This window comes from Lactuca saligna, chromosome 3 (assembly GCF_052625555.1).
Source record: "Lactuca saligna cultivar CGN05327 chromosome 3, ASM5262555v1, whole genome shotgun sequence".
NCBI classification, from domain to species: domain Eukaryota; kingdom Viridiplantae; phylum Streptophyta; class Magnoliopsida; order Asterales; family Asteraceae; genus Lactuca; species Lactuca saligna.
The window spans coordinates 4,754,476-4,826,564 of record NC_136419.1 but is presented as its reverse complement, the minus strand read 5'-3'; the positions used below and the strand labels follow the sequence as shown (position 1 = coordinate 4,826,564).

General features: G+C 35.3%; 6 protein-coding genes and 1 pseudogene across 7 annotated transcripts; 3 read left to right on the top strand and 4 right to left on the bottom strand.

Annotated features, from left to right (window-relative positions):
* Positions 1-3,020: 3,020 nt before the first annotated feature.
* LOC145035135 (PKS-NRPS hybrid synthetase cheA-like) lies at positions 3,021-6,588 on the bottom strand. The gene is made up of 5 exons (XM_078983727.1): positions 6,536-6,588; positions 5,938-5,977; positions 4,805-5,849; positions 4,277-4,717; positions 3,021-4,198 (listed from the first exon to the last, which is right to left on the bottom strand). The coding sequence occupies exons 1-5, from the start codon at positions 6,586-6,588 to the stop codon at positions 3,021-3,023; spliced, it is 2,757 nt and encodes a 918-aa protein (XP_078839853.1).
* An 18,299-nt stretch (positions 6,589-24,887) lies between these two features.
* Positions 24,888-26,766, bottom strand: LOC145033372 (expansin-A7-like). Its single transcript, XM_078982008.1, has 3 exons — positions 26,578-26,766; positions 25,560-25,869; positions 24,888-25,347 (listed from the first exon to the last, which is right to left on the bottom strand). Exons 1-3 carry the CDS (start codon positions 26,753-26,755, stop codon positions 25,035-25,037), a joined length of 801 nt encoding a protein of 266 aa, XP_078838134.1. The 5' UTR covers positions 26,756-26,766; the 3' UTR covers positions 24,888-25,034.
* A 587-nt stretch (positions 26,767-27,353) lies between these two features.
* On the bottom strand, positions 27,354-28,745 carry LOC145034294 (glyoxylate/hydroxypyruvate reductase HPR3-like). Its single transcript, XM_078982674.1, has 2 exons — positions 28,215-28,745; positions 27,354-28,004 (listed from the first exon to the last, which is right to left on the bottom strand). Exons 1-2 carry the CDS (start codon positions 28,668-28,670, stop codon positions 27,477-27,479), a joined length of 984 nt encoding a protein of 327 aa, XP_078838800.1. The 5' UTR covers positions 28,671-28,745; the 3' UTR covers positions 27,354-27,476.
* Positions 28,746-28,837: 92 nt separating this feature from the next.
* HPR3 (D-isomer specific 2-hydroxyacid dehydrogenase family protein) lies at positions 28,838-30,653 on the bottom strand. The gene is made up of 2 exons (XM_078982673.1): positions 29,967-30,653; positions 28,838-29,431 (listed from the first exon to the last, which is right to left on the bottom strand). The coding sequence occupies exons 1-2, from the start codon at positions 30,447-30,449 to the stop codon at positions 28,904-28,906; spliced, it is 1,011 nt and encodes a 336-aa protein (XP_078838799.1). The 5' UTR covers positions 30,450-30,653; the 3' UTR covers positions 28,838-28,903.
* A 16,683-nt stretch (positions 30,654-47,336) lies between these two features.
* Positions 47,337-50,575, top strand: LOC145034291 (YTH family protein). 2 transcript variants are annotated; one of them, XM_078982669.1, is made up of 9 exons: positions 47,337-47,486; positions 48,182-48,271; positions 48,695-48,915; positions 49,008-49,259; positions 49,357-49,433; positions 49,522-49,885; positions 49,972-50,031; positions 50,118-50,179; positions 50,265-50,575. In XM_078982669.1, exons 2-9 carry the CDS (start codon positions 48,196-48,198, stop codon positions 50,326-50,328), a joined length of 1,176 nt encoding a protein of 391 aa, XP_078838795.1. In that variant the 5' UTR covers positions 47,337-47,486; positions 48,182-48,195; the 3' UTR covers positions 50,329-50,575. The 2 variants fall into 2 exon arrangements, with proteins under 2 accessions (XP_078838795.1, XP_078838797.1); XM_078982671.1 differs by lacking the exon at positions 47,337-47,486 and having other exon boundaries at positions 48,682-48,915.
* A 347-nt stretch (positions 50,576-50,922) lies between these two features.
* On the top strand, positions 50,923-52,601 carry LOC145034292 (uncharacterized). The gene is made up of 3 exons (XM_078982672.1): positions 50,923-51,177; positions 51,896-52,011; positions 52,114-52,601. The coding sequence occupies exons 1-3, from the start codon at positions 51,043-51,045 to the stop codon at positions 52,457-52,459; spliced, it is 597 nt and encodes a 198-aa protein (XP_078838798.1). The 5' UTR covers positions 50,923-51,042; the 3' UTR covers positions 52,460-52,601.
* A 17,294-nt stretch (positions 52,602-69,895) lies between these two features.
* The window catches only part of LOC145035134 (L-type lectin-domain containing receptor kinase V.9 pseudogene), a 4,515-nt pseudogene continuing 2,321 nt past the window's right edge, over positions 69,896-72,089 (top strand).

Genomic DNA, 72,089 nt, shown 5'->3' with positions numbered 1-72,089 from the left:
CTGACATGAACTGGTGTGTAGATTGTCTAAAAAGTATTAGACATACAAAAAGTTTGTTACAACGTTCATGAGTGCTTATGAGTTTGATTTGAGCATTGGAATAAACCCATGCTTGCTAGAATCACTTCATGGAATTTATCTCGAGTGATCGCGAGACGATAATATCACATGGTCTTAAAACCTAGATATATGGTTTATTGTTTGGTAATTGGTTATGCATTAATAATGCGAAAACGCATCAGTAACTTGATGTTGTAAAACACATTGTTGTGTATGATTTGGTTAGTGAATAATAAATGCATATAAGTCGAAGTTTATTTGTTGCTTTAATCCTAAGAGGGTAAAAGCGATATCAAGGCCCCTCGATGATTTGGTTTGACTTATGCGCCGGGCCCGGTCAGGACTGAATTGATGTGTTCAATTAAGTTCTATGTCAAACAAATCAGAGATCGAGAAACAAACTGTTGGAAAATAAGTATGACTATGTTCCATGTAATTATTTGCACGATATCTAGAATGGAGGACTATATGATCTTTTATCTAAAGGAAAAGTTACTGATATGATCAGAGTTTGACAGCATCGTTGAGATCTATGATTGCTAATCGGATTGTGTTGACATTTCTAGTTACTAGGCTTATCCAAGTGGGAGACTGTTGGATTAGTGTCCAAGCCCGTAACTATATTTGGTAAGTACTTGACCCGGTTGTGCATGGTCCTTTTATGTTGCATTCACCATAGCAACTTGACAGGGTGATTTATGGAGAAAAAGAAGATATTATGGTTTATTAATATATTATAAGAATAATATATTAAAAGAGAAATCATATTATTTAATTAATATTAGTCATAAATTAATTATGAATTAATTTGGTGACTAAAAGAGATTAATTGAATAAAGGAGACTTAAACTGTCAAATGTGTGATAGTGGAATTTTGGGCTGGGAAACCTAATGGATTAAGGGGTGAACGAAATTATGATGGGAGCCCATCATATTTTCGTCCATGGCCTTATTCCATAAGGTTCCATGGGCTGCTCACAGTATAAATAAGATCCCTAGGCTACAGAAATCAGCCACTTGCTTTCTAAGAACCCTAGAGCCGATTTTTTGTGTGCCTCCTTCCTCTCTCATATACTACCCTCTTACTATTTGGTGTTTGTAAGCCATTATAGGAGTTACACTTCTGACTCTAAGCTCAAGGAAGAAGAAAGATCAAGCGTTCTTGAAGAGGTAATCATTTAGATCTCATTAGTTACATTAGTTTTATAATATGTATGCTAGATTTAGGGTTTCAAATCTTGGATGAATTGCATGTACAATAGATAAACCTAGATCCAAGTAATTAGGGTTTGCATGTGCATATAGGAATGTTCTTTTGTGTCAAACCCATCACTTTCAATCTCCTACTTGCACAAGACTCATATTAGACTGATATAGACAGTGGTAAACGTCTAGCAACATTTCACTGCCCCTAAGACCATACGACTGTCTGTGCCATTTTATCAATGCCCAATTTCCAAAAAGCTAAAAGCTACAATTGGTATATAAGGTAAGTTTATCAGTTATCCCTTTGCTACAGACATCATGTTGAACATGAGGTACGGATCGCAATCAATCTCATTGGTTGTTCAACTTTTGGTAAGGCGCCTTAGTTGTCTAAATCCCAACACATAAGAGGAAAAAAAATCCCATCTTGACTATATAAGCCTCAAACCTTAGTTGTTTAGAGCAAGAATCTGTGCACGAGTCCGGGTACGAGCAGAAACTTTATTAAGCAAACGCATCCCTTCCATAAAACATGTACGAGCTATATCAAGGATCTCTTTGTCTAATGTAGTTGTAATTTTAGGACTCACTAGTATAGAAGTCTTAGTAAAAGGATGATAGAAATAAGGAAGAAACGCATCAAAGGATACAAGAGTAGGCGTTCCAAGGTCCTTTTAGGAAGACGGCAACACAGAATCAAATACAACAAGTATTATCGTAAATAAGTACAAAACAAGATAAGTACAAAACAAGATACATATGAAATCAAAAAGATTAAAGGAAACATACCGATGTGCTCTGAAGTATTTGGTGAAGTTGTAGCAGCGACTTCCAGCAAAGCATCATTCCCAAAATCAGGGATCGGTTCAGACGTTTCCCCAGAAATCAAGTACGAACTTGAAGGAAGACCCAAACCAACCAAGGGAGGATTCAAAGTGATGACTGTTGAATCCACACTAGACATTTCAAATAGACTGGAGCTAGTACGAAAAGCCACTGTTGAAAGATATATGTAGCAGTCGGAGCATGCAAGGTTTGATCCTTAGATGACAAAATAACAAATTCAACAAGGGTGTTGATGTGGACACTCCACTCTAATCTAGTCTAATACACTCTAATCTATATAGGTTGTTATGTTACCTAATATTTTACTAACTTTTACTATTTATTATCTTATTATTATATAATCATTTTATTAACTTTATTTATTTTTCAATTATTTGGCACAAACTTTTAAAATTCATGGTAACGTTGATCAAGTTATTGAATTATATATATATATATATATATATATATATATATATATATATATATTGAAATTGGAATCGAAGCAATATGTGTTCGTACTTTGACGTAAATGAGATTGGTTCCAATCACAGACCAATTAATTTTATTAAGTTTATTTTTCAATTATTAATTATTTCTTACAATTAACGATTTCTATTAATCTTATTATTATTTAAATAATAGTTTATAAATAAATAGTAACAAATATGACTTTTCTTTTTCTATGTACGTCGTATTTTTTACAGTAACATGTTTTAGTTTTTAACTTATTATTGTGATTTACATATGTTAATACAACTATTTAAAAAAAAAATTGGACCATTTATTCGTACGTTTATAAGATAAATAAGATAATAACGATATAAATTTCAAAAAAAAAAATACTCTAAACAAATCCTCACCAATCTTTTTTTTCTTTTAAATTTTAAATATTACATAGCAAAAATTTGATACAAAACAAGCAACAACTAATCACTTATAGTCATAAAAGATCTTTCAGTAGGTTTCAGATGCTTATAAAATTCTAGCCGTGACTTATATATAGTTTGCCATTCGGTTGCTGACGGGGCTTTGTTGCGGATCCACAATGCCGCAATGGGAGGCATTGGGTACTCTCCTTCCAATTGTACCATCACATAATGATTGGTGTACACAAGTGCAAACGTAAGGACCCGATGATTTTGAAACTCTCTAGGACCTCTCCAAAGAGGGAAAAAAGTTACGGGGCCTTCAGTGGTCAAAAAATGAACGATCACACCAAACCTGTTGGCTATCAAGATGCCTGTCTCAGGCATAAGCATCCAATGTTCTGTTGGTGCTGACTCATTTTTCGTAAAGAAAGACAATGAAGTAACTACTTCATCACATCCAACGAAAACTCTTGTATAGTCGTCATATGAACAAAATAACTCGTCTAACAATTGTTGACGAATGTAAAGCCACTGATCTTCACCATATCCAAGACAAACGGCTACTGATCGAAAACCACAATTTCCATCACCCAATACATTTTGTATATGTGTGATGTATGGATGAAATATAGATGGAATTTCATCCAACAATGAATTATGTCCCAATGGTGGTTCCTCGTTTAAGTCAATCTTGTATGAACATTGGCCTATCGGATCCTCGTTCATGTCTGTCTGGTATGAACACTGCCCTAGTGGTTCCTCGTTTAAGTCTATGTTGTATGAACATTGACCTATTGGTTCCTCGTTTAAGTTTATGTTGTATGAACATTGGCCTATTGGTTCCTCGTACGAACCCATGACGAATGAACTATGTCTGGCCGGATCATCGTTCAAGTCCATAAAGGATGAACTATACCATGGTGGCTCCTGGTTTAAGTCTGAACAACTGTATCTGTGAGTAGCTTGACTTTGATGTTGGACACGCTTTATTTTTGGGCGTCCACGGTTATTTTTCTTAACCAAAGGTTCATTGATCAAATTCGTTGATGGATCAGTTATCTCATCCATTCTCCTTAAATAATTATATTTGATATGATCTGGTTGAGTGTTGTATATCTCTTTAAACCTTTGCATACGATGATCAACATTAAGATCACCATATTCCACAGATATAGAAGGCGTCAAATCAAGCTTTCTCCAAAAAGCATCAACCGAATCTAATGGAATAGGTGAACCTATAGTTAAACAAATAAAATATCATAAAGTGGTTATAAGTATAAAAATGTCAATTTAATCCAATAGATTAAACATACCTGTACCGACATACATCACAAGTTCGTGAGCACATGGTAATCCAAAACATGTCCGCAATTGACATCCACAATTCTCAGGAGTTGGTACAAATCTTTTTGACCGATGAAGCTCTTCCAATATTTTATCCATAGCATGCACTGAAACACGTTTTCGCAGTACTTCGAATATCTGATCCTTAAACCTTGGCATATAAGTGATTATGCAGCGTGTGAAAGTTTCTTTGATAGCGGTTTCTTGTGATTGTACAACTTTTTCAATAACATGTATGAATTTGTCCAAATCACATTTCGCAGATTCCAGGTGTTTTTTCAGCTTGGCGTGTTGGCTCTCGACTCTGTTTGTTGTTGAATTTCCAAAACTGACATGTTTGTCAGTCCACAACGATACAAATCTTTCAGCATACTTCCCCAACCAAACAGTATAAAGATAATCAAAAACATCTAAAACGTGAAAAAAACAAATTAGTTTGAATGAATTAATAATAATTGTTAAACAAATTAAGACTTCAACAAATATAAGAATAATACCTGCATGTTCGAACAATAATGTTTGAAGGTCTGCATAATTTTGCATATATGCATTTAGTGTTGGAGATTCGACTAACTTCGTCCACTTTAGATGAAAAGAATTCCAAGTCTTTTGTGGTTTGATTCGTTGTCTGCAATGCTTTGTTATATCGTTGAATATATGCCACCTACAAAGTAAATGATTACTTTGTGGAAAGACATCTCCACATGCTTTCATCAATGCCAAATCTCTATCAGTGACGATAACACAAGGAAAAAAAGAATCGTTAATCGTCAATTTCAAACAAGTCAATGCCCATATATAGTTGCTCGTTTTTTCATTATGCATGAATGCAAAGGCTATGGAAAATGTCTTGTTTGTAGAAGTGACACCAACAATTTCTAGAAAAGGAAGATTATACTTGTTTGTTTTATATGTAACATCCATCAACACCACATATGGAAATGCTTGCCACATCTTTAATGATGTTGGATGAATAAAAAATAGATCTTCTAACTCGTTAGTAATCGTGTTTGCACGATACTGTAAGTTGTACCCTTTAGTTTGCAAAATGTGCATAACATTCTGCATCGGGGTTCTACCTTCTCGCCGAGATCTCCCCAACTTCTGGACAAAATTATATATAGTTCTCAATGAAGACACATTATTTTGATTTTGCGCTTTTAGTGTTGGCAAAATATTTCGCGGTTTCACATCCAACTCTGTCAAATCTTGCACCAAACGAGCTTCTTTATCTGAGAAACGCATTGCAAAAGGATGACCCTCCATGTACATTGATGGTTCGTGATTGTGTTCGTCACGTACGACCCTTAACTTCCAACCATCGTGTGCTTTCAAATAATTTCCTATCAATTTGAATGGACAATTAATTTTTTTTGTTTGCGCATCTTTATTCCTGGCTACGCCACCACGATCACAACCAAGTACTATTTTAGAAATGAAGTCCTTAGTTATTGCCTTTGATCGTTTAGTGACGATAACGTAACCTTGTGAACGTGTCACATTTTGCACCCACATCATTAAATCCCCACGAGAACTAAAGACCTAACAATTGAAAAAAAAACCATGTTAAAAAACCAATAAAATACATCAATTAATTACGAATAAGTAAATAATAAGATTAGAGATATACTTGGTCCGTTGAAAATTCCGAAATATTTTCCATTTTTTTCCTGCAAAAATAAAAAAACAAAATAAAAATATTAATTAATAACCTAAATTTTATTTAAAAATATATATTATTTTATAAGTTTGTGTTAAGTAAATGTAAAGTGATCATGAGAACTTCAAATAGCATAACCAAAACAATTATTTTATAACCACAACAATTATTTTATAGCACCACCTGATTAATAACCAAAATAATTATTTTCGTTAATTAAGTTTAGAAAATGGACACCTTGGTCCATGTTGCCATTGGACCCATCCTTAGGCTTAAAGAATTGTCTAATATATTTATAAAAAAACCCTAGTTTTCCCTAAATCAGTTTCCACACCATCTAACATTTCGTATCCCTCTTCCATATCTATCTCGCCGGATTGTAGACCTCATTGGCCACCATGTTGCCGCCACAATATATGGCACGTTCCTGTCACTATCTCGACGGAGCATTGCAGCAACCAACTCGCCGTCTCGTCGGATTTTCGATCTTGTTGGCCACCATGTCGCCGCCGCAAAATGTGGCCCGCTCTCTCTCTCTCTCTATGGAGCACTGCCACCACCAACTTACCTTCGTTTTTTTTTCCGTCGGAGAACTGCCACCACCAACTCGAATGGCAACATCTGGCGAATGACCCCGACGAACAACATATAAATGAAGATACGAAGTTGGAAAGAAAGAACTTACCGTTTTCCGGCGAACAACGACTCCGTCGACTATTTTCCGGCAAACATGTTTTCTTTTCCGGCAGCTTGTATAAACTTTATTGATTTTGTATTAAGTTTACTGTATTAAACTTCTATTAAGTTTACTGATTAAGTAAACAAACTTATAGCCATTGTAAATTTAATTAGTTACTGTTTTTTGTGTTTTAACTTTGGAAAATAAAAAATTAAGCATGGGAAAGTGGAGATTCTTTTGTAATAACATTTAATAGAAAAATTATATAAAAAAAGTAGAAAATTATGATATATAAAACAGGAAAGGGGAGATTCCTTCGTAATAACATTTAATAGAAAAACTATATAAAAAAAGTAGAAAATTATGATATATAAAACAGGAAAGGGGAGATTCCTTCGTAATAACATTTAATAGAAAAACTATATAAAAAAAAGTAGAAAATTCATAAATGGATTTCATGACCCGATAAAGTTTGTTTCTTAATATTCATGGTTTAAGGCGTGGAAAATAAAAATTAAGCATGGGAAAGTGAGTAATTTTCTTGGAAATAGTTCTGGAATATAATCAAAAAGCCAACAAAAATTTGTCAAACATTCTACTAAAAAGGAAGTCAAAATAGCGTAGACTGGAGTGTTTAGAGAGTGGAGTGTAAAAATAATATGCCAGCACCAACTGCCACCACCAACATTCTACTAAAAAGGAACTCCATATGGAGTGTAAAAATTTGTCAAACATTCTACTAAAAAGGAACTCAAAAACTACACCTCAGAAGAAGGAATATTCTCCTCGGGATGCTTCATATGGAGATCAGTAACCAGCGGAAACTCATGAAGAGCAGTTTTTGTAGTCGTTGCAGATGAAGGCTCCTCGGAAAAGGAATGACCACTATATGACAGAAGCCCATGAGATTTTGATTCACTCCCTCAAGTGATCCTATTGCGCTTCGATGATGATAAGTCGATTACCTAACCAGGACGGTTTATAACTCCCTCGAGAGAAACAACTTTCTCCCCATATACTTTCCTCTTCGATCTTAATGAGGCTCTGATAAATGATGAAGGAAGTTTCCTACTGTCTAATTCCATTTTCACAACATTTTTAGAAGGGGAAGGAATAATGGGAAAATTCGTATCCTAACCAGCAATATTCATTGTGGAATCCATACTAGACTCTAATTGAGAAGAAGAATTACGAATGGTGACTTCCTCGGTAACCATAGCAGAGCTCGCGAAGCGTTTGCGATGCAACAGTTTTAATAAAGTGACTTCATGACCTGCGAAGGTTTCCTTCCCAATTTATTCTAGTAGGAACTCATGCCCTCCATCCCAAGCGTTACTTCATCGGCATCAGTCCATTTCATATAATCTGACAGAAGATTCACAGTACTCCGTTCTTCGGAAGTAAGATCAGGAGAAGGATCTGCAACTCTATCAGCAGTAACGCCATATGCCATAGGCCCAACAAAAGCAATAGAAGAAAAAAAATGAATTCCACCTTCCAGTACTTTATAGAAGTAGGAAGGGCATCGGAGATTTCTACTAAACCATGACGAAGAGAAAAGGATATCTAATCTCCATTTGATATAGGAATGTAAAAATAACGGAAAAGTGTGATGGAAGGCACAATCTCAAGTGCAGAACATAACATTTCAAAGCAAATGATTTTTTGAAAATCATTTAGGGTAATTTGAGTGATGTGAAGATTATAGTAATCAAGGATTACCTCCAAGAAATCAAATGTTGGAAAATGCACCCCGAACTTAAAGAATACTTGATATACCCAAAAAAACCCTTCCAGAGTGTCAATGATGTCATTAATTGGTTCAGGAAGACAAGGGTGAAACTCAGGATTGATGTGATACTTCTTTACAATATCAACAAGAGTTTTTTGCAAAAGCCTAGACTTTACGGTATGAATGTTCATCACCTATTTGTTATCCATGTCGAATCAAGATGAAGAAGAGAGAATAAAACGGGAAAAAGAAAGTTGTAGAAGGTGATAAAAATAACCAGGCAGAGGGAGTTATTTATAAGTAAATCAAACAGAAACCTCTCACACTAACGGATGAAATGGCCGTTAAACGTAGGTAATGATGAAACCTACAGGTTGTCGAACCATTACGTCAACGTTTAATCCAGGTGTTTGATCTTATCTAGACCCAACGGTTACCTTAAAAAAGTTTGAATTGTTACTCTAAACGAAAAATAACAATCCAAACGCCGGGTGGGGGGGGGGGGGGGGGGGGGTGTTTAATAGCTCGATCTATGAATAATTGAATATCATCCTTACATACAGAACCTGGTATATATAGAACCAGGTATATATCGTACCAATAATGTATCAAACAAAGTATACACCGGACTAGGTATATACCTGACCATGCATATACCGAACTAGTTATATGCCGAACCATATGAAATAACGAATAAAGTATGAGAATACGTCACAACACTATAACAGTACATACGAACTCACCAAAAACAACATGTATAAATATGTTTGACTAATGGGTCCTTAAACCAACGAACCACAATTGTAAAAACGGCTAACAAGCACACACGAGTGTACCTTTGGGATACGGCCATTAATGCATCATGATGACACACATGCTCAGTGTAGGAAGAGGGCTTGGACCCTCCATATCGGCTATAAATAAAGAACGAAGAACACTCTAGAAGTTACATACATTTGATCTGATCATTTCTCAATCGATTATATTCCAAATACTTTTGTTCCTTCGTTATTTAATAAATCGTCATTATCGTAAAAAAAACATTTTTTGACTTTAACATCGAAGCGTTGGCCCGGGATCACATCTCGGTCAATTAGCTTACAAGTTTTTGTTTGTTGTCTCTAGGTTATCCATATCAACAAGGGAACAACGATCCTTATAATATATGGAAGGCGAACCCAAAGGCGCATCAGTACTTGTTTGTTACATAATTAACTGAAATGGTATGTTGGTATGTATGTGACACATGTTTGTAACATCATTAATTGAAATTGTACTTTGGTATGAATTTGAAATAATTGTATAATGTAATGAGATTGTATACTACAATGGTACATATGATTGGTTTTGGTACTTTATTACATAATTAACTTAAATTGTATGTTGGTATATATTTGACATATATAATCTAATGGGGTGGTTATGTTGCAATGGTATATGTGATTGGTTTTGGTACTTGCTTGTCACAAAATTGACTAAAATTGATTGTTGATATTATTGAAATTATATTTTTAATGAAAATAATACTTTGATTAAACGAAAACAAAACATATGATAACTTAACTAATGCTTTTATTTGAAAATTTTGCACTAAAACAATATTTTGACCTTCATAATATATTAGGTCAATTAATACATAAAACAAAAACAATAAAACCTATATAGGTATACAAAAAAACAAATCTCCAACCTTCAAACTTCATGTTTCATTTGTTTAATATGATTGAATAATGATCATTTTTTATCTAAGAAAACCTTAAACAATCAAAATTTAACGATTACATGTTGGAGGACCATCCCAAGAAAAAAAAACTAACATACAAATTCATGTTTAATATTTAATAAAATGAATCAATTCAAGATAAAGGGATGTGTTTTCCAAGTAATGGAAAGAAAAAAGTTAAGACTTGGTTTTTGTTGCGATATGTACTCTTGTTGTTGGATTTTTACATCTCGGACTGGATCGGAGATCTGGAGGTGGTGTCATTAGTGAGTTCCGGGCGAGATACCTAGCTGTCATCACAACAAATTCGTTAGAGTTACCCTATGGATTTCGCCTTAGGAGCAAGCTCCGACGATCAAGTTAGATTGGTTGGTAGATATGAAATGCTTCTTCCTAACCTGAGAGAACCATATTGGTGTGTTGGGTATGAGTTTGGCTATGGGGATTGATCTCCCAAGGTGGGAGATGTCTGAGTGTAGTGGAGGTTGATGCCTTTAGGGTTTAAGGTGATGGGTTTTAGCCATAAGAACTTTCCTATGTGCGCATGCAAAACCCTAATGCTTGGATCTAGGCTTTCTAATTAAACATGCTTTGAATCCAAGACTTCTAATGGCTAACTAGGTTAAATAACAACATTGAAACAGATCTAGAATCATACCTTTGAGTTCCTTGTTGATCTTGTTGTCTTGGAGCTTCTAGAGTCACAAATGTCACTCCTCTAATGGCTTACAAACACCAATAGCAAGCAAGATGATTTAGGAGAGAGGAGAGGGGAGGAATTCGGCCAGAGTATCTCTACTTTTGATGGTGTGTTGAATTCCCTCACCCCTAGGGTCTATTTATACTTGTAGACTCCTTAAGGGTTACAACCTAAACCCCAATTGGATAATCTTCTCTTAAGGCTATCCAAATCCATTCCATAGATAAGCCTTTGGACGATTTTAGCTATCCTATATCTCATAGAATTCGTCCAAAGCATATCCCAATGGATTTATAGTCTAAAGTTTAACTATCAAACAATTGACAGTTTATACCCCTTTATTTAATTAATCTCTTTAAGTCACCAAATTAATTCCAATTAATCTATGACTTATATTAATCAAATAACCATATATTATTCCTTATAATATTTACTCTCTTTTAACAAATCATCCATCAAGTTGCTATGGTGAAGGCAACCCAAAAGGACTATGCACAACCGGATCAAATACTTGCCTAATATAGTTGCAGCCTTAGACACTATTCCAACAGTCTCCCACTTGGATAAGTCTAGTAACTATACAAGTACAATTCGGTTTGCAATCGTAGCTCTCAAAGACGCTGTCAACTCTGATCTAATCAATCTTGTCCTTTAGATAAGGGATCGTACAGTCCTCTATTAGATATCATGCCGACAATCCTATGGAATGGTTAGTCAAGCATTTAGGTTTCTCGATCTCTGATTTATTTGACATAGAACTTAATCAAACACATCAATTCAGTTCTGACCGGGCCCGGCACATAAGTCAAATCAAATCATCGATCGGCCGAGATATCGCTTTTACCTTCTTAGATAAAAGTTACAGATAAACTTCGACTTATGTGCATTTACTTATTCATTAACCAACTATACACAACAATGCATTTTATAACACCGAGTTACTGATGTGTTTTCGCATTATCAATGTACAATCAATTAACAAATAATAAACCATATATCTAGGTTTTAAGACTATATGATATTATCGTCTTGCGATCACCTTTTATATCGTATTCCATAAGGTGATTCCAGTAAGCGCGGGTTTATTCCAATGCTCAAAACCAATTCATAAGCACTCACGAACGTTGCAACAACCTTTGCTATGTCTAACACCATTTAGACATTCTACACACCAATTCATGACAATCTTCATTCATATCTACTCCCAACATATGAACGATTGTGGACCATTTGAATAATTCGATTATTCCTAATAAACTCAATTATTCTGGAAGTCAAAACATGCAAAGTGAAACAATAGTTAAACAATTAACATGTGACAGTAACTTTACTCATAAATAAAACTCCTTTATTTAATCATCAAATGTTAATTACATTTATCTATTATACGTTTCTAACACTATTGATATGGGCATATTTAGTTATAAAAATCATGCATGATCTTAATACTCTATGTTAACTTTATCTCAAATAATGAAGCAAAGGTGCTTAATTAGCTTAAATATTTCATTTTTAGTAACAAAGACATGCTCGGGTGGAAAAGGAAGCGGAACTAGCTATTGGAAGCTTGGATCTTAGATTTTGAAGAAAGAAGGATGTTGTTGGACAGCTTGACCCCTCGTCAGTGTTTTGGCCATATCTCATGAACCGTAACTCCGATTGACGAGATTCAAAATGTTCTGGAAACTAGACACAATTTCGGATGACTTTCATGTTTTGAGAAAATGCTGATTCCAAACGTACTCGGAGAGTAGGGTCGATTACTCGCCGAGTTGGTCTGAAGTTTCGCGATTCTGGACGCGCTGACTTACCGTACACGGGTTTTAAGTGACATACTCGCCGAGTAGGTCACTGGACTCGCCGAGTAGCCTCTGTTTTGTGAAAATCTATATAAATGGACTTTCAGATCGATATCATGGCATGGAGAGAAACCCTAGGAGGCTGAGAAACGATTGGAAGTGCTGCTAGGTCGTGAGGAACTGAAGAATCAACCCTACATTCAATTGTGAAGAGAATCAAGACAATTTTGGTTTATTCTTAGTAACTTTTTGATTTGAATCATGTTTACATACTTTGATTTCGTTTTTGAGTTTATGTTTACTGCAATCATGAGCTAAAAACTTATTCTTCTGTTAGGGTAGACAATTTTGTAAACATGGATTGATTATTTGAGTAGCATTAATTTTGATTGGTAATTATGTTTTGTTAAGCTTGTTAAAGAACCTTATGTGTTGACAATAACTATTCTTCTATTAATAAATCAGTAATTAAGTTGTATGAATATCTCTTAGTTATTAATTTCATATGATTTATTGTGACCACATAGTTGTATGTCTAGCAATAACGAATGTGAAACTAGAATTAACTAGAAGATAGGTAAGTTAATGTGTGAGATTGTTTGATGAACATCAGCAAGAGGTTAATTGAAGGGCCAATTTAATTAACCATTACAAGTCTTACTTAACCCGAATCAATAATCTAGGAAATTCGTTAATTTAGACAACTGGCCACTGCTTGAGTTAATTTGTTTCCTAAGGATTAGTAATAGCAAACGTGAAACTAATCATCTTAGTCGGTAGCCAATGAAGAATTAATCTGATACATTGAAATCATCCATGGGAACAAATGAGTCGAACCTAAACAGAAGTCCTCTTTATTATTGAATTTAGTTGATTTTTATTTGCTTAGCTCTTAGTTTCTTAGTTTAAGTTTTAGTTAATTGTTTAAGTTTCTAGTCTTGCAAAACTAGAGAAAACCCCCTTTCTATTATTTTTTTTATTTAGATAATATTAGCATTTATTTTAATTGTTTACCGTTCCCTGTGTTCGATACCCTACTTGCTTAAACTATATTCCTAATCGATAGGTACACTGCCTTTCGTGTGTTTATTTTGTGTCTAAGTTAGTAGGATTAAAACTAGTTGGTTTTACACACATCAACTATCTAATCTATACTAATATCATCCTTCAGCCCAATACTCCTAGCATGCTGCAAGTGCTTAACCCTACTCAGTCCCTTCGTAAGCGGATCTGCTGGGTTATCTTCTGATGATATCCTCTTCACTACGAGTTGTCCTTCTTCTACACGATGTCTAATGAAGTGATATTTTTCTGTCGATATGTCGAGATCTACCATGATCCCTCGGTTCCTTGGTCAAGGCAACCGCACCTTCGTTATCACAGAAAATCTCCATGGGCTCCTTTATGGCCGGCACAACTCCAAGATCACCAATGAAGTTCTTTAGCCATATTGCCTCCTTCGACGCTTCGCTCGCTGCAATGTACTCTGATTCGCACGTTGAATCAGCTACGGTTTCCTGCTTGGAACTTTTCCATGTCACTGCTCCTCCATTTAGGGTAAAGACCCAGCCCGACTGCGAACGGTAGTTGTCCCTGTCGGTCTGAAAGCTGGCGTCACTATACCCTCGCACCTTCAAGTCCTCACTCCCTCCAAGGACTAAGAACCATTCTTTCATCCTCCGAAGGTACTTAAGGATGTTCGTCACCACAATCCAATGTGCTTTGCCAGGGTTCCCTTGGTATCTGCTAACCATGCTCAAAGCGAAGGCTACATCAGGGCGAGTACAAGTCATAGCATACATGATTGAGCCAACTGCGGAAGCGTATGGTACTCGGCTCATTTCTGCTATCTCAGCTTCGGTACTCGGACTTTGAGTCTTACTCAACTTGGCATTTCCTTGTATCGGTAATTCTCCCTTCTTTGAGTTTTCCATACTAAAACGTTTTAGTACCTTTTCTAAGTAAGTATTCTGACTAAGTCCAATTAGTCTCTTACTTTTTTCTCTTACTATCCTTATTCCCAAAATGTAAGAAGCCTCTCCGAGGTCCTTCATAGCGAAACACTTCCCGAGCCAGGACTTGACTTCCTGCAAAGTCGGGATGTTGTTTCCTATGAGTAATATGTCATCGACATATAGAACGAGAAAGCTTACTATACTCCCACTGGCTTTGACATATACACAAGATTCGTCTTCGCTTCGTACAAATCCAAACTCTTTGACTTTCTCATCGAAGCAAAGATTCCATCTGCGAGACGCTTGCTTAAGTCCATAAATGGACTTCTCAAGCTTACACACTCTATTCGGATGCTTCGGATCCACAAACCCCTCTGGCTGAGCCATGTAAACATCCTCAGCCAACTTTCCGTTAAGGAAAGCGGTCTTGACATCCATTTGCCAAATCTCATAATCATGAAATGCGGCAATTGCTAGCATCACTCTAATAGATTTAATCTTCGCAACTGGTGAGAAGGTCTCATCATAGTCAACTCCGGGAGTTTGAGTAAAGCCCTTCACGACCAATCGCGCCTTATATGTGTGTACGTTCCCATCCACGTCGGTCTTCTTTTTGAATATCTATTTGCACCCAACGGTCTTACGTTCGGGCACATAATCAACCAAATTCCAAACTTGGTTATCGTACATGGATTGGATCTCGCTATCCATTGCCTCTTTCCATTTCGTAGACTCCAGGCCTGCCATGGCTTCCTTATAGCTATTAGGTTCATCAAGATTTACTAGTGTACCATCACTAATATACGTGTCCCCTTCGGTAGTAATATGAAAACCATAAAACTGGGGATGAACTCTAACTCTATCGGAACGTCTAAGAGGTAAGGATTCGTCAATAGGTTCAACCGGAGTTTCCTCCTCTGGTTGAATGCCAGCGGTAGAGGTTCCTTCATCTATCGATTCTTGAATCTCTTCAAGTTCGATTTGCCTCCCACTATCTCCTTGGCTTATGAGTTCTCGCTCTCGGAAAACTCCTCTCCTCGCAACAAAGACAACATTGTCTTTCGGTCTATAGAAGAGATATCCAAAGGATGTTTGCGGGTAGCCGATGAAAATACATCGCTCACTTCGAGGTTCAAGCTTGTCGTGAGTATCTCGTCTTACGAAAACCTCACAACCCCAAACCTTGATATGTGCCAACGAGGGAGCTTTCCCTGTCCACATCTCGTGAGGTGTTTTGGCAACCTTCTTAGTAGGGAATCGGTTAAGAATATGGGCGGCATTCTCTAAGGCATACCCCCAAAAGAAGATAGGTAGTGAAGCACGACTCATCATAGAGCGAACCATATCCAATAAGGTTCGATTACGCCTTTCTGCCACACCATTCAACTGCGGTGTCCTAGGAGGCGTCAATTGCGAAACTATTCCACACTCCTTGAGATAATCGTGGAATTCAAGACTTAGGTACTCTCCTCCTCGATCGGATCGAAGCATCTTGATTTTCCTGCCCAATTGATTCTCCACTTCATTCTTGAACTCTTTGAACTTTTCAAAGGTGTCTGACTTTTGCTTGATTAAGTAGATATACCCATATCTACTATAGTCATCGGTAAAAGTCACATAGAAGCGGTTCCCATCCTTTGTGGTTGATCTAAAGGGTCCACATACATCGGTATGTATTAGGTCCAATAGCCCCTCACCCCTTTCACAAGTACTCGTGAAGGGTGACTTAGTCATTTTTCCAAGTAAACAAGACTCGCATGTGTCATCTTCCCTAAGGTCGAATGACTCCAACACTCCATCCTTTTGGAGTTGTGCTATGCGTTTCTTGTTGACATGTCCAAGACGACAATGCCACAAGGATGCTTTATCCATACTAGTGGAAGAATCAATATTCAAAACATCATTTCCTAAGTTATCAACAATCATAACAGTTTCATATATTCCATTACATGGTATAGCTTCAAAGTAAAAGACACCATTTAGATAAGCCAAAATAGAACCATTCTCAGTATTAAAAGAAAATCTAAATCCTTGTCTATATAAACCATGAAATGAAATGATGTTTCTAGCCATTTCTGGCGAATAGCAACAATTGTTCAAATCTAAAACCAAACTATTCCTAAGCACTAAAGAATACACTCCAATCTTGGTCACAGGCGACGATCTTCTGTTCCCCATGATTAGATTGATCCTTCCTTGCTCTACATCCCTACTTCTTCTTAGTCCCTGCACATTAGAACAAATGTAATAACCACAACCGGTATCAAGAACCCAAGAAATAGCATGATTAGAATCGTTAGATTTGATTGTGTATATACCTGCGAAAGATGGCTTGATCTTTCCTTCTTTGATCGCTTGCAAGTAATCCGGGCAGCTTCTCTTCCAATGTCCTATCTTGTGGCAGTGGTGGCACTCTGCCTCCTTTGGGTTGGAGCAGGGCTTAGAGGGATCAACTTTGGTCCCACTAGAAGAGGCACCATCTCGGGCTTTCACCTTGCGATAGTTATTCGATGAAGCTTTCCTCTTCTTTCCCTTCCCTTGACCAATAGCCAAGACAGGAGCAGCGGACGGATTAGGAGTTGGTGCAACAGACTTGTCCTTGAAGTTGCTCTCAGCGACCCTCAAGAGACCTTGGAGTTTGCTTAGGGTGACCTCTTCTTTGTTCATGTGGTAGGTCATCCTAAATTGGTTGTACATCGGAGGCAAAGAGTGAAGCACCATATCGATCGCCAAGTCTTCACCGAAGTCAACATTTAACTTGCGAAGGCGGTCGACGTACCTTTGCATCTTTTACAGGTGCACGGTAAGAGATTCTCCATGACCCATCTTAGCGGAGATCATGTTAGTGAAAATCTCGTAACGCTCTTGTCTCGCGTTTTGGTGGTACCTCTCCAATAAGTCTTGATGCATTTCGTATGGATACATGTCCTCCTAGGACTTTTGGAATTCAGAGTTCATGGTGGCGATCATGATGCAATGTACCTTCGTTGCATCTCACTCATGAGTTTCAAAGGCGGTGATTTCTTCGGGAGTAGCAACTTCGGGGTTGATTTTCTCGAGCTTCTCATCGAGGACATACACTTTATCCTCATATCGAGCAATGGTGCGAATGTATCTTATCCATTCGCTAAAGTTCGTTCCATCGAAGGTGACCTTTTGGCAAAGGCTCATCAACGTGAAAGAACTAGCAGCAGCGTTGTTTGCGTTCGACATCTTCAATTAGAAAAGGACAAAGATAGATTAGAATAATAATCCCTAATTATCACCCAATAAGAAAATTAGGGCTAGGATCCAACAATAACATTTACATACTAGAAAATGGATGCCGTAATCTAACATGCAAATAAATTGAAGGTAAGTGAATGACGATTCACTAATTCTCCATTACAAAACTTAAACTATTAGTCCTAAGTGTTTTTTAGAATTCCTAGGTTCGGATGAGATTCATTGAAACTATTCAATGGAATGTTTAAATCTCGATATGCCCCTCTCGTTTGTGACTGGGATGCCGAGGATCACAAAGCGGGTGTGAATTACCATGCAAATTCACATGGTGCCTTCATTGTAACGATCACCTATTCGATGTGCCGGTAAACCACACACGCTCCATCGAACTATGATAAACAATGAATCACCCTTTGCCACCTTCGCTTAGAACCAATTAGTGTGCCGGTAAACCACACACGCTCCACTAACTTCTTAGCAAGGTGCAAAGTGTAATTTCATGGGATTGCATCAATTCACTTTTCCTAAAGTAACTAAGATTGGGAAATTTTTAAAACGTGTAGTTACTTTGTATTTCTTATTATACTTTTAATGAGAGGATGAGGTTGCCCTATCCTACCCGTTCGGCTAACGACCCTCCACCAATCAAGCAAGCGGTGGGTGTGAGTGTACACCCATTAAGCGCCATTTTATAGGCCGCAACCTTATACCCACCTTATAGATCGGCTTCGTGAATGAGACCTACTAACGGTAAGACTAGCATTTGGTTATACATATATATATATATATATATATATATATATATATATATATATATATATATATATTATTCTAGTAATATCATATTAGTATAGGGTTGTATTTTAAAACTTTTTAAAATCTAGGGTTTGAAATTTAAGTTGTCTAAATTAAAACTTTTAATCACAAATATAAATTTCAAAACTTTAGGGTAGGTTTTAAACATTTAAAACATGGAGGATCAAATAACAAATAATTCCAATTAACAATTAATATCCTAATTATCTTTATTTGATTTATCCAAGATTTCTTTTAAGATAATTATCAAAATAATTAATCATTTATCACATAAGGAAATTAAATATTTTATTAGATGATAAATATCTTTAATTAGATCAAGATAATAGTCATATATATCAAAAAATCGGATTAGGGTTGATCTAATATGATTAAGGTAAGTTTCCATAAGATAAACATGAAAAAATCCCGGTTTTGCCTAATCCAGACGCCCGGACTCGCTGAGTATAGGCCTACTCGCCGAGTCCACTTTGGAACTCGCCAAGTACATGACTCATAAACCCAAAATCGAATTTTGCAGGTTTGTTTCAGTTAATCAAGCAACAATTTAAAGAAAACCAAGCTAGGCTCTGATACCACTGATGGGTTTTAGCCATAAGAACTTTCCTATGTGCGCATGCAAAACCCTAATGCTTGGATCTAGGCTTTCTAATTAAACATGCTTTGAATCCAAGACTTCTAATGGCTAATTAGGTTAAATAACAACATTGAAACAGATCTAGAATCATACCTTTGAGTTCCTTGTTGATCTTGTTGTCTTGGAGCTTCTAGAGTCACAAATGTCACTCCTCTAATGGCTTACAAACACCAATAGCAAGCAAGATGATTTAGGAGAGAGGAGAGGGGAGGAATTCGGCCAGAGTATCTCTACTTTTGATGGTGTGTTGAATTCCCTCACCCCTAGGGTCTATTTATACTTGTAGACTCCTTAAGGGTTACAACCTAAACCCTAATTGGATAATCTTCTCTTAAGGCTATCCAAATCCATTCCATAGATAAGCCTTTGGACGATTTTAGCTATCCTATATCTCATAGAATTCGTCCAAAGCATATCCCAATGGATTTATAGTCTAAAGTTTAACTATCAAACAATTGACAATTTATACCCCTTTATTTAATTAATCTCTTTAAGTCACCAAATTAATTCCAATTAATCTATGACTTATATTAATCAAATAACCATATATTATTCCTTATAATATTTACTCTCTTTTAACAAATCATCCATCAAGTTGCTATGGTGAAGACAACCCAAAAGGACCATGCACAACCGGATCAAATACTTGCCTAATATAGTTGCAGCCTTAGACACTATTCCAACATAAGGTCCTAGGCCTCCTTCATGAAAGAGGTCATGTTCTATTTACAGGAGACAATTTAGGTAAAGGGAGAGTTAGGTCATGCCTTAGGCCAGCTCAACTTAGGCCCAGCTATCAAGAAGTTGGGAAAGACTGTATGGTGGCGTCAGGCGAGCGCCAGGAGAGGTTGGCATGCCGAAGGTCGTGCTAATGGACCTGACGCCAACAGGTTTACTTTACCCAAAATGTGTGAATCAAGAATCTATGTCCATATTTGGTGAGTTTCATTGATGGTGCTTCAACTTGGATTTACTTTTTCCATGTTGTGAAAATTAAGAAACTATTTCTATTATTGTTTAGTTCAATTAATGTCGCTTCAACTAATGTGAAGGGAAGGAATGAATTTGAAAGTAAACAAAAAAACATAAATACTACTTGATTTAATATGACCATTGCAACCTACATGTGTACAAGAGAGATGGAAATTGATAAAAATTATAACATTCTTAAAAAAATTTAGTAATGTGTTGTATATGTGAATTTTGAGGACAATGGTAAAATGGTCCAAAATGACAAAAAGTTTGAAATGTTATTTGTTTGGTTGGTTAATGCTTTCTCGTATGTTGAAATGATAATTAAGAAGTATTGATATGATCATTGGAACTAAATTTGACAACTTGTTAGTGTGTATAAGAAGTGTTTGTGTCAAATGATATTTTGGTCCAAGTAATCAAAGATTGGAATTTTTGGACAATTAGTTTGATTACTACCTTGTTATTTGTACATAATACTGGAAAATGTTTGGTTAAATTATGGTATTGAATCTAGATCAGTTTGGTATGCTTGATAGTATTACAAAGGGGTAATTAGAATTGAGTTAATGGTGAAAACTATTGGTTAGGGGATACGATGTGTCATGTCGGTTGACGTGACATGTAGAAGAGAAACACGATGTGTAATAGATGACGGAGAGACACATATATTTTACGTAAAACAGTGTTGTAAGTTACTTTTTTGGGAAAGGCATCCTAATATGTTACAATGTGGCGCGTAAGGTAAAGTGTACACGATGCGTTCAAAGTACATTGATATGAAAAAAGAAGGATATGAGGCATTCTCTGGTCAGACGTAATGCAAATTATGCCCGACACATTGGATCCAAGACAAGAACACAACACGTAACTTGCAATAGCCGATGTGTTTATGAGACTTTAGGTCAATCATTTGAATCCTTTTTCACAACATATCAATTCCAGAGCGATCTTGCAATTCTATAGTTTTCAGGTTGATTTGGTGAAGCAAAATCAAGGAGATACAAGATTCAACTTATAAAAGTGAACCAATATATCATCTCCTTCATCTAATCAAGATTTATGTTCATCCATGGTGGAATTATGGGATTTTCTAGAATCTGATTTTTATGTTATGAATCTATGTTACTATATAGTAGTAAGTGTTTTGAGTAGGATTCTATGTTTTATTTGGTGATTCCATGGACGAATCTTTGATTTGAGCAATTAGGGTTGTAAACCCTAATTGATGAAAGTGATGAAAACTTGAAATTGTGTTGACGACTTAATAAATTAAGTCATATAGAAGTGATATACGTGGAGTATAATTAGTTTTATTGATAAAAGTTGTAAATGAAAATTTATATGATCAAGTAAGTGATCATTGTGGAAATAGATGGTAGCTAAGTTCTTAATGAGTTAAGACAAGTTCTTAAGAGGCTGAAATGTTATTTTGATAGGTTCTTGGCAAGAGATTTGATTAAGAGCACTAAGTGGGGGCAAGAGACTAAAGTGGTAGTTAGTTTTCCCTAACTAATAAGGTGAGTTTTATGGAGCTTTTTAAGTAGGAATACATGGCATAATATATATATACATATATATATATATATATATATATATATATATATATATATATATATATATATATATATATACTATTTACAAGAATAAGTATTGATTAGAATTACATGATTTTCAAAAAGATGAAAAATATGGTATATTATATGTTAAGTGTCTTGGATAGTATGATATAAATGATTGATGATATGAACTCTTTTTGAAAAGAAAAGTTGTAATCAAATGATAAAAGTGTTTCATATGATACGTTAAATTAATTAAACAGTATAATATGGATAGTCGATATTATCAACTCATTTTAAAATGAAATTGATAGAGGAAAAAGTATGATATATGTTTTATAAACTATGTTTGAAATGAAAATAAGTTATACTATGAAAATTCCCATCAGTTAAATGCAAAGAATGGCATGATGTGTAATCGTGAGTTATTGAATGAATTGCATTAGTAAATGCTTATTTGCCAAAGTGTTCGCATGGAGACTAGGGGTGTAAGTGAGCCGAGCTACCCGTGAACTACTCGGGATCGACTCGTTAAAAGCTTGACTCGAGATCAAATTAAACAAGCATGAGCCGAGCTCGAGCCTAAATATGAGGCTCGTTTATTAAACGAGCTCGAGTCGATATATATATATATATATATATATATATATATATATATATATATATATACACGTACATACACACATACACATGCACACACATACACACACACACACACACACACACATATATATATATATATATATATATATACATAGAGGCTCATTTAGGCTTGATAAGGCTTGCGAGCCCACTAAATTGTTCACGAGTCGAGGTCGAGCTTCATTTTAAGGCTCGAATCGAGCTCGAGCTCGAGCGTCCTCAAAATTAAATGAGCCGAGCTTGAGCTTGGACAGGTTCGGGCTCAGCTCGGCTCGTTTACACCCCTAGGGGTCGATGGAATCGTCCTCGTCCTTCCCGCTACCCGCCAAACCCTTTGTGGAGGGAGCCGAACCCGCCTAAACCCCATCCCTCCTAACCCATCTTCCCTAAATTCCTTCTCTTCCAGCGGTTTGAGGAACCCTCAGTACCTTTTCTTTCTCCCTTGCTCTCCTCCCACTTATCCCTCTTCTCCTGCTTGGTCAAACCCACTCACTCCAACCCTCTACGATTCCCTCCTCCCTAATGGAGACTAAAGTTTACATGGTAATGGAGACTAATGGTAATGTCGACTTACCTAGGGGTCTCAAATGATGCGGCCATGACAAGATTATTTGCTCTCCTTTAAGTGGTCCACGTTATGTTGTCACAGAATGTGACCGAGCCCATACATGATGAGACGTATTTGCGGTCATGTAATGTATGAAGTCCATGCAGGGTGTTAAATGTTATTGAACTTAAAGGGAATATGTGATGTATAACTATGAACTTGTTTTAAAGTTTTTAAAAGTAAAAGATATGAAAAAGGGAAATTATCCTAATATATACTAAAAATGAATAGTGAAACGAAGCAAAATCCATAGGTCTGAATTGCATAAAGACAAGGTCAGTCCATACATATAGTTGGCCCTGAACAAAAAGATAAAAAATAGGCTCTCAAAGGTCACAAATATGATAAAAATTAAATCGAAAATAGACACACCGTTATACAATTCATTATTAATATTAAAAAAAAACATAAATATTGTCACAACATTACAAAAACAACTAATTTAAAAAAAAAAATCTCTTAGCATTTTTAGTTAGGTTAATTTCTTCTTTATATATGACATATACTCTATGAATTTTTGGAACTTTAAAGACATGGGCCATAGACGACCGCTCATGTTGCACACCGTATGGACCGGGCCATAAAGAAATATAATGAGTAGTTATACAATTGTTTGAAAGTTTATGAAAAATGAACATTTTAAGAACTTTTTGAAAAGATTTTGATAAATGTGGTTCAATACTAGTAGGGCGGAGCCAAAAATTATATACGGGGCTTTATATATATATATATATATATATATATATATATATATATATATATATATATATATATATATATATATATATATATATATATATATATATATAGGGTTAGGTTATAATGTGGATGGATAATTATTGTGTGGACGTGTGGACAGTGTTATTCTATGAGAATTATTAAGAGAATAAGTTGTTTATTAATGCGAATACGTTCAACCTCATACAATTATTGTCATTTTCATGTATTCTCACTAATTCTTATTCATTTTTGTTCTCACACATCGTTTTTCACTCAACTTCATTCTGACAGAATACGACTCAATAAACATTATAACAACATTCTGATAGAATGAGAATAATAATAAAAAGTCTATAATAACTTTATAGATGATTTAATTAGTCAGAATGTGTATTAATGACAATAATTATGTAAGATTGAACGTATTTATATTATCAAATAACAATTTTTTTTTTTGTCATTCTCACAGAATAGCACTGTTCACACGTCCGCACAATAGATATTAATCCAAATTTGAAAATATATATATATATATATATATATATATATATATATATATATATATATATATATATATATATATATATATATATATATATATTAAAAAAAGTTACCCCGGTTCACTTTTTTCTATTTATGGATGAAGAATCAAAGAATCTAAATTTTTCTTTTATAATTTTGAAATATCAATTTTTTTAGATTCAATATTAATGACTTTTTCATATTACTTTTTTTTTTTAAGGTTATAGACATATATTATATTATGAACATTTATACTAATATTATCACTAAAAAGATGCGGTTGTAGGTCATGAACATCTTTTTTCGTTTGAAAAAATGATTGTTCATTGATTTACCCTAAGTTTAGAAGAGGTTTTTGGTTTAGCACAACTAGACGGGGCAAGAAGGATTATGATGATACTGTCACAATCTATAACTTTTGGTAAATTACGATTCATAAAACTCAACTTGTATGAACTTAGGAGATTACCCTTTGAGACCATTATGACCATTTCTTTTTCTTTTTACTTTTTCTCGAAAAAAGCATCATAATATTGTTCGTTTATCATCACAAAATGGTTGATGTAATTCATATTTGTAAGAAAAGATTTGTTTTATTCAATTAAGTATAAAACTACACCACAAAAAAGTAATAACACAATGATGTTCCTGTAACAAAAACTTACGTACCACAATCAATATCACAAATTATACGACAACTTAAACGTCAAAAAAATGTGTCGCATGAAAATCACTAAAGAAAATCTTAAAAAAAATCAACAACACATCATGCTGATAAATCAATGGAAGTTGACTTTAGCTTGGTAAGTCAACCCAAGGTTCCAGTTAGCCGGGGCAACATTGTAAGCTGTTATTGTCTGTTTGGTTGTGTAAGAAGTTAGCCTAAAGGATAATGCTTGACCACGAAGTGTCGCAAAAGCTTGATACGATGCTCCCCAGTTATGGCTCATGCTTAACCAACCCGTCTTGGTTCCTTTCACCCACATACTTTTAATGTCACCAGCACCACCAACGTTCATCACATAAACCAACAGCCAATAGCCATTTCCCTGGAACGAAAACCTAAGACCACCTTTCCTGACACACGGGACCCTACAAGAAAAACGCAATTTATTTAGGTAAATGACACATCATAAATGGGAACTTGTCCACTATGTATAAAATTGAACAAATAAACGTTTTGAAATTTTTTGGGGGCTTTTTGACAAAAAAGAGGGAGTTTTTAGCAAAAAAGGGTGCTAAGAGGGGTTGTTTTAGCAAAGAAGTACACATGTGCCCCTTGTTGGTGAAAGAAGTACACATACCTTCGATACATGACAGGGACAATTCCGGCTTTCCACTGGGCGATTTGCATGAAAGCGGGCTTAGCCATGTCGAAATGGGTTCGAGGTGGGTTGCACCATCCGCCGCTATTTGAATTTTTAGACCAGTTGGGTGGACAAAGGTTGGTGGCTGTTACAGTCGCGATGCCTTTTGAGCACCATGGAGATTGGGCACACTTTATTTGGTAGCATTGACCACACGCGTATCCATTGCTGAATACTGTTGAGCTCACTGCTGCTGTATTTGTACCATACCCGTTTGTGACCAAGTTCCCATATCCACAAGCACCCCCTGATATCCATTGAAAAATCGTTAAGAGATTTCAACACAAAAGGAACCTTAAATGCATATTTATGCAACAAATTAAATGGTTCTTTAATTTATAAGAAATATGCAAGCAAGTTTCGTTTGGTACCAAAATATGTGACATTACAATCGAAAATCAATTATTTTATGACACGCACACTAGATCACTTTTTATTTGGGGGAGGGGGTGTTTGAGACTGTTTAGTTAAAACAACTTATGTTTTTGCTGTAAAAATATTGATCGTCTTGTGTAGTACCCACTGCCAACATGTAATTTTATCTTATACAATACCAAAAAGAAATAAATTGATAAAATGTTATCTAAAATAACATGTTGTGCAATCCAAGCACTCAAAATACTTGTTAAATATGTTATACTGTAATAAGCAAATAAGTTAAATTAAAACAAATTATTCAAAACTGTTTACTACTAAAACTAAGTCGTAGTAGTGAGCGTAAGTTATTTTGTGTAATTCAAACAATCAAATTAATGTAATGGTATCAAACCTCAGTAACCAAATAAGCACTTTAATAAGCAACACCAAACCTAACAGTGGTTATGCAACCATGTTTCGGCGGGTTAATTAGTTTACAGGTTAAACATTGCATCTTGTTGAAACTAAAATGTAATTTTGTATATTTTCTATAAAAAGCCACTTATTTGAAGAAATAGTGTACAAAGAGAAGTAGTACCCATGGTTGAAGATGCGGATTCGTCCCCATAAAATGTGGCATGTGCGAGTCTCCATGCACTTGGGCGATACACAGTTGGTGCACGAGGGACAGTGTAACCCGCTCCATAAACCAAAACTGAATCAAACGTGACCAATGTGGCAAATATAAGGAAGATGCAAAATACCCATGAAGCCATTTGTTTTTGCTCTAATGTTGACCTCAAAAATGCTATAGACACATTTATAGGGCCTGATATACTGCCAAAAGAAGAGTGGGTTTGTGACCCTCACGAAGAGCTTGTGTTTTTGTAAGTCAAATGTGCATATTAAAGTATTTTTGTTTGAATGGTGTTGGGTTTCTCTCTGCAATTAACACTTGTACTCGAAGGCATTAGGCAGTAAAGGTTTGTACTAATTGAAATTTGGATACAACGTGCGAGCAGGTTTTATATATGGCGGGTGACAAAAATACATATAAAGATTATGCAAAAGGGCTTACGTTGCACATTGAAGTTGTATAATAATATCATATTTGACTTCATAAATTTTTGTCACTTACTGATCAACAAAAAGATATAGAATCGTACAAAGTACAATTTAAATTGTTTTTCTCTTTTATTAAGTTATATTAGACAAAGTCTTATTTCCTTTCTAATGACCATAAAGACAACACAATAAATGTCAACGAAAAAGAGCACATAATATATACCCAATTAATGATTTTTCTTTTAGCTCTACTCAAGTTTTGATACAAATGTGTGTAATGTTCAATTTTTGTTAATTTACTCAGCCATGTTTCATACCAATAGAGATCTTTGATTGCATTCAAACACAAAATACATCCATTGGCTCCGATATCAAGTCTAGTTCATTCTTACTAATCGTCAAAATAGAAACAAGATTATGAGAAAATCAACATTAACCACTAAGATTAAGCTCACACAACAACGGCTTATTCGAAAAGAATGCTTTCAAGTTTTCTCTAATCAATTCTCTTAATGCTTCAAACGACTCTGGTGTTAGAATTGCTTTATGTGGAGACAAAACAACGTTGTCCATCGTCATCAACTCTTTTGGCACTTGAGGTTCATTCTCAAAAACATCTAGACCGGCTCCTCCAAGTTCGCTTCCAACCAAAAACTTGACGAGTTCCTTTTCGTCCACGAGAGCCCCACGTCCAATATTGACGATAATGCCCCTCTTTCCAAGGGCTTTCATGACATCGTGGTTGATGACATGGCGTGTTTTTTCCGTCAACGCGCAACAAACAATTAGGGCATCCGAGTTGTTGGCAAGATCAAGAGCTGTGGTGTAGAATTGATAGGGAACTTGTGGCTTCTTGTTTCTTGAGGTGTAGCCAATGGTGCACCCAAATGGCTCGAGCCGTTTAGCCACCAAGCTGCCGATGTTTCCAAGCCCAACAATCCCGACTCGTTTTCCCCCTAACTGAGCAATGAAAATAAGCTGTCAATCAAGTTCGTTTAAAATTTAAAGCATTTCATCCATTTTGTTTGAAGTTAAAAAAAGGGAGTTCTTTCATTTCTGTAGTTTGTACTAAACTTAGTAAATATAAGGGACCCTAAATATAATTTCTGATAATTTAGAACAAAAATTGGAATGAAACGAGTAGATCAAAAATTGGATCATGGGAGATACCTTGTTTCCAAGAGGATAATTGCCTTTGACAGGCCATAACCCGGCACGAACATACCTATCGGAAGCAGAAATACGTCGGAGGACGTCGATCAAAAGCCCTATAGCATAATCGGCTCCGTCTTCAGAGAAGGCACCACCCGCGCTAGTGACGCGAATATTACGGCGGCAGCACTCAGCTAAATCAATATGGTCCACGCCGGCGGATGTTCCAATAATGTATTCTACAGAAGGGTATTGGTCCAAGTGCTCCGATTTGATCGGGCTAGGACCGATGTCGATCGCGACCCGAGCAGATGGCCCGTGGATCGGGTATAATGGATCTGAAGGTTCGATTAGGCTGACGATATCTTCAGCCCATGAGAGAGAGAATTTGAAATTGGGGAGACGATGAATTATTGCAAAAGGGAGGTTGTTACCGGCGTCGGTGTTGGATTGGAGTTGTTGGGAGTCGGCCATTGATGGATAACTATTGTATGAATGTAGCGTGTGGAAAGTAACTGACGTTTGGAAATAAACCTTATCTTTGTGCTTTTTGATTTTATTTTATTTTTTATAATTTTGTTTTTAAGTTTTACCCATCAAGTACAACCATAAATATTAAACCGACTATGACTTAATCGACATTAATCATAAAGTGTTGTTCTCTCTTGGTGTTCAAAATACACAACAAAACAAAGACTTAATCTATATTAATCATGAAGATTAAGTTCAGACAACAATGGCTTATTTGAAAAAAAGGCTTTCATGTTTCCAATAACTAATTGTATCAATCCTTCAATCGCCTCGGTTGTTGCAATAGCTTTATGTGGAGACAAAACAACGTTGTCCATTGTAAACAATTCCCTTGGTACCTGTGGCTCATCCTCAAACACATCTAGACCGGCTCCTCCAAGTTCACCTCCAACCAACAACTTTACTAATTCCTTTTCATCCACAAGGGCCCCACGCCCGACATTGACGAGAATACCCCTCTTCCCGAGGGCTTTCATGACATCATGGTTGATGACATGGCGTGTTTTTTCAGTCAATGCACAACAGACGATTAAGGCATCCGAGTTGGTTGCAAGATCAAGAGCTGTGGAGTAGAACTGATAGTGAAGTTGTGGCTTTTTGTTTCTTGAGGTGTAGCCGATGGTGCAACCGAATGGCTCGAGCCGTTTAGCCACCAAGCTGCCAATACTTCCAAGCCCCACAATGCCGACTCGTTTTCCCCCTACCTATATCATTACAGGTTACACCGTTACAGTAAACAAGTTTTATATTTATAAAAAAATTTAAGACATCACAAAATAGTAGCCAAGTTTGAAGTTTCACTACAAACAAACTCTATAGTAGCAATGACATTACCACGAGACAAATATCGTTTTTATGTTTTGAAGTATGCACATAAGATATTTGTTATACGAGTAACCATAAATTTTGGTTACAATGTAGTCATGTTGACGTTCTTGCATGTTTATTAGGATATCGAAGAACTTAACCAATTTGGAAGTTTTGATTATAGGAAATGATGCAAGGTTTGATATCTAGCCCCAATAATTTATGATTTGTAGTATTTGCTAAAAGGATGTTAGTTGTTAGCAATGGCTATATGATTAAATACATGTATATGTCAGAATGGAGAATACAATCTATCACCATATACAACCTCCCAGATCATCGGAACAGAGCGAGTAGATGAATGACTCAATTTTTTTTTTGATTAGCTCAATAGATTTGATAAGGGTGAATTGGATGGATCATAGGATATACCTTGTTTCCAAGAGGATAAATGCCTTCGACGGGCCACAACCCGGCCCGGACAAACCTATCGGAAGCAGAAACAAGTCGGAGGACGTCGATCAAAAGCCCTATAGCATAATCGGCTCCATCTTCAGAGAAGGCATCACCGGCGCTAGTGACTCGAATATTACGGCGACGACATTCGGCTAAATCGATATGGTCAACGCCGGCGGATGTTCCAAAAATACATTCTACGGATGGGTATTGGTCCAAGTGCTCGGATTTGAGCGGGCTAGGACCCAGGACGATCACGGCCCGGGCAGATAGCCGGTGGATCGGGTATAACGGATCGGATGATTCGATTGGGTTGACTATGCCTTTAGCCCAGGAGAAGGAGAAATTGAAAGTGGGGAGGCGATGGATGATTGCAACAGGAAGGTTGTTACCGGTTTCTACGGTGGTTTGGGGCTGCTGGGAGTCGGTGGTGGATTGGAGCTGCTGAGATTCGGCCATTGACGGAAGATACAGTATAAGTGTAGTATGGAAATTAACGGACGTTTGAGGACCTTAAAAGCGACTTATCAAAGTACATGAGCAAGAATCAAAATGTCAACAAAAGTCCAAAACTACACCGGCGTCTCCAATGGAGGGAATGGATCGCCAAATTAGTGTTATACTGTTATTGTCCAAAAATTTACTCCGGCAGGTAAAAACTAAAAAGGCCGGGATTTTTGTGTGAGGCAATTTTGTCCGGTATATATACAGGGTCATTACATCAAACTTGCTTTATACTTTTAATATCATAATCATATAATTGGATTGTTCCTTTAACTTTATCATTGTTATATTATAGTTTATTATTTATCTTAGGAATAGTGAAGTTAAGATTTTTTTTTTTTTTTTTTAGCAGAATTGATGTCTATATTATTGTTGGGCTTTAAAGTTAAGGATAGTAAATTAAGATGTTTTTTTTTTGTCAATTTTGATTTTATTCTTTAGCCATTTTGATATTTTTTTGTCCTTGCAATCAATGTTTTTATATTTTTTAGAAACCTTTTAATATTTAAAGTTTGGCAACAAAACATTAACGGTTTGACAGCTTTAATCCATTTTTCTAAAAACTTGCTAATTCTTACCCCTTTAATTTTTTTAGCTATTTTGACACTTCTCGTTCTTACAGTCAAAACTTTTATATTTTTTCAAAAAAACATGAAAAAACGATATGGAGCAAAGCTAGGTTTTTCATTCTTACACTTTGTACGTCTGTTATATTTATCGATTTACAAACAACATCGAAAGCTTTTGGTCCCCGCATAGCGGAAGTAACCTTTCTAATTTATATTAAAATATATTTATAGTGCAAATTTTATGTAGTTGGAGTGAAAGTTATATTTTAATATCAAAAACTCATTATTTTTATGTTTTTAGTGGTTGATGGTAAAAAAAATTATATCGACCACTAAAAAGAATCAAAATGTCAAACAAAACCACACCCAAGTTTGATATATATATATATATATATATATATATATATATATATATATATATATATATATATATATATATATATATATATATATATATATATATATATCGACCATTTAGTAGCTTTACAATAATATTTAGTGAGTAAATTACATAAATGGTCCGTGTGGTTTGTTTCAGTTCATAGGTTTGGACCAACCTTTGAAAAGTTGACATGTTTCATCCCCACGGTTTGGAGAAATTACATCAATAGTCCTTCTGTTGTTAAATCTAGTAATTTTACTGTTAGTTTTATTAAAAATGTGTAACGCTTGCAGATTCGGACTAATCAATTTAGAGACAATAAACGTCAAAAAATGATATTTTGATGAAAGATTATATATAATATATAATCATAACCAAGTTATAGAATATATCACAAGGGTTCCGTACATATAAAGAACGTTGAAATCCGCGTTATAACGAAGAAGTTATGACTCAGATATTACAACTGTGGAAGTTTCGCGACAAAACTGACACAACACCGGGAATCGTAAAAAAGAAAGTGAGTTTATGATATATTACTTTTTAGCCTTAGTGATCTAAATGAAAGTTGTAGAGTACGTCTCCACCTACGTGTGGATATAAAGAACGTCAAAAACGGAACTCGTATGCAAAAGTTATGACCTTCCAAAGATGTAGCAGTCTAAGAGCATGACACGTGTCAGAAACCCTAATCTGACTGGACTCACGACGTGAGCATGCTTACTCACAACGTGAGGAGTCAAACGGACACTAATCGAGACTATCAAACACTTGGGAAGTCTACGGGATGACTCTTGGAAGCTCACGACGTGAGCATATCATTCTCGCGACGTGAGATGATGTCGAACACCTTTCGAAGCTACAAACACATATGACTAGTCTATGAGATGATACACCCATGGCTCACGACGTGAGCATTGATTCTCACGACGTGAGAGAGCCAAAGTCAGCCTATAAATAGCAATCCAGACTCATTCTTTCATCACACCTTCTATTTTCGATCTCTCTGGTTTTCCAAAGGCCGTTTCCCTTCCCGAGCCCGACGATCACGAATCACTGACCGTTTCTAGTTAGATTCTATCAAATCATGCTACTAAGGTGAGTGCATAGTTACTTTCATCTTACACATAGATATGAAGTATTTAATATAAATTGTGTGTTATGTGTGCATATTATCTGTATTTATGATATCCATGCTAGATGAACAAAATGTATATGTTTTATTCAATTTAAATTGTATATGTATTTTATAACTGTAAATTACAATAGGTATAGATGAACAAAATGTATATGTTTTAACTAGAATCGCTGACCGTTTCTAGTTAGATTCTATCAAACCCGACGTCCCTTTTTTTTATCTATACTCGATGAGTTTGGGGATACCAACTCATCGAGTTACCTTGTAAAATTGAATAAAAAAATATTTAAATACGTACCAGGGATCTAGGCATTACACTACCGGAGAAAACTCACCTCAAATGTCGAGTGAAATAGTTGTACATCTCTGCTCCTGCAACCGGCTCTACTCACGCCCTATACAGAAACAACCCCTTAGATACCATTCATTTCTCAAGACACCTTCACGGGTCAACCTTGGTCAAAGTCAAAGTCAACATTTCGTCAAAGTCAAAGTCAACACTCCGAATTGACTCAACTCGTCGAGTCATCCTCCTGATTCGCTGAGTTCCCTTACTGATCGTAGTCATGACAAAGCGAGTCAACTCGTTGAGTCCCTCCTCATACTCGTCAATTTCTACCCTATCCAAAATCTTGACAAATCGAATCAATTTGTCGAGTTCCTCTATGAACTCGACGATTTCCTCAGTCTATTTAGGCCATCTTAATGGATTAAGCCCCTGCTCTTCAGATATAAGCTTCATACTTCTCATATACACTGAAAATATCATTTTAAGGGTAAAGTTTCAAACTTTACCTGTTAATACCTTTACATAATGGGTTTAGTTCAAACCCTAACTCTTTAGGAACTAGATATTGATTCTAAAGCCATAAATACTATAAACTAAAGCATACAAATAGAGATCTAGACCCTAAACACTACATAAGTACGTAAGCTTCCACCTTTCACTCCATACATGGCCTTTTGGAGCTTAAAATGCCAAAATGACATCTTATGGCTTGCATGGGGCTTCAATGGTCATAAAGTTTGCACCTTTATGCCATGAAATCCCTTCATGATTCCAGATCTGAGGGTTCACTCACTTGGGACGTCCATATCCCAAAGGTTAAGCTTCTTGGACCAAAAACCCAATAAGATGATGATAAGTAGATCTAAGAAGCTACTAAGCAAGTTTAAGACTTGCTTACTAGAAAATGATAAGGAAAAAATAAAGTCTCTAGATCTACTATCTTATTCTTGAATCCCCAAGCTTCTCCTTCCTTCACAAGCTTCAAAACACACAAAGTTCACTAAAAAATGGCTCCCAAGCACACAATTGCATTAGGGTTTTTGAATCCAGGGTTTGGGACTTGGAGGCTAGAAATGAGGCCAGTATAGGGGATTAAGATGCTTAAATAGGATGCAAAACCCCGAAATTAGGTTTTCATCCCGGCAGCCCTACTCGTCGAGTTTGGGGCTCTCAACCCGTCAAGTAGGTTGCTTAAAACCTGTGTCCCTTCTAATCTCTACTCAACGAGTTTGGGGCTACCAACTCGTCGAGTTGCTTTATAAAAATGAGTAAATTATTATTTAAATGTGTATCAGGAACCAAACGTTACAATTGGGTAATTTTTCTTCTTTTTTGTTTCTTACCTTGGTATTTTTCATATATTTGTAGGTAGATGCCAAAGAGTTCCAAATAATATTTCAATTTTAGACTAAACACGTTTTCGGTTTGGAAAGCAAGGCTGTAAGGCGGAACCGAATTATTTCATCATTATATTCTTTTTTCTCATGGAAATTGCAAAAAGATTAGCACACTAACCGAATTATTTCCTCATTATTTTCTTTTTTCACATGAAAATTGCAAAAACGTTAGCACACTAAACCTCAACTTGAACAGCTTCCAACGGTAACAATCATGTTTTAGATTCCTACGGTGACAATATGCAGTTGGAGTTTTAAATCTTGTAGTTTTAAATATTATCATCTTCATTCAATATATTATGATACATGTCTATTTTTTTCATTTAGTTATCTCTTTACTTATATAATTGTGAATTATTGAATTTAATTATGTTAATTTGTGGATTTAATGGCTCTAATAAACCTCTATTATTTTTTAAGTTTTTGGGATAACATACTATTCACCGTCATATACATAAGTTGCAGATTTTGTGACCTTTTAACTTTTTATAATTTATTAATTGTTCATATAATAAACAAAAGTTATTATGAATTACATTGGTATGACAAAAAACTAAAGACACATTTTTGTTTGATCCTCGACCATCTTTGGTTCCCGATCTACTCCGTCTATAACCTCCCCTTTCCTTCACTATGTGTTCCTAGGAACATGTTTATGAAAGTAAAGTATTCGCTCATGGCACTTTTCACAAATATTTTTCTGATTGAGTGTTCTTTGAAATATAATAACTTTCTAAAAAGAATCTATATGCCGAAAACAATTTATTGCCTTTGTTGTGATTTTTCTATAACAACATGATATTAAGCATGTGGCTTGTCCATAAGGGTAAAAGGCCCACAGATACAAGGCACCTTCATGTAAGTGTATTTTTTATTATATTGGCTGCTAAAATGGTATTTATATCATTAACATTATTTGTTATTTGATTGGTAGTTGTTCCAGAAAATTGTATTGACATCGAACAACAGAAGATGATTACTAGGATTGGCTAAAAGTGCTTGAGTGTCATCATAATGACCATGAATCAGTTACAGTGGCCATGAAAGATCTGGATATGCAAAGGTAATTGTATGAATTTAAATTTAGCTTTAGCCGGTTTGGGTAATCTAGGAACTAAGATGGTTAAATGTAAGAAATAACTTTGTATTTTCATTCTTTTCATTACAACATTATAATAAGCGGAAATGAAAGTATAGTGCTATTTTGAGAATAAAAAAATTATGTTGCTATTTCGAGCATTTAAAAGTTTTAAAAACAAGTTGAAGTGTATGATAGTGGCATAATGAAAGTGTGTTGCTATATCGAGCATTAACAAAAAGCATTGTACTTTCATTTATACACGTATTATAGTATCTTCCTTTCATTTCTTTTCATTACAACATTGTAATCGGAAGAAATAAAAGCATCTTTCTATTTCAAGCATTGTTATATTTAGTAGGTCTTTTGAAAAACACTGATATAATAGGAAAACATGGAGTATGATGCATGGCTTAAATGCAACAAATATAAATGTATTTCCGCTAATTTGTTTATTATATTATTTTACTTTCATTTCTTCATGTTACAACATTATACTTTATGGGGATTCTGCTTTTTCTCCACAAATCCATGATTCACAGTCGACATGCCCACCATCATCGGTCATCAGAGTTTTATTTCGTTTCATTTTTTGGTTTTTATTTTCGTTTAGGTATAAAAGCATTTGTTGATTCGGTTTTAAACAAGAGTGTGGATGCATGTACCAATATTGTGATTCTTTTTACTTTGTGAACCGTGGTTTCCATGAGTTATAATCTAGTAAACTAATAAATGCATTTACAAATCAGAGCACTAGTAATATCTAAGGTGTGTCATTGTTTGAATATAAAATGTTTTTATGGAATTTGAACACCAATCATTATTTTATGTCTCAGGAATACTATAACCATTTTAATCTTTTATAACGTGTCAAAACGATCAACATAAAAATATTGTCACATTTAAATGAGTTTCAGTGAGAAAACTTTAAAAGGGAAATTGTATATTGCTTTTTCTTTTATATATATATATATATATATATATATATATATATATATATATATATATATATATATATATATATATATATATATATTATGCATACTATTACATACATTCTAATATATATTTTTTATTATAACAACTTGTTGTATATAGTTTACTAATACACTATATATTAAATAAAAGTTCTTAAAAACAATAATGTTTTCTATTTTTGGAGTTTTTGTTACAAATGTTTTAGATTTTGACAAATTTAGTCTTTGCAGTTTTTTAATTAATGGAAAAGTTCCTTATAAAGTTTTTTTCTTACAAAAACAATCCATACATCTAAGATTTTATATGTTGGTAAGTTTGGCTCATGTGTAGAAAAATAAATTACAAAAATTGTTCCGGTAATTTACAGAAAATATCATTGTGTATTTTTCTTTACATAAATGATTCATATGTTTAAAAATATACAAAAATTATCCTCGTAGTTTACAGCAAATGTCATTGTGTTTTTTTTTACACAAGGGGTCCATATATTTTAAATTTTTACAATAATAGCCCTTATGTAATAGAAATTTTATATGTTTGGTTCCTACAGTTTCCTATGTCGGAAAGTTTGGTTCCCCTTAAAAAGTGCATATAAAACGATAAAACAATTAATAACAGTGCTTTCCTTTTATATGATTAGAACATAGTAAGCAAAACCTTGACTGCGTCCCCTGCGAAGCTCCGATTCGACCCACCCATCTATTAGGAGACATCTACCTCATCCTGATCACAAAGATCTCCTAACATAAAGGTGAAGGTGGCTCTTTAAATCACCTAACAAGCCAAAAGTTTGACTTGAGCCTACTTTGCTAAGAGAATAGAGAGAAGGAAAAGGCAGATGACTGAAAGCAATCCTTCCAACCATGAAGTTGAACACAACACTGACTTTGGTTGGAAGTCTAACTACCTATCTGTCTCCATCTCTGGCAATAAATCTATCTTACTTTGTCCTAGCAGTCGAGTTTCACATATTTTTCCCATCCCTGATGATTAAATGGATAACTTAGCAAATTGATGCGATAAGTTACAAGGATGAATGTCTATCTGGAGACACACTAAAAACCATGCCTTTTGAACCAAAACACAACAACCATCTTCCAAATCAAAAGAAAAAAGGGGAAGAAAGAAGAAGTACAACCTTAGAGCACATGTAATACACAATCGAGTTGCTTACACAGCACATCTCTTTATCTCTCTCTAGATATCTAACCAATCTTTGAATCAGACTATCGTCTGCCTAAAAGAAAAGTCTCATTAAAGAAGCTTTGCTTGAAGGATCCTAATAGCAAGCTGCTTAGTTGCTCTCCCTAAGCTAAATGAACAACCCAACCTAGCAACAATTTTTAATATAGCTATCAAATAATTATATGAATGTTATTAGGTCCTTAAAATAATTATTTGGGCTATGCTTATATAATAATAATAGTCAGACTAATTAAATTATCGCGGTTATCGTTAGACTAAACCCTAGTGGTATTGTTACTAGGTTTTATCGAAGGAAAACCGTTTTGAGAGTATCGAAGCGTTGTCCGAGTGCTGAATCACCACCTTTCAGGTGAGTGCATAGTTACTTTCAGCTTACACATAGATATGAAGTATTTTATATAAATTACGTGCTATGTGTGCATATTATTTGAATACTTGCTATCTATGCTGGATGAACGATTTCATACATGTTTTATATGATTTAAACTTTATATGTATTTTATATCTACAAAAATGTTGGGGTAAGACATGGGTAGATGTAATAGATGAAATATAAGTTGGATGATGATTTGAGAGGTGAAATAGACCGTGAGGTGAGGGTAAGAGGTGGATAATGTGAGAAGCCTTTTTCCCAAATGATGGTCCCGTCATTCAGCAGAGTATGGATGACAACCACGAACTATTCTAGACAGTCCAGTGGAACACTAGCAGGCTCACAACCTGTAGGTGCTGTGAACGATGTGTTCACTGGTGTACTCTAAAAACCCACTGACACATATTGCGAGTGGATACTGTCGATAAACGAAATAGCCCTGGCAACTATGGATTTAGTGCCTGTTGAGCAAACCCTGACAGCTATAGACTTAGTGCCCGTTGAGTAAACCCTGGCAACGATGAATTTCGTGCCGATTCCTTAGGATGATCCTTAGGAATGAATTAACGAGGAGTAGCTGATTCTTAGGGTAGACCCTTAAGAGTAAAGAAGATAATGTGGATGGGTAATTGGGTTGATTGTTTGATTGTTTAAACATAATGATTATATTATTGTGGGTTGAAAACCCTATGTACTCACCAGGTTTCCCAACCTGACCCACTCAGTTTATTTACATCACAGGTGTTGATATGAAGTCACATTACACTGAGAGATTAAAGAGATGTAGATCACTAGTGTAAATAAATGTAAGTTCCGTTTATGCTTATGTTTCTGTATTGACGATGACATCCCAAACGTTTTAACATAAATAAAATACGTTTCTTCGAAAATGTTTTGATAATGTATTTATCGTATTTTTCTAGGAACAAATTCCGCAACATTTTTATGAAAAGAAGTACTCTGATTTTTATAAAGCATAAACAAAACCCGTTTTTTCTGGCCGTGATTTTGGGGATGTCACAGTTGGTATTAGAGCATTAGTTTAAGCGAACTAGGAATATGGATTTATTTCTAGACTTAAACTTAGAATGCTAAGCAATGATTGTGAGGTGTGAGCACTAGCTTATTTTAGGAATTATGCCTAAAATGCTTTTATGTGCTAAATGTTTTATGTCTTATATGTTGTTATTTATTCGGATCTATGGTCTGTTGCCGACCGGATCTGGAAACCTTACGTGTTTAGGATTCTAAACGTACGACTACGATATTAGAACTAGCATGTAAACGTTTTGGAGTGATAAGGATGATTTAAACGTCAATCCTAAGTAAAGGTCTAGATTTACCTTATTCGGTGTATAGATCAAGATGACAAGGACCCGTAGCGGAAACGTAAACGCAAATGGAAATAGGAACCAACCCCCTCAACCCCTAGTGGTTCAGAAAATACCTGTTGTAGAAGAAGTTACACCTGAACCAGTCACCATGGCTGGAGTTCAAGCCATGATTCAGGCTATGCTAGCTGAACAAGGGGAAGAAATGAGACAGATGTTCCACGAAAATAGGGACGAACCTACCATACATGTTGAGCCGACCGAGCCAATTCCCGAACAATCTGAGGAAGGGAACTACAGCCGCCAAACGAGTCAAGTGGGGACTCAAAGTGAACAAAGGGAAGGCCCGGAGGGGAGAAACGAGAAGGATGGGCGAATGTACAAGAATTTCCTGGGTGCGAAACCATCGAGTCTCTCAGGAAGCCTGAAGCCGGTTGAGATTATGGATTAGATCTCCGAGATGGAGATGGTGTTTGAGAGTTGCAACTGTAGCGAGAAACAAAAGATCGTCTTCGCTGTAAGATAACTGAAAACTGGAGTTTTGAGCTGGTGGAAGCTATTGGCAGATACGATGCCACGAGGAGAAGCCTTAAGGATGTCATGGGAAAAGTTCTTGGAATAGTTGAAAATGCAGTACTGCTCGGAGATAGATCTGATAGACCTAAACAACGAGTTTCAGAACCTGAAGAAAAGGAAGATGAGTGTTGATGAGTATGCCACCGCATTCACCGAGAGGATGAAGCTATTCCTCTACTTGGTACCTACTGAACTCTCCAAGATTGATAGGTTTGCTAACGGATCACCCACAGAATTTGGCCCAAAGGTCAAAATGGCAACTACCTTGAAAACAGTTGTTAGGGTAGCTAAGAACATAGAGGCCCAGGTAAGAGAAATGGGTCTAGAAAAAGATAAAGTAGGAGAGAAGCTGAAGTTTGAAGGACCTTCAAGGTCCAACAAGGAAACCAAATTCTCAAAGCTTGGAGGAGGAGATGGAGGTGAAGCGAGATGGTGTGATAAATGCAAGAAGAAGCATTGTGGGAAGTGCAACGAAGAAGTGACTTGTTACAAGTGTGGAAGGACTGGTCACTATTCCAAGGATTGCACACATAATGATAAAGTATGCTACGGATGTGGAGGCAAGGGGCACATGTCCAGAGACTGCCCGAGGAAAAATAAAGCAGCAATACCAGAAACGCCACCAAGGCCAAGGGTATTCCACATGATCCTCGACGAAGCGGAAAATAATGCGAGGAACCAAGGATAAGGAATCTATACCTGAAGATCGAGTTACGAGGTAGCCTAATAGATAAAACCACATGATGTAGCCTCTTAAAGGCATAGTCTAGGGTGAACTTGAACACCATGTAATAGTTTCAAGAAATAATAAAATCTTCGTTTTGTTATCTGGTGTGTTAAACTGTTATGTGATTTTCTTGAATGGTGACTTGGAAAACTGCGAGATAATACTTGGGACGAGTATGAGTAGGTGTGAAAGGTAGTAGATGCATATACTACCGGAAGCACAGGACTCACACTTGGATCAGTGAAAGTCACAAGGTTACTAAGAAGCTAGTAATTGATACCGGTTTATTCAATTATGTCGTTACCATCATTTCGGTAATGACTAAAAAGATTATTGATATTTCGACCCGAGTGGTCATATCGAATTGAGTCCGACTACGATGAGAATGTTAAATGGTTCAGAGAACTGTAACATCCCCTTCTGGCACGTATCACAATATTGTCCGCTTTGGGCCACTCGGTGCGAGGACTTCCCAGCCGATGTGGGATCAGATCTAACCCACTTTCACCCCCATTATAGGGTTCGACGTCCCCGTCGAACACATCGATCCGTGCCCTGGCTCTGATACCATTTGTAACATCCCCCTCTGGCACGTATCACAATATTGTCCGCTTTGGGCCACTCGGCGCGAGGACTTCCCAGCCGATGTGGGATCAGGCTGGGAAGGAGAACTAAGCATTCCTTATAAGGGGTGTGGATACCTTCCCCATCACAATGCGTTTTAAAGTCGTGGGGGCAGCAGATCCCATAAGAACTCTGCAGTTAAGCGTGCTCGGGCGGGAGTAGTACCAGGATGGGTGACCCCCTGGGAAGTCCTCGTGCTTAGTGGCCCAAAGCGGACAATATTGTGATACGTGCCAGAGGGGGATGTTACAAATGGTATCAGAGCCAGGGCACGAGTCGATGTGTTCGACGGGGACGTCGAACCCTATAATGGGGTGTGAAAGTGGGTTAAATCTGATCCCACATCGGCTGGGAAGGAGAACTAAGCATTCCTTATAAGGGGTGTGGATACCTTCCCCATCACAACGCGTTTTAAAGTCGTGAGGGCAGCAGATCCCATAAGAACTTTGCAGTTAAGCGTGCTCAGGCGGGAGTAGTACCAGGATGGGTGACCCCTTGGGAAGTCCTCGTGCCGAGTGGCCCAAAGTGGACAATATTGTGATACGTGCCAGAGGGGGATGTTACAGAACCAAGTTCGATGTAGCACCGAATTAAGCCGGAAGAATTAATCAAAGCAATCAGTAGAAGTATCGGGATGGTTGCCAGAGATGCTACCTTTTAAGATGTAATTAGAACATGAAGGAAGGTATAGACTGTTCCGGAATTTGACTCTAAACGACCTAAGTCCAAGCAATGCATCACACGATGATAGGTCATTAGAATATGACGCATCGTTCCATTAAATTCGTATCAACAGAGGATTGACATTATGACTTGAAGGTCATAATTTGGAGTCTAACGTGAGATAGAGAGCGGATGCAAAATCGAGCACCGCCTGTAGTCAAGGTAGGCCTGGCAATCGTGTCGTGTTCGGGTTGGCGGGTTAGCGGGTTAAAATATGCCAACCCCAACACGACCCATTGAAATATACAGGTCACGGGTTGGCGGGTTTGGAACATAAACCTATATATGACCCGCCAACCCATTTATTTATACGGGTTCATAAGTTAGCTGGTTTGTGGGTTAATTTGGGTTTATGGGTTAGGCCTGGCAATCGTGTCATGTTCGGGTTGGCGGGTTAGCGGGTCAAAATATGCCAACCCCAACACGACCCATTTAAATATACAAGTCACGGGTTGGCGGGTCACGGGTCGGCGGGTTTGGAACATAAACCTATATATGACCTGCCAACCTATTTATTTATAAGGGTTCATAGGTTAGCTGGTTTGTGGGTTAATTTGGGTTTGTGGGTCCTAATTTTAGACATTTAAGTCTTAAGCATCCAAATAAAAATTAAAAACATTCATAGAAACATGTTACAGACTTAGCCTTATAGGTTACGACTTACGACCTTAGACCATCCACCACGAGTCAAAATGTCAAAACAATCAAATGGTCTATGAAAAATGGTATATATTATATAATACTTATTAAATATTAATACTTGATACATAAATACATTTAAAAATAAAATAATTTTTTTTATTAAGAATATAAACGGGTTGGCGGGTCAACCCGTTTATTTTTTGAGAAACCCATATATGACCCATTTAATAAACGGTTTGGCGGGTTGGTGGGTTAGCGGGTTGAAAAACTCAACCCAAACCCATTTATTTCATGTCGTGTTGCGTGTCGTGTCGAGAATTGCCAGCCCTAAGTCAAGGAGTCTAAGAGTTAGATACTCGTTCGAAGAAACATCGAAGCTATGACTTAGGATGAATAGATAACGAATGGAGTCATCATGTGAGCCCTTTTTCGTTGATGATTCCGAGACGTAATCATCCTAAGGGGGAGATAATTGTAACGCCCGTAGATCCGGGCTAGTCAATTTAGAGGCAATAAGTGTCGAAAACGACTTTTCTACAAATGATTATTTAGAATAAATAATCTTAACCAAGTTTTAGAATATGTCTCAAGGTTTTTGTACATATAAAGAACGCCGAAATCCGAGTTATAACGAAGAAATTATGACATGTTGAAGTTTCGCGACAGAACCGACACGATACCGGGAAGCGTAAATAGTGAATTTACGATAGAGCGAGATTTAGCCTTAGCGATCTAAACTAAAGTCTTAGAATATGTTAAACTAAGAACATTGATAAAAAGAACGCCCAAATCTGACTTCGTATGAAGAAGTTATGATTTTTCGAAGTTTCGGATTAGCAGTGTACAATCCGAAATTCGAAGGTTAGATCGAGCAGTTTTTAGCCGACACAACCTAAACAAGAATCGAAGATCTCGTTAATAGTAGCGTAATGAGAAAAAGATGGGCAAAAACGGACGTCGGATGAAGAAGTTATGAGGATTTAACGGACCACTCCTGTCCCGGCCTGTTAATAATACAAAATTTAAAATCGAGTCAAAATTAGCTGACGGAGTCTAAACGAAAGTTGTAGAGTATGTTCCCACCTTCACGTGGATATAAAGAACGTCAGAAGCGGAGGTCGTATGCGAAAGTTACGAATTTTTGAAGTTGTAACTCGAATTTGCGAAGCTGGTGCAATGGGTGATGACGTGGCTCGATCAGGGCCGTAGCTTGCGGATCACGGTCTGGTCTTCGGATTCGGACACGTAGCCCTCACATACGCCCCGCGTACGCAGCTCGGTACGCCCAGCGTAATTCGAGGTCCTCTGGCCTATAAATAGGGTGCGAACCCTTCCGAAAAATTCACACCTTTCTTCATTTCTTCTCTCACTACTTTCTCTCTATAGGGTTTTGAACCCTCCCTAAAGTCTAGGTGAACCCCTATCTCCCGAGGGAAGCCCCGAGGCTCCCGGAGTCCCGAGAAAAAGGGTATTTCGGTTTCGAAACGCTGCTCCAATTAAGTTCCGATTTTCGATAAAATTCGCTGTAAGTGTGCTATGCTTACGCAATTTTTAATATAGCTATCAAATAATTATAGGAATGTTATTAGGCCCTTAAAATAATTATTTGAGCTATTATTATGAGTTATATTGAGTGTTATTAATGCTTATATAATAATAATAATAGTCAGACTAATTAAATTATCGCGGTTACCGTTAGACTAAACCCTAGTGGTATTGTTACTAGGTTTTATCGAAGGAAAACCATTTTGAGAGTATCGAAGCGTTGTCCGAGTGCTGAATCACCACCTTTCAGGTGAGTGCATAGTTACTTTCAGCTTACACATAGATATGAAGTATTTTATATAAATTACGTGCTATGTGTGCATATTATTTGAATACTTGCTATCTATGCTGGATGAACGATTTCATACATGTTTTATATGATTTAAACTTTATATGTATTTTATATCTACAAAAATGTTGGGGTAAGACATGGGTAGATGTAATAGATGAAATATAAGTTGGATGATGATTTGAGAGGTGAAATAGACCGTGAGGTGAGGGTGAGAGGTGGATAATGTGAGAAGCCTTTTTCCCAAATGATGGTCCCATCATTCAGCAGAGTATGGATGACAACCACGAACTATTCTAGACAGTCCAGTGGAACACTAGCAGGCTCACAACCTGTAGGTGCTGTGAACGATGTGTTCACCGGTGTACTCTAAAAACCCACTGACACATATTGCGAGTGGATAATGTCGATAAACGAAATAGCCCTGGCAACTATGGATTTAGTGCCTGTTGAGCAAACCCTGACAGCTATAGACTTAGTGCCCGTTGAGTAAACCCTGGCAACGATGAATTTCGTGCCGATTCCTTAGGATGATCCTTAGGAATGAATTAACAAGGAGTAGCTGATTCTTAGGGTAGACCCTTAAGAGTAAAGAAGATAATGTGGATGGGTAATTGGGTTGATTGTTTGATTGTTTAAACATAATGATTATATTATTGTGGGTTGAAAACCTATGTACTCACCAGGTTTCCCAACCTGACCCACTCAGTTTATTTACATCACAGGTGTTGATATGAAGTCACATTACACTGAGAGATTAAAGAGATGTAGATCACTAGTGTAAATAAATGTAAGTTCCGTTTATGCTTATGTTTCTGTATTGACGATGACATCCCAAACGTTTTAACATAAATAAAATACGTTTCTTCGAAAATGTTTTAATAACGTATTTATCGTATTTTTCTGGGAACAAATTCCGCAACATTATTATGAAAAAAAGTACTCTGATTTTTATAAAGCATAAACAAAACCGGTTTTTTCTGGCCGTGATTTTGGGGATGTCACAAGTTACCCTACACTTACTTCTTAACTTATAAACTAATAAACTAATAAGCAATAAGTTTTTTTTTGCCAAACACCCCCTAAATTGTTATTACTTCCATTTATACATACCCAAACCACTTGTACTGTTTATCGTCATTTTTTTCTCGTTTTCCTTAATTCCTTTAGTAATTTAATGTCCTACTAAGTAAAATGCTAAAATATATAAATAATAGTTTATAAAAATAAACCTTTAGAATATCAGGTGTTGTGATTCAAAAGTTGATAAATAGGCCTTTGAGATGGCCAAAATAATCAGGTGTCAACTTGTTCATTGTGATTTTAAACCAAGTTTGGTCACAAATTAAAACATTTTCAACGATGGTATGTAATTCAAGGATTCATATTGATTTAGGTTCTCGATACCTTAAAATATTGAACAAAATCTATATAGAACCTTATAATAAGGACAATAATCACTGTAATTAGGAAGTCGATGTGATGAAACTTGATATTATAAGGACCAATGATGAAAAAGGTTTCATTTTTTTGACTAAACAAGATGAAAAATATACAAACTACCTTAATCATATCAAATCTTGTGTTTAAGCGTTCTTTATTGCAAAAGTAAGATGCCAAAATATACAAACTAATGATAATACAATGCTCTAACTGGCCCTCTTGGTTAAGTTCTTTGAACATGCAAAGCCAACACATTAAAGAAACATAGTAAAAACCTTTTTAGGAACAAACCTGATATAATAAAGCTTTCACCCAATATATTTATAGAATAAAAATACAAAAAGTTAAAAATGATGAAATCAATTATAAGTATGGATTAAAATAAAAACTTGTTAAGAAAGAGCTATCTGCAGGAGGGATATTTGAATCAACATGTATTTTCTGATGGTTTCAAATTTTGAATTATCCGAAATTCAAGGAATGAGATAGATTTTGTTGAGAAATATAAGGATTTAAAATACAGGTTAAAATTTAATATTATTTTATTGATGACTACTTGTACTATTAGCTTAATGATTTGAACGTATTAAAAAAAATATTATTATATTCAATCTATTTTTAGAAATAGTGAGATATCTTTATATATATATATATATATATATATATATATATATATATATATATATATATATATATATATATATATTAATTTGTTTTATATCCATTTGTTTATGATCATTTACTTTCATTTATCTTCATTACACTTGTGAGTTTATATTCGTTTATGTTATTCCCTCATTTGGTTAATTTATAACGACCAATTTTATAAAGTATGAATAAGCCAACATAATAAAAGGCTACAAGCCTCAAATTTAAAATGATTACATGAGCTATAAGGAAGGACGTTCACACTTACAAACCTTTTTTTTATTATTGGATGTTTACATTCATTTGTGTGCGATTATGTTTATTTTTTTTATTATTTTACGTGGTTTGTGTATATTCATTTATGTTCCTTAGTACCAACACAACAAATACAAACAATATATTTTTTTAAACAACCAAATACAAACAAGAAAATTCGCTTGTTTGTTTATGTGTCTATGTTCGTTTATTTGTTCGGTTCAACTTAAAACAAATGAATAAAAACAAACCATCATTGTATTGGTTTACTCATTGCCTAAAAAAATTAATGGTTAGCGTTGTAAATATGGTTGAAATACTTGGCAACCATTTATTGTTTCACAAAGATATTCGAAGAATGGGGATAGCATCCTAGTGGAATTGCCACAACTGAAACTTGTTTATTAATTAATCCTTGCCATACCTACACACCGACTTATAACGACGTTAATTCCACCCATATTCGTTTAAGTGATATCATGTCGTATTAAGACTTAAATATATTACATATTTTATATTTTATATTTTATATTTACAAGAAATTTAAAATTATTTAAGTAAATGTTTTGGTAGAAAATGTTGATATTCATATTGTTTTTTTAATTTATTTATTATTTAAATTTTAGTTGAATTGTTGAAAAGCTTTTGGACCACGGCAACGGAAAGCCGAAAACCAGAAGTTGGCCCAAAGGGGGCTTTTCCGGGGAAATTAGGGCACAGCTTATCTACACGCACTATCGAAACTACTCTCCCCTGAGGATTATCGTTCTTTCTAAAAGGTACTGATTTATTGTTAATGTCGTGGATTTTATTTCTTAATTTACATCACATTCGCTGTATCAGTAGGTTGTTTATATGCGAACTTTGATGAATTTGGTGTTTGTCGCTGCAATTTGAGTCGCGCTTTTACTTCCAATGCTGTCAACTAAGATTACCTCTCGGTTATATAGGCCTTTTTAGTATCTACATGCGTGTCGATGGGCTACACTTAGCATCAATTTAGGGCTTACAAGTTGTTTCCGTTGAATTTGTTTTGTGGATGAATACATTGGTAGAATAGGAATTGGACTAAGGTTTGCCTAGAAAAAAACGTTGTTCTGTATGCATACAAGTGAAATGCGAAAATGGACTAGATATAAGACATGGTTGTTCAAGAAAAGGCGTTTTGCAAGGTTGGCTTTCTAATAGTATATGGTTTTGGATAGGTTAAGAAAGGTGATGGCTGGATTTGCATGTGATGTTAAACAACATTAAATATACAGGGCATCTTCTTTCGTGGTGTTGTTAAAGAATCTAAAGTGTTCATTTCACTAGCAATTTTAGTAGCTTTTAAAATTATGCTGTGGATGTTAACCTGTTCACTTATTGTTCCTAACAAATTAATTTATTGGATTTCTGCTTCTTGCTGTTGTTGGCATCCATGTTAACTCATCTTATATTTGTTAACACATGCTCTTCTTTCTTTATGATACAGGCAAGAACGAGACCATGTCTGTTGATAATTCTGTAGTTGATTCTTCAGTGACTGAATGGAAGCCTGATGTAGAGATTAAGAACAATCAAGGTAGTGATCCCTAGTCCTGGGAAAACTGTTTAAATAATGTCTTGTCATTTTATACATAAAAATAGTGTATTATCAGAGTCATAGTTTGGTTTACATTAGGTATTAGAACTAACTAACATTAAATAACTTCTACAAAGAATCTTATTTTTGAACTTTACTTGTGGTGGGACCCCAAGTTGCACTTACTATATGTGGAATTAGTAAAGTGTAAAACTTGAACATTGTTGAGTTGTTATTTAGGCTTTATGATTACCTGAACTTGGAAGTGAAATATGTATTGATGTTAGTTATTCATTTCTTTTTTGCAAACAGTAGATATCATATTATGTATGAATAACATTAACAAGCATCATTTATGGTATCAGTTGTTGAATGAATGATTCTTTTAGTAGTTAAAATGAATGGGTTAGAATGTTGTTATAGAAAGCCCAAATGACAAAGTAGAAAAGGATGCATATCGTTCTGGGGCAGAAGATCAAGACCATTCTTGTGAACAAGTAGGAACCTCAAATGCAAATAAAAGGAGTAAATCAAGATATTTCATCATAAAGAGTTTAAACCATGATAATATCCAACTATCAATCCAGAGAGGAATTTGGGCTACCCAAGTGATGAATGAACCCATCTTAGAAGAAGCCTATCATGTAACTTCATTTCCCTTTGTTTTGTGTGTGTATCTTTTTGCAAACCATCTACTTCTACTTCTAGTAGATGACACTTGCACTTAATCTTGCAGAATTCTGGTAAGGTGATATTAATATTTAGTGTGAATATGAGTGGTTTCTTTCAAGGGTATGCCCAGATGATGTCATCTGTTGGGTGGAGAAGGGACAATGTTTGGAGCCATGGACATGGTGGAAGCAAACCATGGGGTCGCAGTTTTAAGGTTAAATGGCTTCGGTTACAAGACTTGCCTTTCCAGAAGACACTTCATTTAAAGAATCCTTTGAATCAATACAAACCTGTTAAAATCAGTAGAGATTGCCAGGTATTATGACATTTCTTCATACCATATTACCATTCTTACATTCTAATTCTATCATGTGTGACACTTTGACTTTGATAATATATATTATTTGTTTCAGGAGTTACCTCAAGATATTGGAGAAGCTCTGTGTGAGCTGATTGATGGGGAAAATTGTTTGGATGAAAATCAGACTAGGTTTTAATTTTGTTTTGATGCACCTTTAGTTATTCTTTTAGGTTGGTAACTTATATGATTTTAAAAAAAAAAAAAAAAATTTATGCAGTTACGCGTTTAACATGGATATATTGGCACCGAGTTATTATGGTTTAGAAGATGAGGAATGTGAGGTGGCGGTGGGCCCCACCCCGATGCATATAGCAGCAGCACCTATGATGTACCCTTCAATGGTGTATCAGCATGAATCAGAAGCAAGTAGATTTCATCAAAGACAACAAGGGGGATTTCATAATCATAACACAGAAGAAACTAGTTTTATGAACAAAAATGTGGACATGGTTGGTGATAAATCCTTGGTATGTGATGATTGGGATTTGTGTGCAGAAAGGAACGGAGGAGGACATGCTAATAATCATAATCATAATAATAATAATAATAATGCTATTACTGATGATGATATCCTCGAAATGGTAAGGTTAAATCCGTTTAATAAACCGATTATTGTAAATCATGATGATGTTCATAATCATAATTGGGGTGTTTTTTACTGATGCAGACATATGAAGAGTACCTGGAAGCCCATGCCAGAGGTGGCAAAAGAATGCCACGTCAACTGGTCAGTCAGTAAACTTAAATTTGTCAAGAGTATATATTTATAAAATTAGTTTTAGAAAAATGATTATTGATGATGGATTTGGACAGGTGAAAGAGCCTAGTAAAAAAAGTCGAGACTCATCCATTAGCAAAGAGCACGATGATGAGTCGTAAGTATACATTTTATTTATTTATTTATTAATAAAAAAAGTTAAGGATTTACTGCAATGAGTGTTTTATCATTTTTTGGTGTAGTGATTCGCATTCACGGTCAAGGAAGAGAAGTCGGCATCACCATCATCGTCATCATCGTAAATGACTAGAATGGATTTAGTTGTGGTTTTAATTTCATTTGCTAGTATGTACGTGTCAAATGGAAGATAGATAGACACCCAAGAAGTTAGTTATATGATGTTGTACTCTTGGTTACTAGCTATATCTCTACTTTTCATATCATCTGTAAACCTAACATGTAAATAAATATGTCAACACTGTTGCTATATGTCTATTTTTATGACGTTGGAGTTGGTCCGAAAAATGGATCATCCATAAGTGTAATTTTGTTATTGATTGCGTAAAAGCTACTAAATCTTCCTCATGAAAAATAGTGTTTGGAAGCGCTGATACTCCTTGTCTCATATCGATCCACTGCTTGACCAACTGAGTTTTGTTGACCTTATCGTTTAGTATATTGGTTCAACTGGTATTAAATATACTTATACTAACTTTAAAAAAAAAAAAAAAAAAAAAAAACTATGAATTTGAAAAAAATTAAAATTATCTATAGATTAGAACCATATCTAAAGCTTTTAATTTTGACCTGTTTGGCAATTTTAAAAATGACCTTGGGAGTGTACCAAGACAATACATAGTTTTATAGTCCATATGCGTTCGCTGTAGGACTGTAAGGTTTAATTGATGAGTTATGAGTAGCTTTGGCTTCGTCGTTTTTACTTTTTACATATACCCAAAGGCCGAAGGGAAAAATATAAATAACATTGACTACGCGATTTACATTTCATTTTAAATATAAATGGAAAACGGCAACGGCAACGGCAACGGCGGTGTAAACCATACGATCAGCTGCAACGATCTAATTTCCAAGTTGAAGGATGACGGAGATTTCGATCGCCTCCGTCTCAAGATTATCCGCAAGCTTAAGGAAAACGTGAGTCTCTATTTAGATTCAATTTCTTTCTCTCTCTCTCTCTTTGCAAATATAACTCGTTAATTAGGGCTTCATTTGGTAACTTCATACGCTTCAGTAGTGTTAGTTGTAATAATTAATTAATTTTTTTTTTTTGTGATGTTTGACTTCCACAATTCTGCTTTGCTTTGCGGAAAAATCCATGCCATTTATGCTTCTCTGAATACCACTAGGTTTTCACATCCAGAGTTGAAAAATTGGCCAGCAATTTCGAACCTACACTACACTGGTATAATTAAATTAATAAATAGGTGAACATGGCACACTAATATGTAACATGGAAAGGGCAATCAGAGGGTGAAAGATGTTGTAGACTTTATAAATTCAGTTCTAAGGACATTGTTGCTAATGTACAAAACAAATGAGGAGGTAAAGTATGGAGATTGGACTCTGGAGACAGACCCAACCTCCTTGCTTAGTTTTAATATATATAAAAAAAGTGGACGTTCATCACCAAACTTGAGGCGAGTAGGAGTTTTATCAACAGATTTGAGTGTTTTTGAAGATTTGAAAGCTCATAAGTGGAGTTTTGGATCTACAAATGCATGTATGATGTATTCGATGTGCCTCTCAATTATGAATGTGTGGGTGTATATAGAAATATTAGTAACAGACAGTTAATGGAGGTTTTTGGTTTTTGGTTTGTGAATTGTGTGTGTGTGTGTGTGTTTGGTGGCAGGAAGAGTTGCGAAAGAGCATTGTGTCAATGGTGAAGCAGTCGGTGGCGCTTAACCGCCCTGGATCTGAGAACATGAAGCCTCGTCAACTATCCGATACCATCCATCAGGAAGTCGGGTGGGTACTTTTCTTCCCGTTTCCCACATTTTTTATTTTTTTATTTTTCTACATTATTTTTATTTACAAATATTAAATTCCAGTTTTAATTTATAATTATAGGGACAGAGTAAACGAACAAATTTCCAACGGGCTTTGGGAAATAATCCGATCACCCGATGGCGACATCAAAACCGAGATCACAGAAACCGTAAAATCAGTTTACAACAAACTCTCAACACCAAATCCCGACCCAAAACGAACCCGGATAGAAAACAATCAAATTGACATCAACTTACCCCAACAACAACAACAAGAAGAAAAAGAAACACTCCATCAATCAAAACAAGTATTGGAGAAGGATACTGTGGATCCAAGTTCACCACCTGGATATGGATTTTCTACAGGTAAAGATGAAGGCGATGATGGTAGTGATGAAGACCCCGAAGCACCCCCTGGGTTTTGTTAACGTTTAAAATTTTCTAATTGCTGCTAACAACATTTACACTTTATCAACCATGGATTTTATAGCATCCAGTTTTAGATAAAAAACTAAAAAAATCAACTATTGCCCATTTTATGTTAATTCAATCACTTGTTTTAGCGTCTTATTTTTTGAAGTAGAATCTAAATAGCAAGTTAGCAACATACTTTTTTTTTTTTTTTTTAATTTTTTATGTCAAAAACTGTTGAATATATATATATATATATATATATATATATATATATATATATATATATATATATATATATATATTTGATGCATAATTATGTAAAGCATGACGGTCAGATTTCTCAAGAAAGTTAATTGTATTTTGATCCGAAGTATATATTTGTTTGTGAAATGGCAACATACTTTTGTTGATTTATTTATTATAGCATCCTACTTTTGCTTCTTGTTGTTAAGAACATTGTAATTTTAAAATCTACCAAGTTGACAATGTCCTTTATATACAAAGCATTTTTCATTTCTATAATAGGGGTTAATTTTTGGATGAATAATGTTCTAATAAGACAAAAACAGAAGTACATTGATGTAGTTTGATTTTTTAAAGTAGAAGGCATTTAGTAAGAAAAAGTTTAATGTTGTAGTGGAGGTAAATGAAATAGGATGTTGTAAACTTGTAATACACAATTAAACGAAAGTTGACTTAACCATATTCAGGATTAGTCATGTTAATTTTAATTAAAAAAATTCACCTTTATCGATAGTAATAAAGTGTGATGTAAGAAACGAGGTTTTTAAGCCGCACGTTGCGGCGGGAGATTGAACAATAACCGCTTTTATATAATATGTTTTTTAAAGTTTAAGTTCACTTACTTATAATGACTTACTCAAAATAGCAACATATTTAGACATTTTTACTAATAATTTTATGGGTAAAAAAGAAGATACATTATTGAAATTGGTAGTGGGGATCGATAAAAATATAATCATCATACATGGTAAAAATTTAAAGATACAATGTTATAATAGAAAAAAATAAAAGTGAAATGTTAAAAGAAACTACACTAAAATACATTGCCTCAAATCAAGAAGCATTTTCAACCCTTTTGTGGGTAAAACAACATGAAGGGAAAAACTCTACCTAAAATTATACATAACTTTAAAACAACACCAATAGATGAAAAATATGTAAAATATTGTAACATCCTGTTATTTTCTTCTTGTAAAGTCAATCCTAGTCAACCAAAGTCAAACTTGGGTCAACTAAAGTCAACTTAAATCTTATTCTATCTTAAATGATTGATTAATGTTTTATAAGTGTTATATGTTTAAGAGGTGAAATTTTGAAGTCCGAAGACCATTCTTTCTTTCCCTTCGGACAACAGCCTTGCAACCGACATTAGCCATGAACGAGGGGCGAAAACCCTCGGACCGTGAACGAGGCGGTGAACGGCTTCGGACCGCAATCTCGCAAAACGCATTAGGGCCGCAAACAAGGTTCACGACCGTGAACCCCTTCGGACCGTGAACTCTCACATATATATAGATTTCATCCGACTTTTAGCCCATTTCTACACTTTGAAACAAAATTTCAATCTTTTTCTCTCAAGTATCATCAGCCAAGAGCAACCTCTCCCCTTAAATAATACTAAATTCATCCTTTGTCATCATATTAAGTATTAATCACTAGTTCTTCATAACATCTAATAGGTATCATTTCTTGATCTTATTATCACTTCAATAACATCCTTCAATCTTCTTATACTAGGCTGAAATCCATTAATTTCACTAGTTTTCACGAAGAACACGCGAAGAACATAAAGAACACCCATCTGAAAACCTTTAAATCTTCTTAGAAACTTGCTTAGGATCAGCAAGTGTTCTTCATTCATCAAGAACATAGGGCCATGAACCCTTCATGTTCTTGGGCCGTGAACACCCCTTCTGACCGTGAACACCATTCAGCCTCCATTTTAGCTTCTAACACTCCTATATGTAAGTTATACTTACAAATTAGTCCAGTTTTTAATCATTCCTATGATTATATTAGCTATTTGGTTGCATATATGCTATACAAATTGCTATATAGGACTTGTTTTACTACGAGATTACACTTGTGGAAGTAAACGTCCTATATCAAATCATCAACCGAATCATCCTTTAAAAGGTGAGTTCATCATCACGTATTTTCATAGTTTTTATAGTTTTAAGAGGGGGGAGGGGGGGGGGGGGTACAAGTTTAACACAAGGATTTTCTGTTACAAGCAAATGGTTTCAAAATATCTTACCAAAATGGATTTCAATTGTCATCAAATCAAATGGTTTTAAATTGTGTTCAAATGACATCAAGTCACCAAAAGTATTTCAAGATGTTAAATTCTTTAAATGAATTTATAAACTTATATTTTTCCATATATATATATATATATATATATATATATATATATATATATATATATATATATATATATATATAATTTAAAGGGCTTCAGACTGATAACTCACTTTATTTCATTTTCCTTGTTTAGATGTGGGCTTAGAGTATGGGTTATTTGTCCGACTGTCGTTTAAATTTTAGTTATATATATATTTATATATATATATATATATATATATATATATATATATATATATATATATATATATATATATATATATATATATTTGTATATGTATATAAATATAAAGGTTATTTCATTCAATTTTAATACCCTTTGTAACATATCGAGCAAGAGGTTGCATTCATGAAGAGTTAGTATCAATTCAGAAAGTACATATAAATTATAATATGTATACTTTATGATTCATAGAACATTAATTCACGAACCAAGTATACTGGAGTACACCATTTAACAAGAACAATGGTTTGATTCAAAACTAATCAAGGGTATACATTTTTCAAATACATGTTAAGTTCAAGAGCATACTCTCAAACATTTATTTCAGAATGATTGGGTTTTCACTTCAATTATACACGTAACGTTTATATGCTTCTTATGAGTCAATAGATTCAGGTTGTTTAATTCATTTAAACAACATAGTTAAAGTCTTGACATTATAACCAGAATCTCCAGTCGGGGATTGAAACAAGTGTGTATAGATCTATATTGGGATTGACAACCCCGCACTTAGACTGCTAGCTACAGCTGGTCATACACGCCTATGAGTTACAGTTGTTATCAACAGTTTTTAATGCCTTCAAAGCGTTGTTTCAGACCATCTAATATTAGTATGGTTATAATAACCCATTAACAAGATATTAACAATACGGTTAGTGTATAATTAACTAAACATGAGTACATTTTCAAAGTGCCAGTTTACTAAAATACAGTTTTACAGTATTATATCTCAGTTTACATTAACAGTTGGTGAAGCTAGACACACTCACTTTTACAGGTTATACAAAAGAATACAAATAGAGAACACTGGTTTACAAACAGATCGGTTTTATGTGATTAAAACTACTTTTCTTATACAACAGTAAATATAGGATTTTTTGGAACAGGTTACATTCAAGAAACAAAAAACATACTTTTAAACATAAATATTTATGCAATCACTCAACTTTATGTTGATACTCTCTTTTCAAATTACTTGTATTCTCAGGGAATCAGTAGACAGGTACTCCCCGAGCTTTTGAGATAGAAGACGGAGTTGTTTTGAGTCATGTCTTCTATCTTTTGTTATAACTATTTTTGGTGTCAATATACAATAATTGAACACATGTAAAAACTTATACTTATTAATGCGATGGTTGTTTGTACTTTGATTACTATAATGCATGTGTTGGAAGACTTTTTAAGATAGGAATGGTGAGGTTTGAGAAAGAGTGAAAATTAAGCTACAATCTTTGGATGGACCTGTGATATTGTCTTGAGCACACAAGAACATGTTTTAGCAGTGAGCACAATATAACGCACTGTTTCATGGATTTGACCTTAAGAATAATGTATTAGCATTTGATAAATGTTAATGTTTATAATTAATGTTTTTTTCATGCTTATTTAAACAGAAAGTACCGTGGAAAATTGCCAAGACACTAAGAAGTGATACTTTTGAATGATCGGACAAGAGATTGTAGTATTTTAACCTTTTGTTTTAAACATTAGTTTTTTTCTCTCATATCATTAAACTTCTGTTGTTTTTTCCCTACAGGAGGACAAAAGTGTATACACAAACAATTGAAGCCAGAGGCAACTGAAGTTGTGTGTAAAGGCTAAGGAGGGTTTCATCGGATCAGTGAAGCTCAAGGTGGGGCTGAATGGCTGATTAGTTTTCTCTCAATCACATAGCGGATTTGATTCGTATGTATATATTCACCATTGTTAATTGATCTTTTAGATTTCATCTTCCATGTCATTGTACTTCAGGTGTTTAGTTACTTTTTTTCTTCTATTCGATGAGAAATATTTTTGCAATACGTGGTTTAATGGAAGATGAAAATCAAGCTTTGCAATTCACGGATGAGGACCGGAAACAACTGAATGGCATTAGTTATTGGTTACAAGGAAGATGACCAGGGGGTATCCTTCACATGAAACATAATTATGCTTCAAAACTTACTGAAGCTCATGAGTTTGTTGCTGAGTTATCATGACATATGCCATTTTCATATGTAGTTGTTATGAACTTTATTGTTCGTTTGGTGCATAAGTGCATTGAATGGGCATATTTATTGGAGCTTGCCTTCCTTTCTTTTAGGGTTTACATATTTATTTATTTCAATTCTGTATACCAATCACCAATTATTTAAAGATGAGATTGAAGGCATCTGACACTTAAATTGAGGTGAAGGCATTCTTTTTGGAATTTAGAGCAATTATATTCAGTGCTTGGTGGGTATGTTTTGTTGTTGTTATTCTTTTTCAGTTTGAATGTTCTCATTGACAATGTCAGATAAAAATGAGTGATACTAAACATATGTATATTTCTTGTCACTTATAGTGGAGATACTGAATTTTCCTTATGCTCCAAGTGGGCTGAGAAATAGCAAAATACTTTAAGTTCTTAATCAATATATCTTCTTTCTACTAAGCATCTACTATTTATTTTGTTGTGTCTTTTGAATTCTTGTTGTCGTTTACATTGATTAACACTTCAAATCAAAAACTTCAATAAGCAAATGGGCTAAATGCAATAATTAAATAGCTAAATATTGCTATGAACTTGACTGGAATTTGATTTTTTTTTAAACAAGAATTTATGATGGCTGAAGATTCGAGAGTCTAGCCTTCCTCAAAGAATCATATCCAGATTTATAAAAAAGATAATGTGCTCTCCTTCCACTCACGTAACAACCAAGGCACAAAAATGACCAGCTTACACTTCTAACAGAAATAAAACCAAAAATGCCTAAATTACCCTTCCATTAACAATGATGCTCTTTTATTTGGTGAATTCCCCTTTTACCCTTCTCTAGAATGCTTGACTTTGTCCAGGCATTGATTGTGCTTTTCAGTGGGTATTTTTTTTTTTTTTTTTTTTTTTTTTTTTTTTTTTTTTTTTTAACATCGTAACTTTCAGAAATATCCCAATCAAACCATTTTACTAAAAAAAAATCCACCAAATTTAGCATTGCAATTTCAATTTTCTTATAATATGCATATTTCCCTTTGAAAAATAAAACCCAATGATAGCATCTCATTTTTCATTTTATTTGTCAAAAGATTGTAACTTTGTATTTTTTTCTTCATATCAAGGCGTTTTACTTTGAAAAATCTACCAATTATAGCATTGCACTTTGAATTTTATTTTTAAAAGCATGTTTCCGTTTGAAAATTCAACCTTTTTATAACATTGCAATTTTTAGTTTTCTTTTGTGACAACAATTTAACTTTAAAGAATCTTCACATTTTTATCTTATCTAGGCAATTTACTTTGAAAAATCCACCAATTTTAGCATTGTACTTTCGGTAGTCTGTTACTTAATCAGTTCATGTTGCTTTACATTGTTATTTAGAAGCCCACATCTTTTTTAGGGCAGAAATAGTTTATGTCAACGAAAATGTGACAATTTAATCAACTCAATATGCCACAAAGACCCTTTTCAAAGAACTTTGTCTTAATTAAAGCTTCCAAGATCTTTTGCAGATGGAACACCTTCATGTTCATTCAGAGGCTCTCCCTCTGATAACTATTAGGAGAGACTTGATACAGCTGCTACGTTAGAAGACAATCATTTGGGCAGCGGGCAGCAAAATGATAGGCAGAGGCAAAAAACTCACAACTCCACCCGAGATCTTTCCATTCAAGTTTTAGAAAAATTCTCTTCAGACAGTCTTGTTAATGTTCATGGTCAAAGTCAAAGTTATGGTCAACAAGGCTAAAGAGGTAGCACACAACTGTTTTTTAATTTTTATATATGGTAAATTTCAGGAAATAGCAACATCCTTCTTTTTATCAATGTAGGTAATATACTTCACTTTTTACCCATAATAGCAATATACTTACATATCTTTACAGATAAAAACATTATACTTGCTTACAACTCCTTACTCATTATAGCAACATACTTAGATCTCTTTACAAACAATAGCAAAGTATATTGATTTTATCAGTAAAGAAATGTAAGTAAGTTGCTATTAAGGATTAGTACATTGGTTCTATTGGTAATGAAATGTAAGTAAGTTGCTATTATGGGTAGAAAAAAATGAGTATGTTGTTATGTAAAACCTAATAATGTACATTGCCAATATTGGTAAAAAGAGTCGAGTACATTGCTTTTTCCATGCAAGTTGCTTTTTGTATGCTCATATAAAAATTAATAGAAAAATAAATCAAGTAATGCTAATTGTGTTGTACAAATGGTCAAAGTAATAAGTTATTTTTTAACACCTACAAAGGTTCAATAATTTGCTACAATACTAATTACACGTGATATGAAAAAAGTTGAAGTTGTGTTGCATGTAGCCCCTAAAGAATGTTTAGAGCTTCTTGTAGTCCACCCTTGAACCAGTAGAAGAGTGAGAGACTATCTCCCCCACTCCAGCTGTAGTTCATTTAAAAAACTGTCTTTATTATTTAATTTCTGAATTGAAATCGATCTTTTGAATGTAAGACTACAAAGAAGAGGGCCATCTAATTATACACTTCAACCTAACAGGTCACACAAGTTCAAATTGCATCGGATGTTCGACAACCAAATGTTGAGGCATAAGCATATCTGTTTAGATGCCCACAACAGTCATCACATGTAATAATGTCTAAGTTCGCTATATTATACTTTTTTCACTAAGAAGAGGGCCATCTATTGTACCCTTTTTAGACATAGTCTTCTCATAAATTATGTGTATTGGTGCTTAATATTACCACCTTCTTCGCTCTTCCACTCTTCACTTATCCATTGCTTCTCTCACCATCGGAGACTCATCCCTGTAGTATGTAGTATTGAGTTTAACACTTATGACCACTATACGAATATAGGAATATTAACTAAACTAACTAAATTTTTAGATAATAGTAAAAAATAACCTAACAATATATATTATTTTGAAAAATGACCAACAAGTCCGGAATGGGTCTGTTCAAAAACCATCAAGTATATTTTTCTGACAAAAAAAAAAAAAAAACACTTCAAACTAATATGGACTCTGGATTTTAGAAAGAAATTCCAAATATCGGAAAAAGGAACTACATAATTTTGATAAAATACTTTGTTTTTTTTTTACTAAAATCTAACAAAAAAGTTAAGAAGATATAGCAAATTGGGAAGTATATATGCTACAAGAACTTAACATTAGACATTTCATTGAGAATGGTGATATTAGACACTTCGAAATAGATCTTTTCGACATGAGTATAAAGGTTTGTTTGAAAAAATTGTGCAAATGAGAAAAAAAAATACCCATTATGTATTTTTTTTGTCAGTGTGGAATGTCTACAGGCCCAAAAGAACCATTTAGAACAAAGTGGTCATTTTTGCAAAACATAACAAACTTAATCGTTAGTTTAACTAATATCCAAAAATAAGGCTATTCCTCACTTTACAGACACATGCATGATGATTCACAGCTCCTACCTAGTGACCGGCTACCCCTTGTTCTTTGGCAAAGCTTTCTTTCAGGTGGCACCATCTTCTCTGACAACTAAAGTCAATGAAGAAACTATACCCTCAACACCGTTTCCAATGTTCTACAACTTATCACTATCTTTCCATCATCTGACCATGCTTCCTTGGCATTATAGTTGTCCCAACCATCGATAGTCTTCATCAACAAAACCTAGTTCCTAATTCGACATCTCACTAGAGTGTTGATAAATTCTAAAATGCACCTTGCTCCATTGACGTCCACCACTAGAGGTTTGGATAATAAAAAATAATCCCCTACCATCCACATAACTCTCATCAGAGGATCACGTCCTCTTGTTCCATGTAGATAAAAAAAAACAAAAAAAATTGAATGACTAGATTTCGTGTATCAAAATAGACACAATCCAACCTTAAGTTACGCAGGATGTTAACTTCTCATTTCTTATTGACTTCCATGTAAGACTCAAGATCTATCCTCTTTGCTGAATGTAGCACCGAAAACATGAAGATACATTATCATTAGCTCGAGCTTATATACACAAACACAAGTCGAAAAATATGAATTATGATTAACTATCAGTGGTTTAGTTGTTTTAATGCTTATATGGCATTCCAAAATGGTCACTAAATTTTAGTTGTATATCTAAGGTCCTTAAACAAAAAATATGTTAGTACTAATATTTTTTTATAATAAACAAATCAAAACCTAACTAAAAGGCCACTACTCGGAAAGTCACAATTATAAGTCTTGCCAATAAACAATAACATAATGCATGTTCCTCTGAGAAGGTATTCAAATCACATTTCGTGGAAAAACAATCTGGCTTTGTGACCTGCTACTTTCTACTTGCCAATAAACAATAACATAATGCATGTTCCTCTGAGAAGGTATTCAAATCACATTTTGTGGAAAAACAATATGGCTTTGTGACCTGCTACTTTCTACTTGAAGGCTTATTCAAACTCCATGCACCTTTTGTACTTGATTTTTCATTGTTTTATTTCTATTTTTATTTGGACGGGAAAATTTTGGTGTAGTCTCTGCTAGTATTGCGTATTTTGTTACATCGAGAACAATGTTTGATTATTGGCCTCTCCCTTTGTCCATTATTGGTGGTCTAACAATCATCAAACCTTTTGGGTTCTCCCAATTGTAAGGGGCAAGTAGAGGGTTTCACTTCCTCCTCGTATATTCGCCGATAATAATCAATGTGGTAGGCTGATAGCCATTACGAAAAATCCATCATGTTTTAAATACTTTTAACATAATAATGGGATGGCCACACGAGAGGTCATGCATCTAGTCAAGTGCATCTTCTTTCCCCTAGATCAACAATGCTTTTTATTTACCATGCATGACCTCAAAATTTTCATTTGAAATCAAACACACCCTCCAACTTGTAGTATTTCTTACTTGCTTCCCAACCTTTTTATCCACCCATTGACACACCCTCCAACTTGTAGTATTTCTTGCTCACTTCCCAACCTTTTTATCCACCCATGTCATTAGTTTGGTTGTTACCTTCGCTGCATAAAGTAACAAAATATTATTGTTAGTTTCACTTTATGTTAAATGGAAGAATTAACCATATATTGCTCGTTATTATTAATTATACTTGTTTTATTCTGATGCTTATAACACCAATGTTGCATGATCATTTGAAAGAACTCAAGGAGCATCGATACCTCTATCTTATGAGCATCTTTCGATAATGCGTCGATAAATTCTACACTATTTGATGTCATAAGATTCTAATGATAACCCATGAAATATTTATGTGGCCGTTTTTTGGATTCAATTCTATTAAGTACTTCTGATTGGTAATTTGTTGCGATGTAGTGCCTCAATACAATATTCAAAATATTCCACTCTTTAAGCTTTTACAACCTTCCAAAATAGTGTTTTTTTCATCACATTTTTATTGTACTTGGCTATTATGTTCGAGAAAAGATGATGAATACATACACCATGATAAGCGTCTGGGAATATATTATGGACATGGAAATGGAGGGCACCCTATTAGAAATGAATGTTAATAGTTCCAAGCCCTCGATAAAGTCAAGTAGTTTTTATAAGAACCATGACCAAGATTTCGTGTACTCGCCCTTGGCTATTCCATATGCAACATGCAAAATTTGGTTGTTTCTGTCCATTGCTACCGCCAATAACATGGTTCCCTTGAATTCACCATTAAGGTGAGCCATGTCTAACACAAGCGTACATTGACCGATACTTTGAAATGCCCGTATGTACAACACATTCACATAAATTAACAAACCAATGATTCAAATAAACATTGAATTTAATCAAAATAAGTTAACATACAAATGATAACGATTACCATGCAACCAATAAAGAGAAACAAAAATCAAAGCGCTCATCATCATCCATTTGAATGTATGTGATTGAACCGGGATTACAATAGTCTATGTTGTAACAATATATGGCCAATTTAGGAAATGAGTCTACTTGAGTGCCACTCGGAAGATTAAACGTGTGTTGTTCAGCACGTCATGATCATTACCCAACACATTTGTAACAAAATTTCCTAACACTTTTTTGCTTGCTTGGTGATGGTTTAGGTCCAATTATGTTGAAGAAAAATTGTATTGGTCCACAAGTTTGTGGATCTAGTATATGCTACAACCATATAGTTATACAGTTGAAACATACCATTGGCAATTTTTATCAACACATGTATGAAATATCTTTTTGGTAGATCTGAGAGTTTTGTACTAAAATGCACCCTCTATACTTTTTGTTCCTAGTGTTAGTTGAACAATGTAACATCCAGAATTTCAGGTGCATTAAGGTGTTTAACCTTGAGATTCGTGGAGTGACTCGACGAGTTGTGAGTCCAACTCGTCGAGTGGAGTTGAGTTGTCCTCGTGACATTAATGAATGGACTCTACGAGTCAGAGAGTCGACTCACCAAGTTGGTGTTGGGCAGAGAAACCCTAATTTCTCGGGATTGGGTCCTATTTAAAGGACCTTAAGCCACTTCATCAACCTCCTTACCTCTAGAGAGAAACTCTAATCGCTTAGAGGTAACTAAAAGAGAGAAGAGACATAATCATGGGTATGTTGTGACCTTTTGGAGGAATAAGTGGAGAGCATCAAAGCTTGGATCAAGAGGAGGCCTTTGGATCCAAAGATTCTTCAGAGTTTTGCTTCAGTTGGAGGTAAAAAGATGCTAGCTTGATCATTTCCTTATGAGATCTTGTTTAGGGAATCTTTAGGGTTTTCTTCCATCTATCTTGTGTCATAGAGTGATTGGTGCATGGCTTGAGGTTGGAACCTCAGATCTGGACTATAAGTGGCCTTGTAAGTCTGAAGACTCGAGCTTTATTGAGCTAGAGGCAAGCTCTTATGCATCTAGCCCTTGTTGGTGCATGTGTTGGCATTATGAGCCTTACATGCCATGTATGAACGTAAAGCTTGCAGCTTTACGTGCTATTCGAGCCTTGGGAGGATAGATCTGGAGTGTGGGGTTGTAGATCCGCTTAGAATTGTCTGAATGAGAAATTAGATCAAAGGGACTCGCTGAGTCCATGGCCTGACTCGACAAGTTGGTGTGGGTTTGTCCTGATGAGCTTGATCGTGCGATAACTCGGTGAGTTGGGGGTCAACTCGACGAGTTGAGCTGGACTTTCTTGAGACTTTTGAGGAAATGAGTGGACTCGACGAGTCACATAGGTGCACTTGGCGAGTCGGGTCAAACATGGACTATTGACTTGAGTTTGACTTCTGTTGACTTTAGGGTTGGGTTAATCATGAGTAATGGAGACCATGGAGGAGTAAAATGGTCTTTTATCCACTTCAAGAGTTAGACAGAGAAAAAGAATAGCATGTGGTGTATTTGAGTATGAATAAAGTATTAATAAGAGATGTTATCCTATATGTTAGGCGGAGGCTAGTTTGAGATTTCCGAGTACGGGACTATTACTTGCTAGCTTGTGAGGTGAGTCTTCTCACTATACTTTGCCTATAGTGGTATCTATGTGTGACCATAGGGTCTTATGTGTTTATTTGAGTATTGTGATATTATTGTATTATGTCTATGTGATTTATGCTATGTGTATTCAGCATTTACAAAGTTAGCACCGGAGGGTCCATCAGAGTTGTGGGACTGGAGGGTCCCACTGAGACACATTGACCGTAGGGTCTTATAGAGTTATAACCTTAAGCGGCTAATATGTTGTATGTGGTATTTTGGGGAACTCACTAAGCTTCGTGCGAACCGTGTTATGTGTTTTAGGTTTTCGTGCGAACCGTGTTATGTGTTTCAGGTTTTCTGAGGATCGCGGGAAGGCACCGATTTGATTGTACACACCAGTGAAAGAGTTATGTTTTGAAGATCCTGGATTTTAAAGCAAACAATTATGGAGTTGCGATTTGTAATTTAAATAAAGGAGATTTTTGTGAAATGTGTATGAGGATGATGCGATTTTAAATGAAAAAAAAAAATATTTGAAAATTTACGGTGTTACAAACAACTTCTTTGTCATTGTAAATTGGTAGCACCTTTATTGGATCATTTGGGTTTTTGTTGTGTGATGGACTAGCTGCATATTCCTGATCAGATCATATATCTGCCATACCAAAAAATTTCCTTTGTATGTAATTGTTGATTACAACCAACCATTCAACATCAACATCATCTTCTTTTGTGGTAGATATGCTTAAAACAACTTTATCTATTGGATCATCAATTTATATAAAATCACCATTTCCACCTTCATTATGATAGGTACCATCATTATCAACATGGATACATGTAACCTTACCAATGTCACCTAAGTTCTTATGATTTATTGGTTAGACATTATGAATTTGTCATTCTACCGACAGTTGATGTGGAACTACCGGTGTTTGATATGGTACTATCAGCTTTTTATACGGTACATAATATTCGAGACCGACGTACAAGATTTGTCGATATGTATACTAGTTTTCATAGACAACTTGTGGAGTGAATTGTTGCTGTATTGTTGTTCCATATGTAACATATTCATCAACATTGTTAGGATCATTTTGATAGGTATGCTTACATGCTTTATTATTAATACCTCTTCTATTGGATATGTTCTTAATAGAGTTTTTTCCTCTTATGCTACAAGACCCTTTTCCACTTCTCCGCTGGTTCCCACAAACAACAGATCGATTTGCGATATTCTATCCAACAATCTGTGTCTCCTTCACTAGATCATTATCCACCATATATATATATATATATATATATATATATATATATATATATATATATATATATATATATATATATATATATATATATATATATATATATATATATATATATATATATATTATTTTTAAATGTTTCATATCATCCTCCTCAACTATCTATATAACATACTTCACCCTCATCGACTATCTATATAACATACTTCACCCTCTTCAACTATCTATATAACATACTTCAATGTAAGGGGTTGGAAAGACACGTTGATATTAGGTCTATCATCAAAATCTATCATTTGTTTGACCAATTTGTATAAATATGGGAAATTTATATCTACTAACAACTCAATACTAAGTTTTAAAAAATGTCACATATATCAATTTCTTATTTTCTCACTGCCATGAACCACTAACACAAACAAAAATACTTATGTGGAATGTTTGAAGTTATGTTATCTTAACAAAAGCAGAAATGGTAAGTTGGGAAAACTTGCTAGTGAAATTTGACAAAAAAAATATATAAAAAGTTAGGCTACAAAAATCAAACAATTGGATGTGGAAAGTGTTTCTTTCAAAACAATTTCTTATAAGATAACACACTCTAAATTATATAAATTTTCACTGTACTGATTTTGATTTTCGCGATACGGTCTCTTCTTTTTGCAGTCAACATGACCAGACAATACATACCTTTTCAAAAAATACAATATTTGGTTTTACAGATTTTCCAAATGACATCATCTTTCGTAGATGACATAGATTTTCACAGGATTGAAAACGTTGTTTGTTTTGGCCGTTGAAAAAAAAAATCACAGACCATTAATATTTCCGTAGATGATGGCATGTGAAAAGATAGATATTTTGGCAAATTTCTGATTTATGGCTATTTTGTGGAAAAACCTTTGGAAAAATGGCTATTATAGTCATTTTTTAAATTAACAATTTCTTTTATTAAATGAAATGGTTAAGAAAAGATTAGTAAGGATAAATTAGTCGCCAAAAACAGTCTTTTTATATATGTTAAGAACCAGAAAAGCCAAACAAAACAAAACTGTAGATATGATTGGAATTAAAAAAAAAAAAAAAAAAAAAACGTCCAAACACACAACTTATTGTAGGACCATTCATATAGTCTACTGTAAAATACATAAAGTAAACTTAACCATCGTTACTCTATCATAGACAAGTTTCACAATTATTTAACCATTATTCGTGTGGACGCAATGAGAGTAGTCATAGGAATTGCCACGACATGTATACTTGTAGAACCCATACAACCTTTTTCTGTAACCTTGCTCTGCAATACTCTATATTTTATATGGTATCAGAGATTACTTGCTCTAACAAGCTCAAACGATCCAATGTCTACAAAAACCATCATTCAACTCACAGCACCCACACACTTTCCCATCAAGCTTAACCAAACAAATTACTCTGTTTGGCGTCGACAAGTCTCCTCAACCCTTATAGGTCTTGATCTCCTAGGGTACATCGATGGTACTGTAGCTGTTCCAGAAAAAATTTTGGACCCCGAAAAAAAGAAACCAAACCCAGATCACATGCTTTGGTATCGTCAAGATCAAATCATCATCTGTTCTATGTTAGGAAGCTGCTCCGATTCTATCCAACCTAATATCTCCTCTGCCGAAACTGCCCTTGAAGCATGGCAACGTCTCACAACCTTGTATGCCAACCCCTCCAGATCTTATGCCATCTCTCTAAAAAAGAAGCTAATTGACAACCCTCCTGGAAACAGAACAATCCAAGCATACCTTCAAGATATGAAGCAAATAGCTGACAATCTTGCACTAGCCGGGAACCCTGTTGATGATGAAGATCTTGTTGTTCATATCCTTCACAACATTGGAGATGAATTCAAGGAGATGGGGGCTGCCATCCAAGCTCGTGACTCCTCGATTTCTTTCTCGGAGCTTCAAAATAAACTCACTGACTTCGAGATTCACATGACAAAAGGAACGAAAGATGAGTCTATTGTCATTCCCAACATCAATTTCACCCATAAAGGCGGAAAGACATCTGGTAGGTACTCTCAAAACTCCTATCAAGACAGTAGACGAGGGAATCAGCATCAAGGAAGACCAAATTCTTAACCTTCCAACCCCAGAACCTCTTACAATCCTCAAGCCTTTTGCAATTTTTGTGACCGTGCTGGACATTTTACTAAAGAATGTCAACATTTGTCTCGATTTCTAATAGACAATAACATTTCTCCTTAGGCACACTTCACTACAATGAACTCAAACAAATCCAATCCATGGATTTTCGATACAGGAGCCTCTCACCATGTCACTGGGCAAACAGATCACCTACACTCCTTCTCTGATTATGGTGGTCCTGAAGAAATAATTTTGGGCGATGGTTCAGGTCTCAAAATAACACATACTGGTCACACAACCTTAAACTCACCATCTCATCTTTTTCATGTGAATGATATCCTATGTGTTCCTTCTTTAAACAAGAACTTAATTTTTGTTGCAAAATTTTGTAAGACTAACAATGTTTCCATGGAATTTTTTCCGTGGCATTTTTTGGTGAAGGATCTTCGCACGCGGGCACAAATACTTCGAGGGGAAAACAAGAATGATCTTTACTGCTTCATGCCTTCAAGAAAACCTCAAATCAATGTTATCACCACAGATCTAGCAAATAAGTGGCATTCACGCCTAGGACATCCTGCTCCTCGAATATTACAATCTGTTTTAAACTCCTCTCACTTTAGTCATAATAAAATTTCATGTTCTTCGTTAATCTGTCATTCTTATCATTGTCATAAAAGTCATAAACTACCATTTGCAAACAGCTCTCTAACAAGCACTAAACCTTTAGAGTTTGTCTATACTGATGTTTGGGGACCCACCGACATCTCTATTGACAAATATCGTTATTACGTAATCTTTGTCGATCATTTCTCCCGATATACATGGATTTACCCATTGAGAAAGAAATCTGATGTTCCCATCATTTTTCTACAATTTAAAAAGTTAGTTGAACACCGTTTTCAACTTCCCTTGTTAACCGTTTACTCAGATAATGGAGGGGATCGAATACGCATTCTTGAAAAATACTGTCACATCACACGGAATCTCACACCTTACTACACCTCCTCACACTCCAGAACACAATGGTATCTCAGAACGACGACACCGCCATCTCATGGAAACAGCACTTACACTCCTTCATCATGCAAATTTGCCAACCACTTTCTGGTCTTATGCAGTTCAAACAGCCACATATCTTATATACACGCCTCAAAATCTTTGGTTGTTTATGTTACCCATGGCTTAAACCATATACATCTTCTAAACTCCACCCTAAATCTACAGCCTGTATCTTCCTAGGGTACTCCACTTCTCAGTCCGCTTATAAATGTTATGATCCTATCACATGTAAATTGTACATCTCCCGACATGTTAGATTTCTTGAGGACACATTTCCATGGAGGCATGCTAGTACTGATCCATCTCTAACCCCTCAAGATGTTTATACCCATGTGGAAGACTCTCACAACTCGACCACTAGTGTGTCACCAAGTACACCTACTCCGTCTCTGTCTCCTATGCAGACCCTCTCACCAGAAACCACTCTTCCTCATAACTCCAACCATCCTCTACCACCTCTATCACCAATCCCTACCTCTACCACCCACTCTATCGAAAATTTATCCTGCACTCCTCAATCCACATATACTCCTCCTCCACCATCCCCGCAAGCTATATCACCATCCCCACCGGTTTCTTCCCCGCCTCAACCTCATCAAAGAAAACCCAATCCTAAGTACTTCAGTGATATTTATCTCAACACAACATCAACTCACCCCCTACCAGAGACTCTTGAACCATCATGTGTCACCCAAGCCCTTAAAATACCTCAATGGCGTGATGCTATGTCTACAGAGTTTAATGCACTCATCCAAAACAAAACCTAGGATTTAGTACCTCTAACTTCCCAAGACACTCTCGGTTGCAAGTGGGTCTTTCGTATTAAGCGATCCCTTGACAGATCTATTTAAAAATACAAGGCACGTCTAGTAGCTAAAGGATTTCACCAACGGCATGGCATTGACTACACTGATACTTTCAGCCCTGTTACAAAACCGGTCACAATACGCATCCTATTATGCATTGCTCTATCACGAAAGTGGTCCTTACGCCAACTAGACATCAATAATGCCTTCTTAAATGGCACTCTTCAAGAAGAAGTCTATATGGTCCAACCTCCAGGCTTTGTCAACCCACAATTCCCAAATCATGTATGTAAGTTGCGCAAAGCTCTCTACGGGCTCAAACAAGCACCACGAGCTTGGTATCTTGAGCTTAAGGCATTCTTAATCAACTATGGCTTTCGCAAATCTGTATCTGATGCCTCCCTTTTCATATTTGAGTCTGGCGGAATAGTGATGTACTTTGTTGTCTATGTTGATGATATCATTCTGACCGGGAACAATAATAGTGCTATTGATGACTTTGTGTTGCAGCTAAATCGCAGATTTGCACTCAAAGACCTTGGTGAACTTCATCACTTTCTTGGAGTGGATGTTATCTCCACCAGTGATGGGTTATTTCTCTCTCAGAGCAAACACATTCGTGATATCCTAACTAATCACAAGATGGCTGATGCAAAACTAGTCATAACACCCATGCAGATTGCCACTTCTCTAGTCGACAACTCAGCCCCATCAGATCCAACAAAGTATCGCCAGATCATCGGTGCATTACAATATCTTGCGATAACCCGACCATATATAGTTTTTGTCACAAATCGCCTCTCTCAGTCCATGCATGCCCCAAATGACACTCAAATGCGAGCTTTGAAAAGACTCCTACGTTATCTAAAGGGCACAATTCACCATGGCCTAGTCTTGAAGCGTGGACAACCATTAAGAGTTACTGCCTTTAGTGACTCTGATTGGGGAGGAGCATCAAAAAATGGAAGATCAACAACGGGATATGCCATCTACCTTGGGCCGAACATCATCTCTTGGAAATCAACGCGTCAAAAATTGGTATCCCGTTCTTCCACAGAGGCTGAATACAAGGCTATAGCAAATGCATCGATCACCCATCTCCTCTCAGAACTTGGTGTAACATTGGCTCAAACGAGAGGCGAACCTACCTTATTGCTAAGGGTGTCCATGGACACCCCTTGCATCTGAATTCTGTTTATGGTTTACATAAGAAATTTCATATGGACACCTGTGCCCAACACAAAGTGACACCCATGGATAACCAAAAACAAAAACGATATGATTTTGGAATTTAACTATAGTTAACAAAACATAATTATTTTAACAGATTTTGGAGTTTTCTAAATACTTTGCCATGATTTACGAGGTTAATGTGAAAAAAATATCGTTTCCATAAATATCATATTCGATGTTTAATCGTTCAAACTGTGAATAAAAACAAGTCTCAAAAGAAAAAAAAAAACCTAAAAATCGAAATTTTTAAATTTCTTGGGTGATTGAAATTTGAAAGTCGCCAATGTCCTTAATGTTTGCCCGCCGCCACCCATTCTTTGTTTTCACCAACAGTCTCAGTGAACTCGCTTCCTATCTCCGTTGATTCTTATTTGTCGTCGTTTGGTTAAACGGTTTTGTTCATCTCGGTCACTGTTGTGTCGATTTACATTCACCGACGATCATTAGCAGCCAACTTCTCCATTTTCTCTGGTAAACCAACCTCCTATATCTTTAAGGTACACGTCTCTCTTTGATATTTGTATTTAGTGTGTAGATATAAAATGAAATCAGATATAAAACAATTATAGTTGAAATGTCGTCAAAACCTATTATACGTATTGCCCTAGTTTAGAAAATAGATGTATTGTTACTGCATCATAATTGACAGCTAAGAAATGAGAAATAGTAAAATTTCTTTTATCTTTCAATTATTTTATGTTTTCATCACCCACTAAACGTAACATTGTTCAATTGTTTTTTGTTTAGTTGGTAATTCTTTTCATTTAATTTCAATAAAAGAACTTGGAATAAGTTTCAATTTTTATTAATTTGGTACTAATAACCATGTATTTATAGATTTTTTAAAAAAGAACCTATTATAAACAATTGTAAAATATTATTTTGACCTTTGATTTATCAAATCGTCAACCTGATAACCAAATATTTCTGACAATTTTTTTCATCTAATTTAAATTGGACACCCTTGACTATGAATTCTGGATTCGCCAGTGGCTCAAACCCCTGTATTATACTGTGACAACATTGGCGCCCCATACTTGTGTGCAAATCCCATAATCCACAGTCGCATGAAACATATAGCTTTAGACTATCATTTTGTCCGTGAAAAGATTGAGAGTGGTTATCTGAAAGTACATCATGTCAGTAGTCGTGATCAACTCGCGGATACACTTACCAAAGTGCTCGCTCGACAACCATTTTT

Bases quoted from the DNA above. Each gene is read 5' to 3' on its own strand.
- LOC145035135 (XM_078983727.1), bottom strand. From the start codon at position 6,588: ATGTTGCCATTCGAGTTGGTGGTGGCAGTTCTCCGACGGAAAAAAAAA. The intron at 5,850-5,937 runs GTATATCTCTAA...TTCAATTGTTAG, and splicing joins CGGAATTTTCAACGGACCAA to GTCTTTAGTTCTCGTGGGGA. The intron at 4,718-4,804 runs GTATTATTCTTA...TTCACGTTTTAG, and splicing joins ATTATTGTTCGAACATGCAG to ATGTTTTTGATTATCTTTAT.
- LOC145033372 (XM_078982008.1), bottom strand. From the start codon at position 26,755: ATGGCTTCATGGGTATTTTGCATCTTCCTTATATTTGCCACATTGGTC. The intron at 25,870-26,577 runs GTACTACTTCTC...AATGGATATCAG, and splicing joins ATCCGCATCTTCAACCATGG to GGGGTGCTTGTGGATATGGG. The intron at 25,348-25,559 runs GTATGTGTACTT...TTTTTCTTGTAG, and splicing joins GTCCCTGTCATGTATCGAAG to GGTCCCGTGTGTCAGGAAAG.
- LOC145034294 (XM_078982674.1), bottom strand. From the start codon at position 28,670: ATGGCCGACTCCCAACAACTCCAATCCAACACCGACGCCGGTAACAAC. The intron at 28,005-28,214 runs GTATCTCCCATG...TTCATTGCTCAG, and splicing joins ATTATCCTCTTGGAAACAAG to TTAGGGGGAAAACGAGTCGG.
- HPR3 (XM_078982673.1), bottom strand. From the start codon at position 30,449: ATGGCCGAATCTCAGCAGCTCCAATCCACCACCGACTCCCAGCAGCCC. The intron at 29,432-29,966 runs GTATATCCTATG...GTAATGATATAG, and splicing joins TTTATCCTCTTGGAAACAAG to GTAGGGGGAAAACGAGTCGG.
- LOC145034291 (XM_078982669.1), top strand. From the start codon at position 48,196: ATGTCTGTTGATAATTCTGTAGTTGATTCTTCAGTGACTGAATGGAAG. The intron at 48,916-49,007 runs GTAACTTCATTT...TTAATCTTGCAG, and splicing joins TCTTAGAAGAAGCCTATCAT to AATTCTGGTAAGGTGATATT. The intron at 50,032-50,117 runs GTCAGTCAGTAA...GGATTTGGACAG, and splicing joins AAAGAATGCCACGTCAACTG to GTGAAAGAGCCTAGTAAAAA.
- LOC145034292 (XM_078982672.1), top strand. From the start codon at position 51,043: ATGGAAAACGGCAACGGCAACGGCAACGGCGGTGTAAACCATACGATC. The intron at 51,178-51,895 runs GTGAGTCTCTAT...GTTTGGTGGCAG, and splicing joins TCCGCAAGCTTAAGGAAAAC to GAAGAGTTGCGAAAGAGCAT. The intron at 52,012-52,113 runs GTGGGTACTTTT...TTATAATTATAG, and splicing joins ACCATCCATCAGGAAGTCGG to GGACAGAGTAAACGAACAAA.